Below are 50,898 nucleotides of genomic sequence, written 5' to 3' on the forward strand. Positions count from 1 at the left end.
CCCCCCCACCCCCACCATACCTCAGATTTTTGCTGTAGACAGCAACGTGATTTGTTGTTCGGCGGGGAAGATGGCTTTCAGAGGAGGAAGTGGAGAAGGATGAAGGTTTTGCTGCCTTCCCCGAGTTTAACTTACACCGAACTCTCCTTAGAGTTTGACAATCGATTTTTCTGGGCGGCAACCAGCATATGGATGAAAGAAACGGCAGCACAATTTAGGCAATAAACCTGTTTTTTTTTTTTTAAATGAGATGAAGGTAGTGTGCAGTCCAAATACCACCAACGTGTGCACAGTTGAGTTACATCTGAAGGAACTTGTTTCAGCTTTGATGCGGTGTTGCAGGAACCTCATGTTTTTAAGGACTTGGAGTCAGTTGAAAATGACAGAATTATGTGAGTGAGCAACTTCAGTGGATTTATTTAGAAGATTCTGCTGTAGGGCTCAAGCACTATACTGTTTTCTCTCAAAAAAGTCATCTTTGTCTAAAAATCTTATATCTTCTTTTAAAGAGGCTTAGACTACTATTTTGGATCCTTCCGGAGGTCGGAAGTAAAATGAGTCCCGTAGTCCTCTTGGAGTAACAGCACACTTACAGCTCTGTAAACTTCTCCCACTTAAGGTGGGGGGTGCGTGTGACCTTCTGCCACTTCTTTTTTCAAAATATTTAGTGAAAATGAAATAAATCTGGAGAACTAGAAATCCCTATGTAGAATCATTTCATCATGGGATGTGCAGCTTCAATTAGGATTAAAAAGTAGGTACAATTACACTGTAAAGCTTATTTCTACTTTGAAAGTTTGAGTCCTGCTTGGGAGTTGGTGTGGCCTTGTACCAAGCGTGTGATTTTTGATGTGTTAGGAACTGGGAAGGTAGTAGTCTTGTTACTTGCTGACCCAGCTTCCTTTGCATTGAGGATGACTTGTGTGGTTACAAGGCAAACTGAGTCAAGGAGCTTGTCTGTTTAAAACTGACTGGTTTGTATTATTTTATTATTATTATTATTATTTTTGTCCTGGGCGTCACACATGGCTGGCTGAATATTTGTGTGGAAGGCAGAAACAAGGGAAGAATAAGAGTTTCTTTGGAGAAAATGCTGGCTCAGCATACCTGAGTTGGATAAAGCTTTGCAGATTGGCTCAAGTTAGAAAAGAGAGAGGTGTGCTCTAGTCCAAGCAGATTTCTGTAGACTGAACCAATTTTTATTCTGTCCTTTTTTTAACTGAAAAACTTTGAATAAAAATACAAGGATTTCAGGTACTGGGTAGGCTACAAGTTAATCTGGCATTTTGGTGTTTTCCTGTATTTTGCAGGGCTGAGCCTGTGACCTGTAGTCTGGTACTAAGACTGCCCCATGATTAGTTGTCTTTGTAACGCATGGTGACTAGAAAAGACTTGAAGTTGGTTTTCATCACACTGAAAATTTTGCTAATGAGCTGCTTCTCTTCCTTATTACGGATAATGACCCTACTTTGTGAAGTTTTGACGACGTGTTTGACTTGAATTAGCGAGACGTCTTTTAGAAAGTCCCATTTATCAGTGCAAGTCCAAAGAAACATTATTTCCTTACTCCTGTGCCTTCACTCCACCTCTCTCTTCCTGCAGCTTCTTCTCCTCAGTCTACGTCTTCATTTCAGCAGGCTGTAACACTTCATTATGCCATATCCTCTGTCGGCTCTTCCTTTGACCCACGGGTGGCTGAACAGCAGCAAGAGGAGCTTGAGTCTTCCTGGGCAGCTGGCTGGCTGGCCCCCCGAGGGGACCTCTGAGCCCTCGGCCAGCCCACTGGGTGGTCTCATTGTCTGGGTGCCCTGGGTGGGCACATGCTGTCTCCTGGCCGGGGCAGACCGCAGTTGTTCTGTTGTGGATGCCTGAATGAGACTTTTTTCAGGAGATGCTTTGGGAACCAGCCCATTGGTGTTGCAGGGATGCGTTACCCTTCAAATAGATAATTACTGGTGTGTGGGCTGTTTACAGAAATAGAAAATCATGCACATTCTGATTTTCATGGAGGTGGTAAACACAGGAGTTAAGCAGGTAACAGCCTTGTGTTTTTGCAAGTGGAGCATAAAATGGAAAAAAAGCAAACTGATTTTATGAGTGATTTAAGTTCCTGAAGCCTCATTTCTTTGCCATTTTTAAGAAGTATTCCTGTAACACAAACGTTAGATGTTAAGGTCTTGCAAAAACTACACTAGGCTGCCCAGCTTTCCATAGCGAAAGGCAGTAACTAGCTTTCAGAGTTTGGGGGTTTTTTATTTGTTTTGTAGTAAACATCTGACAAGCTCAGTAAATTTATTTTGTGTGTGGATTTGCTTGCAAACCAGCACTTCCACTTAACTGACAAATTCTGAGTTCAGAAGCGTGTGCACTTTGCATGTTGCAACACACTAACTAGACTAACCTCTTCTAGTCACTTTATAGGTATGTGGAGGTTCTAGTAGAAACGTTTTTCCATTTGAAAGGCATTTTACAGTTTAGTGTTCCTGCAGTACAAAGGGAAAGGAATCTGCGTGATTAGTTTGAATAAAAAAAAAAACCACCCACAGGATTATCGATCACTGTTCTGCTTAAACTTGCACTTCCATTAAAAAGGAAGTTTCTAGCTCGTGTTGTTCTTGTAGTTTTAACTGTTTGCTGTTAAGCCTGCAGGTGGATATTCCTGTTCCTCTACTCAAAGGCTCTGTGGAATTTAGAAGAAAAGTGGATCTCTACATTTTTCTCTTTTTGTTTTTTGATCCATTTGAATGTTTAAAATGAATTGAGTCCGTATCAGTCTTTTGAATCTCTGAGCAGCCCATAGATTACTTGAAAATAATTCAGGTGGAGGCAGAGGAAAGGGTAGAATAATAAACACAGGATCCGAATGAGGGGAGAAGTTATTTATTTGGTACCCAGAGGCTGGATGCACTATGAAGTAATGGAAAAAGCTGTTTACTCCATTTCTCCCCCGCCTTACTAGCAAGTACAAAAGTAGTACTCGTAGGAAATAGGATTGACTCATCTTTAAATTAAACATAACCGATGAACGTTCCTGGCGTTTTGCCAAATTATTCAGCCACTGTATCTGGTCAGGTACAATTCATCGAATATGTTCAGTTTTATTTCACAAATCCCAAAGACAATGTTCAGTTCACTTTTGTTTGGATGTAGAAGTTAAATATATTGAAAATTTGTTGAAGAAATATTAAGTACAAAGCTATTAAAGGTGCCATATATTATATTGAAGAGTTTTTCACTTCTTTTAAACAGCAGAGGGTAAAGTTCTTGGACTCATGATGTCCTGACAGCATAAGATAACCATAGCCTGTGGTCTGAGCCTCTAGTTCAATATGGATTGAGCAGGGAGAAAAAAGTCCAAGTATTTAAGAAGTGAAACATTGTTGTGTTTTGTGATGGAAGCAATTAAAGTGAGGAACTAAGTGTGTTTGGGCCTTGTTTAAATAGTTTTACTGATTTCTAACTCTAGTACATACTGGAGGAGCAGGATGCCACGCTGGTATGGGCTTCTGTGTATTACATGGTTTGCAGGTGAGAGTTTCTCAGTTTGTTGAGGGCTGGTGATTATCTGCAGTCTTCATGGTGTCTGGAGCGCTGTGCATCTTTCCTCTCTGTTACCTTCTGTCCTAGGTGTGGCCAGAACCTGTGTCCTCCAGTGAGCATTCGAATAACCAAGGTGTTGGCTGCAAGAGAGGGGGGTTTCAATTTCACCTCAGTTGGTTGTTTTTGCAGTAATGCTGCTGTGCTTGAGGGTATCTTATCTTTGAGCTGGTGGTCTTCCTTTCTGTGCTGGCTTTGACAAGGGTTCTACTAAAAGATATAGGAACTTCCTCATGATAAGAAAAGCCTGTTGAACGGTGTCTCCTCAGTGACTCTGCTGTGAAATAGGCCAAGTCCCTCCTGCTGGGCCATCTTCCTATTTCTTCATTCCAGAATTTGCTCCCTGTCCCTCCACTTTCAAACTAGACAGACCTGTGCTTCTCCTTTGTTGATACTTGCACCAGCACTAGTCCTTTGAAAATAATGTTCTGTCTGCCTCATAGAAGTTCAGCTTTAAGGTTGCTGAGGTGGCAGACTTGGAAATCTCGTAAGTGATTTTGATTCCAGATTAAAGACTGATTTCCAGAATTTCACTTTTATCAGTAACCACGTAAATTAGCACATCTTGTATGCAGTCACTGTTGCATTTGCATGACTGTACAGTAATCAGGTATGCTCACCACTTCAGTTTCAGTACGTACCATCTCATCTCAAACATGGAGTTGCTAACAAGGCTTTTCCAGTGTCTTGGCTGCTGAGATACCGATCAGTTGTTTTTTGTTTCCCAAAATGAATACCCTGCTTGGCTTTGCCAAAAGTAGTAGGAAAAATTATGACTTGGTTCAAACATTGAAATGGAAGTAAAGAACAGACCTGCTGCTTTAAGCAGAGTCATTGATCTTGTTTTTCAGAAATATTCCTTAAACTTGTTAAATAAATTAATTACTGTTAGAGACTCTAGGATACCATTAAGGAATCCCTTGAGTAATACTGCTGTTACTAAAGCCTGTTCACCACATTAGGCCATTTGTTGTCATTGGGGCTGTCAGAAATAGTAGAAACGGGATTCCCTGCTGTAAATTTCTGAGCAGCAGCATAGTTTTGTTCCTTACCTGTTTCATTTATTAAGATAAAAGACTTTATTAATAGAAACACATCCTAATTTCTTCATGGTTGTAAGATCATAGCCAGTCTCACGTTGTACTATAGATACTCTTAGCTGAAGCCAAAGTGGGTTTTGTAATGATCTGAAACTAATCTTACTTGGGGCAATGGACTTGATCCAGCTTATATGGTACTGCCCTTTATTTTGGTTAGGATTTCCTCTAGTTGTGTTTATTCCTGCTTTTCAAAGGTTTTCTTAATGATTTTTTACTGATTGCACTTTCTGGGCATCTCAAGATTAAATCTCTTGTCCACAGCGGCCCTGTGTCAGTGCAACAAGACTGGCGATAAGGAGTTAGGTCTCTTCTGATTTTGCTGATAGGGGATTTAGAGAAAACAAACAATTACTCATTGCCACCCATAACACTGAGGTCAGTGAGATTTGTTACAAGGATTTCTGTTTGCATCTGTGATACCATGTAATCAATTTAGCAAACCTTTTAAGAAGAACAACCTTTCTTCTCTTACTAACCAGGTTTAACTATTTCACAATGGCTCGGTGCTACAAGACAACATCTCGCATACCTCAGAGCTAAGGGTGAAGAGTACTCTGGACATAGGTAGAAAATGTCAGTAGCCTCACTGTGAGTCTTCAGCTATGTAGTGAGATACAGCTGAGTGGAAATGCCCATTTAAATCCAGAACAACCTATTGTGTGGGCTCCTTTAGCCCTTTTCATGCTACATCTTGGAATTTTAATTGATTTACTTAGTTGTTTCAGATGGTCATTCAAAACCAAATATATCTTGTCCATACTGGATCTTTGGAGAGTTATGGTCAGTTTCAAGTTAAATTCAGAGGTGAAGCCTGGGTAATGGACAGAAGTCAACTGATCTTAGTTGACATGGCCAGATTCATGGTAATTCTCCCCAAGAAGGAGAGATTAAAGAAAACAAGTAGTGGCCAACAGAACTTATGTTGAATAATGGGTTTTTCAGCAAGAGTCTTGCTTCAGGGAGTGAGGATTTCTAGTTTTATTTCTAGAAGAGCTGTAACTATTTGTCAGCAGCTGTTTCCAGGCGGGTTTTGTCAAATACAGGAATGGGACCAGTTTAAAAGCATGAATATAGCTTAGCTATTTTTTCCTGCCTCAGTATTAACTAAAAAGGTACACATATTTCTTATCTTCTTCCTAACTAATTTCAGTCTGAAGTTGTTCTGTTCCTCTGGTTATATTCCACCAGACAGTGCTAGTTGTGAAGGTATTGGTCACTTCCAAAAAGTAAGGCAAGCTGTGCAGGAGGAAGATTTTAGTCCCTTGAAGTAGGCAGTCACTGAAGCTGTTTCTTACACAGAATAGTTCTGCTCATTAACACCGCGGAGCAATGGAAGAGGATGATTGGTTTCAATTTGACAGCAAAAAATTATGCACGTTTGCCCCAGAGTTTTTCAGCATTAACTTATCTGTAAGATTGGTGTATTTTTTTTTTTTCTCAGTCCTTGGGCTTACACATCCTGTATTTGTCATGAAACTGAATCAGTGTGGTGGAAGCTTTTGCTTAGAGCTGTTGAGCTGTTTGATAGGGTTAATGCTCAAAAGACCCACTAATTCATGATGAGTAGTTGCTCCTAATGCTTCCAGCTTTCAGAATCTTCTTTACTACATTTAGCTTGAATTAGTGCACCTTAGTGACTTCACCTGATCTAGTCTAGCTGTAGAGAGAGTAAGTGTGCTGGAAGACAACCTTCAGCTGCGCAGTGCCTGGCCTTACTATTGTTTAAGTTGCTGCATCTGAACTGTGCTGGAAGAGATAGATAGCATCTGAGTGGCAAATGTGCATACCGTGCATTGTAAGTGCACGCCTTAGCTAATGCGAAGGGCAAGCGTGCTCACACTTCCTGCTGCCAGGTCTCGCAGCGTTGTAGTTGTCAGCATGGCTACTTGATGCCACAAGGTTGCCCAGGGAAGTTGTAGATGCCCCCTCCCTGGAAGTGTTCAAGGCCAGGTTGGATGAGGCTTTGAGCAACCTGGTCTAGTGGAAGGTGTCCTTGCTGATGGCAGGGGGGTTGGAACTGGATGATCTTTAAGGTCCCTTCCAACCCAAACCATTCTGTGATTCTGTAAGTGTACCTGTTCATGGCTGCTCCTGGGAGAAACTGCAGGATTCCCTAAGGAGCATACTGCTGTCGTTGAAAGGATTTGTCCACTTTGGTTCTTTCTGCTCAAGCCCCACAGACCCTCAGGGAAGAGGATAGCAGAATGTTGAATCCCCAGTTCTGGCAGAGCAGCCTGTTCTCCATCGTACTTTTTCTTGGGGACTTTGAGATGCAAGTAAAAATTTGCCTGTGCCTGTGTGTAGATCAGTTTTCCTATCTGGTAACTCTTGTATATGATGGGACATAGTCTGCAATATATTGCCTCTTATGGTGACACAGGCTGTGTCACCTGCTGAGGAAGGGAGGCTGAGTACAGTGGAATAGAGATGAGAAGTTAAGCTTGCAGCTCTGCTGTCTTTTGGGGCCGAATCCAGTTTTAGCACTCATTCAGTGAAGATCATGTTCTTTGGCTAGTCCATCATAGCATTGACTAAATTAGGATACTTGCTTTAATGGAGTTACTGTCAGTGAGAAGTGATTTCCTGTGGGGTTTTTCATGGTGATTTTGGGGTGGGGTTTTTTTGTTGTTTTCTTTTGTTTGTTTTATTAAGGTACTCAATTTTGCATTTGTTTTAATTCAATTGATTTGCAGATACTAGAGTTTAAAAACTTGGCATTGAGTTAGAGTTAAAGGTGTGACCTGGGAAAATAATCTTAGACGAGAAAGCAGCTAAAAGTTCTTCATACTGTTTCTTGCAGAATTTTGTCTTTTTAATAGAAATTGCACACTATTGTTTTGTTACTGTTCCAGTTCAAAGGGCATAATGATTGGGAATGTTATCCCATCCCACTCATTTGGGTCTGCTATATCCTTTTTACTCTCATCTCACTCTTTCTTGTAACCAGCTGTGCTGGTCCAAGTAAGAATAAAAAGAAAGAAGTTAATAACACCTCAGTGCTCCCGTTTGTGAGCTGGGGAAGCAAACGATACCTTTGCTTTGCTACTTATTCTTGAGGAAAAAACTCTAGTTTTGCATGCTTCCAGGTAAGAAGGCAAAAGGCAGCTTCTCCTTTGTGTTGTTCTCCTGTGGCTGTCTTCAGCTTGCTCATGAGACATTTAGTGTCTGCTAATCAGCTGCAAAATCCAGCCTGGATGGACTCTTAGGAGACTTTTTTTTTTTTTTTTACTACTGCCAAATGGTTTTAAAACACTTTTGAATCAGCTAGGTTGGACATACACATCTTCTCAAGTGCACCTGCTAGAACGGTGGTTTTCTGCTTTCTGTGTTTTGATCAAGTTGAGTCAGAGCTGGTGGCAGTGTAGATTCACTGTGCTGCCAAGCTTCTAGTAAGACCCATGGTAACTCCTGGCTTTACACTGTTAGAGCTGTTGCTAACTATTGATGGTACTGAACATATAGGACATTTTTATCTGTGGTGTAGTCATGGGAAAATGTCTTACAAATAGCAAATTTAAGTTGGGATGGCTGCTAAATTATTTATTTTAGTTATTAAGTGCTTGCAGGATATGGAGATTGCTTTGTGATAAAAAGGATTTGCACTTCTGGAAGGGAATATGTGCAAAATATTTCATGTGTAATGTCAGAATCTGGTCTGCCTTGTGCTGTGCATTTGATGCTGAGATACATACCTACATGTCAAAATACTGCACTTGCTTTTTGGTTGGAAACATATGTACTTGACCATTAAAATGTCTATTTTGAGAGGGAAGGAGTATGTCAGAGGTAAAACATGCTGCCTGCTTACAGGTGGCAAACAACTAGAGAGCCTACTTCTGTACATTTCAAACTTATAGCTGTAAAATTTTTAAAATGCACTTGTGAAAATGCGTTTGTTTATACAATATGCAAAGAAAACAATGCTGAATTAAGTTTTAATAAAAATCATCTCTGTGCTATTGTCAGCAGCCCTTAGGAGGGTGACTATAATCAGAAGCATGGCCCTTGTATGTAGCCTTGTGGGGGTAACCAGAGTAGTTGCTTAAGAATCCAAGTCTGGAATTACATCTGGAATATTGTGTCCAGTTCTGGGCCCCACAGTTCAAGAAGGACAGGGAACTGCTTGAGAGAGTCCAGCATGGAGCCACCAAGATGATGAAGGATGTGAAGCATCTCCCTTATGAGGAAAGGCTGAGGGAGCTGGGTCTCTTTAGCTTGGAGAAGAGGAGACTGAGGGGTGACCTCATTAATGTTTGTAAATATGTAAAGGGCGAATGTCAGGAGGATGGAGCCAGGCTCTTCTCAGTGATGCCCAATGGTAGGACAAGGGGCAATGGGAGTGAGCTGGAACTCAGGAGGTTCTGCTTAAACTTGAGAAGAAACTTCTTTACAGTGAGGGTAACAGAGCCCTGGAACAGGCTGCCCAGGGAGGTTGTGGAGTCTCCTTCTCTGGAGACATTCAAGACCCGCCTGGATGCCTTCCTGTGTGATCTCATTTAGGTTCCTGCTCCGGCAGGGGGATTGGACTAGATGATCTTTCGAGGTCCCTTCCAATCCCCAACATTCTGTGATTCTGTGAAGTCAGTCCTGTTTGATAACAAAGTGTAGAAAGTAGATGCACTAGAGAGGGAAGATTCAAAACTGGAAAACTGGGGCAAAGGGGGAACAAACTCCATCCAGCAGTTAGCTGTCTAGGTGTAGGTAAGCTGTAAATCATGACGTCTTTTCACCTTTCTTTATGGCAGCCGACCAGGAAGAAATGCGGGGGAATTAATTCGCGCTTGGCATGCTGAGCCCTGTGTATGTGCAGGGCACCTGCTGGCAAAGACTGATTCTGCACAGATGTCCTAATAGAGATCAGGGATCCAAACACCAGACCATGAGCCCTCTCTTCCACCTCATACTGGGGATTCTAGAAAATACGGGCCGGCTCTGTTCCTTATAATTTCACTGTTAGTCTCTGTCTAGTAATCACTATGCATTGAAATCCATTGAATGAATACTTGATGGTGGGGGAGTGGTGCAAATGCAAATTCTCTCCTACCTGCTATGGTATTGCATGATTTCGAAGGAGTCACGCTCTGTGTCATCTTAGATTTGTATTAAATTGTAGAATTGTATTAAAGCAGGTACTATTTCCTTGCTATATATATATATATATATATATATATAATTTTTTCTAGGGGATAAAAAGAATCTTAGTATGCTCTGAGTAGGCTGTAATTCTGGCCAGAGCATGCCTAGAAAAGCTTGTTGGATACTTGAAACATCTGGTAACTTATTAAAGGAAAAGCTTTGAAGGGCAGCAGATGTGTAATAGAGATTCCATGCTGATGGAGAGTCAGATTCTTGTCTTTTAAAGCATGAGCCTTGACCTTACACTTTAGAAGTTTAGCTTTTATGTTTTCTCATTGCCTGATGTCATAAGCCATAGCTGGAGCACTTGTCTGTTGAGCATCACAAACAGGCTGTGACTGCTGGCTTTGGAAGTGTATACGTGCAAGAGTTGAGCTTAAAGGAGGCAACTGTGCTTCTTTAACGGTCTCTGGAACAGAGAAGTATGTTTGTTACTTCTGCACAACAACTGTCCCAAAGTAAGAGCTGGAAACCTGGGAATGACTCCTGCAAGGTATTCATCTGGGAGGAAACAAACTGCCCAGATGACCAGCAAGCCTGTACCTTTATGTCCCAAGAATACTTGAGATGTCACCATTTCTGCTTCTGTGATTTTTTTTATTATTATTATTACTGGTTCTTTTTTCTCCTCTTACTCGGAAACTGCTGACTCCCTTAAGGATTTTTTCTTTTCCTCGGGCTGTGTATTATTCACATTCATCTTTCCTTGTGTTATTCTTTTTGGTCTTCCTTTCCCCTTTTCAATATTTACTGTCTCCTTTTTCTTAAAATATTTTTCTTTCTTTTTTCTGTTTGTTGAAGACACAGATTCACCAAGGTTTGTACCAGCCATGGTGGCAAATGCTGCATTGCCGACTTCTCTCTCATTCACACCTTTACATAAACTTGTTAGTCCATAACCTCTTTGGAAAAGGAGGTAAGTATATACATGGCTTCCAATAGTGGAATCTCAGAGTGATGCTATTGAACCCACTTTGAGGAAACAATCTTCAGTTCTGAAGAAGGACGAAACATGACCTCGATTTCATTTGTTCCCTTCCTTCTGCTGTTCAAAACATAGGATAAGGAAGCTCATAAAATGATGCAATTTGGAATGTTTCCATTAACAGAATGAAATAGACTGGAAGTATTAACCTGAAAGGTTGGAGAAATTGTATGTAGAAAATGCCTTCAACTTACCTTGATCGAGAAACACCTGAAAGTGGAGACCTGTGATACTTCACTGGGAGATATGTGCAGCTATGGCTAGTTCTTCATTTGGTACTTCAGGTGACACAAGTACACCATCAGTTCCTGATAATTTATTGGTCCTACCCAGTGTTCTCTGGGTTGGTGGGAACCTTTCCATTGAAGTAAGCGCATATAAACTCAATAAATTTCTCCTCCTTGCAGCCCAAAGGGAGAATTTGTTCCCATTCTCAGTGAGTTTGCTCTGTTATAAAGTACCTTACACCCTAGGTTTTGTATTACTCTGAGAGAAAAAAAAACCTCTGTGCAAATATTTCCTGTCTCTAGCATGCATATACCATCTTGGCTGACTTTCCTTAAACTTCAAGGTGAAAGACAGATTGTTAGAGTATGTAAAATGGAACTGTTTAGAGATAAGATTTAATGTTCGGAGCTGGCGTCTGAGCAGCTGTGCTTAAAGGCAAATTGCAAAACCCCAAAGTAACCCTTCTGCTTGTGACCATGCCTTAGTTACCCTGGAGATGTGTTCCTCAGTTCCTGAGGATGTACCACTTTTGTGACAGGTTTTGCTGCTTTCACACCTACCCAGGTGGGATCAAGTGGCAGTTCTGCTTTCAGGGAGGAGGCCTGGGCGGTGACTTTTATGACTGATTATTTCAATTTAAAAAGATGCCCGTACAGATTTCCTCTTACCTAACCCTTAATTTTCCTTTGCCAGGGTGGTTGCCCTGCTAACTCTTCCTGTTCTGGGTCACAGAGGGAGTTGTCTTTTGGAAGCATTCAAAGTCAAGGGTGGACGGGGCTTTGAGCAACCTGATGCAGTGACAGATGTCCCTGCCCATGGTAGAGGCATTGTACTAGATGATCTTTGAAGGCCCCTTCCAATCCAAGCCATTGTGTCATTCTTTTGTTGATATGTTACTCCTGAGTCCATCTTCCTTTGGATGCTCTTTCTTAGCATCTTTCTCTTTGCTTTCCCATGATTCCCTTTCTCTAAAGGGTTTGAAACAGGACAGGGTGAGCAAGATTGGGGTTTTTTGTGGTGCCTCTTGGTCTTCAGCTTTGATATTTCCACTGTATGACCTAGAAAATAATATGTCCATTTAGTGGTATACCAGGTTTTTTTATACATTTGAAGTTTGTTGGTGGTGTTTCCATCTGTGCTTTGGAAGAGAAAACTGGACAGTAAACAGCACCTTTCACGGTGCAAAAGCGACATAAAGCAGAGAGGTTGAGGTAGATATACTATTTTCTTTTTCAATTATTTCCATAACATTCATGTAACTTCTTAAAGTTTTATTTTTATAACTTTCTGCTTGATGGGAAGACCTGTTGGGTCTGCCTCTCCGAACGTTTTTGGTTGGTTTTTTTTATAAGAGTACTTAGAGGACAGATGGTGTCCATACGTGCTTATGAATGCTCTTGCGTAGTTAATTTGGAGCAGATGGAAGAAAGGTGGAATCTTGAACACCAACAACTTTAGTGACTTGAAAACTGTTGACTGTTACAGTTTTACACCCCGTCAGCCATCCTGCCACCAGAACTGCTCAATGATAGTCAGTGAGATCCTGTTATGAAGGACTTTCTAATGACCACAGGATTTGGGTCTGTACTCGAGCAACGTGAGTTTCTTTACTCTTGTACTCAAGTTGGGGCATTGGTATTACAGTGGAATGAAACCTGAGATATTCTTAGCATTTGCTTAAGCGACTGAAAGTGGATGAATCGGTATTTACAACATTACTTTTTCTTCCCTAATTTAAAAATGAGCACAGGGAGTGGATCGACAGAAGTAAAACACTAAAGCTGGTTTTCAGAGTTTGTGCTGTGTGCTGTTCTGCATTGCAGTCGCCTTGCATAATGAAATGAGACCTGTACACAAGCAAATTGGTAGAGACTGTAGAGGAATGTTTTAATTTCCAGTATGGCAAGATCATGTTAGTGTATACCAGTTTTGAAAGTTTGTACCTATATAAGATGTATGTGGTATTCAAATGGATAGTAAGAGTTTGCTTTCAGAAATTAAGCCGAGTTCCAATGATTTAATTTTCTTTCCTGCCTGCGTGGTTGTTGGAGGTTGTCTCGTGGTGTTTCTGTGAAAGATAATTGAGCCAAAGTGAGTTGAATACTTACCGAGATACGTTATGATACAAGGTTTGCTTTTATGTTAAAGGAAAGTTGAATCTCTGGAGGCATTTATGCTTCCTGTGCTATCTTATCTGAGAAATTGCTGTATGATAATGTGTCTTCAGTTATACATTCAAATTTGTGTTCTTACTAACGTATACTATTTTTTTTCTGGTGATGGAAAGGATTTTTAATCACAGGAAGTTCATTAAACAGGGTTCATTAAAATACCAGTACATTTTCTAAAAGCCCAAGCTGCGCTGATGCTTAATTTTGGGGGTGCAGAAATACTTTCATTCTAAATCTTTTGAGTAAATGTGCTCTGTTCTTTCTCAACAGAGGTGTTACGAACATAAGCAGTATAGAAATGGGCTGAAATTCTGTAAACAGATCCTTTCTAACCCAAAGTTTGCGGAACATGGAGGTAAGTTTTCAAATGGCATGTGCTCTCTTTTTTCCCTATACTCTAGGATAGGGCAATAATTTGTAAGTTTTAGAAATATTTATAGAACTTTATTGTTAACCTTTTGCCCAGAAAGGAGTAAGACCATCCAGAAACTTGCACCATGTTAAACACTTATTGTTGGTAAGTTTTGTAATTTTAAAGACTGGTTTACCAGTAGTTAGTAGTCATGGCTTGCCATTCTTTATGCTACAGGTCTAATGTTCGTTATAGTGTGGTGCAAGTTTCTTAATACAAGTATGCATTACTTAAATCACTTTCCAGGGAAAATAGTTATTCGTTCATTTAGACATGCAAGACAAAAAGAAGAGATTAAAGTTCAGCACATTGTCTGACAGCTCTGTGGTCTGCTGCGTTTTCTGAAGGAACAGTCTTATTGTAAAACAACAAAAAAAGGTGTTTCTGTCACTTGCTGTATTTTCACTTGGTTCTTACTCTTGAGTTGAGAGTTTCTTTCTGCTGTCCAGAAATGTTTCTTCTTTGCCAAATAGTTTGGCATGGATGGATGTGTGGAAGTCTCAAGTGTTGTGAATAAATACTTGAGTAGTTATAATGCTCCTTTACAGTAAAAAAAATATATATATATAAAAAAATCTATCTCCAAAATGTTTGTAGAGCAGACAGTTTTTAATGCCTTTAAAATAAAACACTGCTTAACTTTTTAGTGGGAGTAACGCATAAAGTTTATTGTTCTGTATGATATATACTTAAGTAAATAATCTGCCAGTATAGTTTTTCATTTAAAAAAATAATGTGAAATCTTGATGCTGCTGAGTGTAAAAAAAAAAAAAAAAAAAAAAAACCAAAACAAAAAAACCCAACCAACTATGGAAATTAATAACTGATACTTTTTTTTTAAGAAACCTTGGCAATGAAAGGATTAACATTAAACTGTCTAGGGAAGAAAGAAGAAGCTTATGAACTTGTGCGTAGAGGCCTGAGGAATGACTTGAAGAGTCATGTCTGTATCCTTTTTGAAATAGGGTTTTTGATTACAAATGGAAAAGGTTTATTTCTAAACCTACTTGATTTATAGAATTCCAACTAAAGCTGGTACCATAAGGCTTCAAACTGGAAGTTCGGAATTTTAAATGTAGTTTCTAATACATAAGAATATTTTGTCTAAGCTATCCAAAAGACAGATGCTTTGCAGCTGTCCTTGCAGTCACAGCTCAAATATTATTCTGGCTTGCATTGGGTTTTTTTTTCTTTACCATTAAGCTGCAACTCTAAACTTGTGGTGGGCTGAACTAGGCATTTAAACATGTGGTTTGCTTTAAAAACAGTAGTAGTAGCCATTACAGTGTCCTAGTAGGACTTGTCATATACTTAGAATGCAGGAAGTGCAAGCACTTGAGTGGTCTGATATAAGCCCTTACTCAGATATGTGTTTGAATAAGCCTGATAGTCTTTTCAGAGATCCTGCTACTTGATTTCCTCCCCTGGTATGTGAAAAGTACAGTTTACAGCATGTTATGTGCACCCTCTACATATAACAACTGTCAAACACTTGTTTTGTTTTCAGTTTGCAAGCAGTTTCATTGTAGAGCTGAGGAAAAGAATTGTAATGATTGTAATAACGTTACTGTCCATTTGTACCACCAGCTTAAGAGCTTTTTACCTACTGTTCTGTCACTGCTGTGTTGGATCTGTTTTCTCCCTGCTCAAATTCAGTAGAATCCTTAACAGAGTTTTCCAGGTTGGCATGTCTATGGCCTTCTTCAGAGGTCAGACAAGAAGTATGATGAAGCTATCAAATGCTATAGAAATGCACTGAAATGGGACAAAGACAATCTGCAAATCTTGAGAGATCTTTCTCTGCTACAGATTCAAATGAGGGATCTTGAAGGTTACAGGGTAAGTATACATACTGCGTTTGTTATCAGCTTCTAGGGAAGTGCAGCAAAGGTGGCAAATGGTTTAATGTCATTTTTAAAAATATATATACAGAGTTAGATCCAGAGTGTTAGAACTATGTGCTACTCACTAATTTATGAAATTAAAAGCAGACGTGCTACTGAGCCGTTTCTATAAAGTATACAGATTTAATGGCATATGAAATGATTCTTTTTCAGCTCAGTGCAGAATTGTTTGCCCTTTTTTTTTTTTTTTTTTAATGCTGTATAATCCAACTGTAAGTAATCCCCTATCTTTTTATTACTTTCTTGTAAGCATTGCTGCAGGTAAAAGGCAATGTGTTCAGAAGATGACTGGTTTTCCAGGCAGAGGAGTTTCTATTTTTTAATAACTTTTTACCGTCCCTTCCTATGCCTTTGAATCGGTGGCAACCGGTTTTCTCTTGGCAGTGGGTAACAATACAAAGCAAGCAGTATATTGCATGAAACATCATATTTTGCTTCCTGGCCAAGCAGGGCATTAGTGACAACTCCTTTGGGTCCAAATATTTCCTTAGATTTCCTGCAAGCTGTCAGATTGTGGATCAGGACTCTTGAATATTCCTCCACTTCCTCGATTTAATACTCAAAATGTTTAGATTACTATCTCGTTTCCTTCTGTGTACTTTCTAGTAAAGGTGAACCCAGTTTGGTAACTTCCATTGGATCCCTCTTTCTGCCTCTTACTGCAGCACCCAGTTATTTGCTGCCTTGGGTCAGTTGTCTTTATTTGCCACGTGAGATGATGTTTCATGCTGACCAGCCATTTCGAAGTGGCAGTGGCGTGGCTGTGATACTTCTGTAAAGAAGAATACAGACTTTCTGTTGTCTTCTCTACAAATGCTGCTCCTAATGTAACTGATTTTTTTTTTTTTTCCAGTCTTCTTGAAGTGCAAGCTGATGTCTAGCTTGCCAGTACATTATTTTTTTAAAGTAGCAGCTTCTGTTTAGTACACATATTGCAGGGGTGTTTATGTGGTTCAGGCTAAGTTGTAGTTGCTGCCCGTGATCAATGCACAACTTACTTAGGATTAGACAGGACAATGACTATAGAAGATTTGTTTCTTACCAGGGAAAGATGACAATGGTCACTCTAAATATTTATCATTCAAACATTAATTAATTGGGGAAAAAAAAAAAGCCAGCCTTAGTTTCTTCTAAATTACATTTTTGTGCCTGTCTGTGTTTCAGCTGATGTGGACTGTTGTAATAAGGTATTCTTTTTCTTTTTGGGGGAAAAAAAAATCTTTAATATTTTTTACCTGAGAGGCTTTGGATAATATTTTATGTCAGGTTTTCATCTTTTCAAGTTCTCCTCACACCTTTAAAGTTGCGGGTTTTAAAATACATCAGTTGATACCTTCATAGATTATTTCCTTTTCAAATTAAGGTAATGTTAGTATGCCAAGAATAAGCTTTGTTCTCAGAGCTGTGTGAAACCATCAGCTAACGTAGGTCCTCAGGGAACTTATTCTTAACCACTGGTTTTTTTGTATTAGTAATTTAGAAATTTTATTCCTCTCTTGCTGAGACAAGATAGCCAACACTTAGCATAGGGGCCAAAGTTCACTTGCAAACGTAGGTTCTCTTGGCCTCTGGATAAATGTGAATACAAATGCATAGTTGCTAAACATACAAGTAACACATGGTTATAGAATGCATTCAGGTTAAATGTTGACATGCTTAGAAGCCAGTAATTCATGACTGATGATATGCTAGTTTCTGAAAGAATGTGATTTGACTTTCAAAACCCAGAATAAGGTTATGGGAGGTTTTTTTCTTCGCTTTAACTTCCGCCCTCTCCTACTTTATAATATTTTATGTGCTTTTTATGTGTTTTAGTTCTTTGACCCCTGCTTCTGACTGTGCTTTTTTAGTAGGTACTAACTTTTTTTTCCTTTTTTTAAAATTACTTGAAGATACCTTACAGGAGTCTGTAACAAAACAAAGAATAACTTTTCCCTCAGATTAAAACAACACGATACCAAGCAAATCTATTGCATCTTCCAGCCGTAATTATCTTCTCACCAAAGAATAGGGATGCACTTGCATGACCTATTTTGCCTAACAACACTTGTAATGATTTAATACATAGGTACTTCCAACATGAATTTGAAACACCAGTGTGTAGTAAATGTTCCTGCAACTCGAACCAAAGTATCCTTAATTGCATTGTGTTCATAAGCTGTAAGACAGGAAAAGCATGTGTGTCATACATTAACAAAGTTAGTCTGACTCATCAGTATTGAATTGGACATGATGTGTTATTTTGTGTGGTGGTTTGGGTTTTTTTTATTCAGTCAACATCATCATGTTTTAAAGTTTATTCTTTCTTTTGCTTCAAAAAATAATTTTGCATATAGAAAACTAATTTTTACTGATATTCCTTAAATATTAGAATAATGAAGATGGGATATTGCATAATGGATTCTCCAAAGCATGAGAATAAAGTCAGGAAAATTAGTAGCTACTTTTTTGCAGGAAACAAGATACCAGTTGCTTCAGCTCCGACCTGCGCAGCGAGCATCATGGATTGGTTATGCTATTGCTTACCATCTGCTGGAAGACTATGAAATGGCAGCCAAAATTTTAGAGGAATTTAGGAAGACACAACAGGTAAGAGGAAAACAAGAAATTCCTGTATGGATTGCTGCTTAAGTCAGAAATAAAGCACTGCTTCCTTTCATGACATGAAAACTTTATGCAGTTTCTTCAGTCAAATGAATTAAATTCCAGATGCATTCTAGAAGGCTGAACTTTCTCCTGTGTCTTGCTTTCCTATGTAGACATCACCTGATAAAGTGGACTATGAGTACAGTGAGTTGCTGCTGTATCAAAATCAAGTCCTTCGGGAGGCAGGACTCTTTAAAGAAGCCTTGGAGCATCTTTGTACCTATGAAAAGCAGATCTGTGATAAACTGGCTGTTGAAGAAACAAAAGGTTTGTTGCTTTTTGAAGGTACATTGGAACACATAATGTCCAATGGAATGTTTATACTTTACTATACTTTTCCCATGTTTTGGAACATCATCTTTGTTTTTAGATTAATTTATTTAGTTCTGCTGTGGTAAAGGATTGCTTGTCTTGCAGCTGTTCAGTGCCTGTCACTCTTCTCCCAGGTTGACAAGACACAGATGTAATGTTCTAAAACTTCTGAGCTGATGAGCATTTCTCACAGATGATCATGAATTTTTGTCCCGAAATTCTGTTTGGTTAGTGTACCCAGACCCATGCTACTACAACTTTGATGGTGGTCCTGACAGGGAGATCACTTGCTGAAAGGGCAGAATCATCTTTGGCAAAGTGGCTTTTAATTATGCTCAGTCACTTTTGCAGTGTATGGAAATAGACTTGTCAGCTGGGCAACCTGACGTAGGCTTCTGTTACTGTATTGCTTTAATTCTAGTGTATAATATTATAACAGAGCAATATAATACCTTATCTTACATTCCATAGCTGGATTTGCAGAATGATAGAAGTTCATTCTTACAGCTCTATTAACAGGTGCACTTTTCCAAAGCATGCTTTGTTCCTCTTCTACTTGATGCTTGTACAGTCCTTCTGTGAAACTTCTGATCTAGCGAAGGTACTGTTTGTTTATGGCCCACACTGGCATCTACTTGGATGATTGCTTGAAGCAAAGAGAATAAATCTTTTCACTCTATAATATTATCCTTGTAGATGTAGCTGGCTCCCTGTTTCTGCTAACAATAATCTTGCTGTCTTGCAAAAAGAACCTAGGAATTGAGTGGTAACGGTGTTACAGAAGGAAAATGATTGCAGGTGACTCCTCCACCGTTGATTAATACATTATTTGGTTTGCATATAAATGGCAATGGATACAGAAATTACACCATTAAGACACAGTAGTGGGAGTTTGGTTTTAGGGGTGGGGCTGCTTTTTAATGACTTCTCTTTTATCTGAAAGACTTTTTGACATACTATGTGTTCTTAAGTTTTTGATGAAGATCTGAGGCTGGTACTTTAGGACTTCACACACACACACGAAAAAAACCCCAACCTACAACACTTCTAGCAAGTTACCAGACAAAAAAATGGAAATACTCTTTGCAGTCTGTGCGTTTTCAACAGGGTACAGCTGAATAATTCTTTCGAGCACAGCTCCTGTTGTGTTGGTAGGTCTAGCTTAGCTGCTGTGCATACTACAGAAAAGCCTGCTAATAAATGAGTGTCTATGAATTTTTAGTGCATGTGTGAAAACCATTGTGGATGAAGTACAACTGAGAAATGCTGGAAATAGCGTGGGCGTTTGCCACCAGTAGATAAAAATTGTAACTTTCACCTCAGAGAAAGAAGTTGGGTTTATTTTCCAGTTTCTGTCATTCTCAGTAAGTGAGATACCGATGTTTTCCCTGGCATTAGACACTGCGTGTAGCCCTCAAGTTATCCTGTCTGTGGGCAGCAGCATCTCTTGCCAAAATTAGGTGTCAGTTGTGTGACATAGGGAAGAAGAGAGGTAATGCTGACTCGGATTTCCCTCTTGAAACCTGATGAGAAAATCTAGAATAACACTGTATCACCTCTGGTGTGTAACCTTTTAGTGCCTAACATTTGCCAATAACAAAGCTTTCTAAAACATGGTTTCCCATTGTGGAATGGGAAACTGCCTTCTGTTCTAACCCCAGCATCAGCAAAGATGTTGTATATCATTGATAGATCCAGACTTTTGGCAGTTGAATCTTGTAATTGATTCAACTTTTGGCAGTTGAATCTATCATTAGAAGGAAACTTGCTTGCACAATCTTGAGGATTCATTAATCAAATCAATGCCTTGATTTAGAACATTGAAGTTAGCTTTATGAAAGACCAGACTGAAGAACCATTCTTTTATTTGCAGTTCTGCAATTTCAGTTCAGTAGTCAAGATGCTAATATGCATGAAATGCCATGTACTGCTTTTAATTGCTTTCTGTAGTAAAAACTGCACGTAAATTAACCAGTTACTTCAGTAAGTGAGGAAAAAAAACCCAGGTGCATCTTTTAACATGAACTTTTCAAGTAAGTTTCAAGGGTTACTGGCTGAGTTGTAGAATCATGTTGTAATTGCACCTGTTGTCAAAGTAAAAGCGCATCTGTCAGCTAGTTTGTGATGCCACTGGAATCATTTTGTCAAAGAAATTAGAATCTACATGGAGTTAAGGATTATCTCATCTTTTTCTGTAGAGTGTTTAATATTACACTGCTTCAGTATCTTGTTACCTTAATTTAAAACTTCTTGAATATCACACAGGAGAACTCCTGCTTCAGCTTGGCAGACTTGAAGAAGCGGTTGAAGTCTACAAAGGACTGCAAGAAAGAAATCCTGAAAACTGGGCCTATTACAAAGGCCTAGAAAAGGCACTTAAGCCAGGTAATGATTTGGTATGTTGTAGTAAATAAGCTGTCTCTGCACATTTGGAGTTTATATGTTTATTGAAAACTTGTATTGCTTTAAAGAATAAAACTATTATTTTAAAATGTCCCCATTTAAGTTTTGCTGTTTAGTCATAGTGTGTGCATATTGTCATAATGGTTTTTTTTAAGACTGGAAGTATTTCTTGTATTGTTGTTACTGTATCTGATTTTAAACCAAAACAACAACAAAAAAGCAGTAATCTTTGTATGTGGTTGAAAGAAGATAATTATTTCTTAGAAGACAGTTTTGATTTATAGTTTTTCCTTTACTGTCTCTGTTATCTTAATCTTATGTTGTAGGTAATACAGGTTTTGGAAAAACAGGCATGATTCTCCTGAATTCTTTGTTCAAGATTTTAGCACAGCGATAAGGCAGGAACTCTTTAAGATGAGAGATAAGCAGTTAGTCTTCCACTGCTAGAAGAGGAATTTACAGATATTGAATACCTGAAATCATTTGGTACGGTGGTTTTAAAAAGAATGAAATGGAAATCAGTGTTCTTTAGGAAGTATATAGCCATTAGTTGCTATATATTCTGATTCTTTTTTTAACCAGATAGAAATCACTCCCTGCCCCCTCTTCCTTTCTTGCCAAAAAGGAAGGTACAAGTAAACTGTAAAATTCTGTTCCAGCTAATATGATGGAGAGGCTAAAGATCTATGAAGAGGCCTGGACTAAATACCCCAGGGGACTAGTTCCACGAAGATTGCCATTAAATTTTTTGTCGGGTAAGTGCATTTTTTGCTGAGTGGGCAGTGATCAACAGTCATGTTTCTTAGGTACTGATGTTTTAACAGCTTAAACAGTCTGCAATTGACAAGTAATGTGTGGTAAAACAAAATCAACAGGTCTTTTTCCTCTCAAGGTGAAAAGTTTAAGGAATGTCTGGACAAGTTTCTAAGGATGAATTTCAGCAAAGGTTGCCCACCAGTCTTCAATACTTTGAGGTCATTATATAAAGACAAGGAGAAGGTAGGTTTTCCTCCCACTTTTCACATGATCTGTGTCGTACCTGTGATGTATTAAACTCTTTTCTTCAGTGCTCACTCCATCAGCACTGTTGTATATTATGGCCTAATATATCTAGAAAAAAATCCAAGTACAAGCACATGTAGTCTTGTGCAAAGTTAGTAAATGTAGAAAACTAAGATTTACTTAATTATAAGCTGTATAAGTGTTAACTGAGGGAGGCTTGGTCTTAATTTGTTAAAAAGTGAGATTGAGTGCATTCTCATGTATTGTAATTCAGGATATTGCAGAATTCTTTTAGCAAAAATAGCTAGTTTGGCTAACACCAAGTAGTGCAAGTTGAAATAAAATACCATCTTGCCCACGGATTTGTTTGTTTGTTTTGTCTTTCACGTGTAGGTGGCAATCATAGAAGAGCTTGTGATAGGTTATGAAACCTCTTTGAGAAGCTGTCGGTTATTTAACCCAGATGGTGAGTGCAAAGACTGGCATACTTCATGGAAGTAGTCCCTGGTGTAAGCACTATGTGACCATTCAGACACAGGCAATCAGTGGGGAGTGAAGAAATTGAGGTGGTGGGGTTTTTTCCTTCATCCCCACCCCAACTCAGAACTGAACCATAGCCATCCTTAGAATGGATTTAAGCTGTAAAATATGAAGTCTGTACTCAAAATCTAGTCACTTGTTCTAAAAGTTTTGTTTGATCCACAAATTTATTCTCTCTTTGCAGTTTTGAGTTAGAGTATACTATTTTCAGGGCTTGAGTTCATCATTTCCAGGAAGCTGGAATTTGAAAGCTACATTAAATCTTTAATAGCAGAAAAGTCAAACAAAAAGGAATAGATACTGATAGCACAGTCTTCAGGAGGGGAGAGTTTTGGAGCTTTTGGTGGGGGCTAGGTTTTGTGTTCTTGGGGGTTTTGTTTGAGAGTTAAAAAACATTTTCCAGGTTTTGACTGACAACTGTTTTGTTGTGAGGTATGTTTCTACATGTATTGAATCTAGCCTTCATGGTTTCCTCTCTGGTATCTTTATGATGGTTTTTTTAGTCATTTGCCTAACTACTTTGTAACAGAAAATCTCCAAGAAAAAACTTTTCTGCAGAGAATATCAACAGAGCATAGTCTTGAAATCTTGATAGATGGATTATAATGGTGTGGTAGTCAAGATAGCATGAATGACAACATACATTAAAACTTTACAAGATAATTGTAATTATTAAAGATATTTTATTGAAGTTCTAATCAGTTCTTTCCCTGCTTTGCAGAAACATTCATACAATACTTTGTTATGAAATTCTCATCTAAGTTGCCTGTTATACTTTTCCCTTGAATTTAATGCTATAGGCTACAATATAGCCACTCAGTACCTGCTTGAATTTGGCCAAGCCTTTCAAACATATTTGTGCTTTTCTGCTTTAAGGAAATGGCTTATTGTTATTTCAGTTCAATTCAGTAATTGCTTTGATATTAAATTTCATTCAAATAAACAATTTTCAGCTACCTTAAAATGCATGTAGTTGCATGGTTAAGTTACACCACAAACTGAAGAACCAGAACCTTGTGGCAGGACTAGAGCCCCCACACTCAAAAACCTGGAAGGTGCTATGCTTCATAGTCAAAATTGGGTAGTGAAAGGAGCTTTTTTTTTAAGACTTTGGTAATATTTTGCATTTCAAACAGAGCTCTTTAACTTTCAAAACTGACTTGTGTAAAGGAATGTTTCTAGGATATGTTTAGGTGAACAGTGGTGATAAGTCTGTCAAAGGTAGAAACAGAAAATCTTTTTTAAAGCTAGGGCCTGGAACAACCTGTTTTGTTTAAAAAATATTCAAGTCTGTGAGTTGAAAACATGTAAATGCTGAATGTACTGAAATCCTTTACATTGCTACTGTGCAACATTTGTGTTTAGCAGGATTCTTTGCTTTACCCTTCGTCTAAAACAGTTTTAAATAAGAACTATACGTCATTCGCTAAGCTGCACTAAGGGACTAGTTGGAATGAAATGCAACTCCCTTCTCACCCACTAATTCACTTTTCCCTTAAAACCACAGTATGAGAAGGGAATAGTATATGCTCACATCTTTTCAAAACAGACTTAAAAGTTAATGGACTTACCTGGATCCAGGTGTTTGAAAACACTCCCAGGTCTGTTGACAGCCTGATCCAGAGTCAGAATTCAGTTCAGTGGCTGTATTTAGAGCACTCTGCTTCTGGAGTGTTGTTTTAATGACTGAACAAAATTGCACCCTCTGTTTTTCTCCCTCCAGATGATGGTAAAGAAGAACCTCCAACCACTTTACTCTGGGTCCAATATTATTTGGCTCAACATTATGATAAAATTGGACAGCCATCCCTGGCTCTAGAATATATAAATGCTGCTATAGAAAGTACTCCCACTTTGATAGAACTCTTCCTTGTGAAGGCAAAAATCTATAAGGTAAGTTTGGCTTGTTCTTAGTGACCAGAGATTATTCATTTGTTATGATGGAAGAATTTTAGATATGCTTGTACTTTGCTGTAGTGGTTTTGATTTGAACATTGAAGTATTAATCTTGTATTAAACAAGACACACAGAGAATCCGTGGAAAATTAATTACTTAGTGAATTCTAGTGAGTTTCTAGTTAAGGGTATTGTTTGGCTACTTGGGTTTTTTTCCTGCACATGAATAAGCCCCTGTGAAGATTTTTTAAGTCAATAAAGAACAAATACACAGCAAAATGTGAATTCTCAGTTTACAATTCTATTAATAATAAATAAATAATAAATTTAGTTGATGTTATGTCTTCCACCTGTTCTTACCCCCTATTTTTTTTAACTACTTAAAAACAATTTCTCAGCTACACTATAGTATTGTATCGGAATGTGATTATCCAAAGTGTCCTTTAAGCATTTTCAGGAAAACAGCTTGTGCCAAAAGATCTGTAATTCCATAATGAAATTAATTTTTCTGCTTTTTTTTCTTTAAAGATCTGTTGCTTTCCTGAAGAAAACTATGTATTAAAAATATCGCTAAAGAAAAATAATTGTTACGTTCATGTTTTATAATTACTGAATATAACTTGAATTTCTCTCTCTTTAAGCATGCTGGAAATATTAAAGAAGCTGCAAGGTGGATGGATGAGGCTCAGGCTTTGGACACAGCAGACAGATTTATCAACTCCAAATGTGCAAAATATATGTTGAAAGCAAACTCCATTAAAGAAGCAGAAGAAATGTGTTCTAAATTTACGAGGGTTTGTTGCATTTAACTATAGCCCTTTTGAATAATGTGGGTCTAATCCCTTGTGGAAGAATGTTTTATATTAGCTTTCCACTAACCTTTAAGCTCTATTTCAGAGCAACTATGATTGCTTGCTTCACTCATAGTAGTCGATATCAGGGTTTGAATTAATCTTGGATAAGCATGATTCCATAGTATCAAATGAAAACTCTAAAGCTGGGATTTGATCATTTTTGCATATTGTATTATTTATTTGTTTGGGGTTTTTTTGTGGCTCCTTACCCATGACCAAATAGTTGGCATAAAAAATTTGCATTATGCAGATTGCTTAATTTCATGCAGCAGTTTTTGTCCCTGCAGTAACCTATCCTGATGGGTTTGATATCTCACAGGTTCATTTACTTTTTAAATGGACTTTTTTTTTTTTTGCTGTTATTCTTTCATAACTGAAAGTCAAAACAGCTCAATGTAGTCTTTCCAGAACATTTGGCAAATTATAGTTTTAGAATACTGGCAATATAATTCACGTGTTGTCAGTGGGAGGCAGGCAACAAGCTCTTGGGACCTACCTGCAGAAGTAATCCTTTTTTGTTTGTTGTCCCATTTTTCTCTTCTCTCTTGAAGAGCAGGAAAAACCTGGAGTGAGGTAGGTTGAACCGAGGGCTATGTATAGAGGGAAAGCTGAAGAATTTTTGTGAAGTGGAGGCAAACACGGAGGGAGGGGAAGTTCTGTTTTATTGAAGCTCAGCAGCTTTATGTGGAGTGATGCAAAACTGCTATGAATCTAGTTAATTGACCTCTCTCAGTGCCTTAAGCAGCTTTAAGGTGTCAAAAAAGCAAGCGTACCAGTTCCCCAAAACTGAACTTTAAAAATACAATTTGATGATGTTGCTCTTTCTAAGCTTTCATCTCCTTTTGATCTTGTGTCTAGTGCTCAAATACAAGCTTCTTAATTAAAAAAGCAATAATTAAAGAAGACCTAAATTAAGCATAATGAAAATGAAACTAACAAATTTTTTTAATTATTGTTAGCTGCCTAAATCAGACTGGTTTATTTTTAGCTGCCTAAATCAGACTGGTTTGAAGACTGCCTTTCTCTCTCATTTGGGGCATGCTCCTTACCTTTCTATTTGAATATTATCAGTCATTTTTCTAGCTTTGGCTTTTGGCTGGTTCTTGAATAGACTAGTTTTTGCAAGATCAAAGTCAGAATGGCTGCATCCAGCCCAAATAGCTGACTTTGACATTAAGCTTAGAAAGCTTTTGATAAGTTCTACAGATTTGTGTGAGCATATATAAATACCAGAGTTGAAAGACAACTGTAATCTCCTTTTTTTAAATCAGAAGATGTCAAAGCTACCAGTGTTCCTTTTGCTTTGCCACTGCTCTCTAGTACTGATCCTGTAAGAGATAACCGATTACTACTGTCAATTACTACACTTAGCTTAATCAGCAGGTCTCTGGAAGACACAGATGGCAGTTTTACTTAATAAATAAATAAATAAATAAAATAAATCCTGCAGGTGTTGGTGTCGTGCCAGACAGGTGTAGAACTTCTCTGCCATTTTTCTTCATACTGCAATGTGTTACTTCTGCACACAATAGTAAAAACACTGAATTAATGTCCCTCCTATTCTAAAGGTGAGGAACTATCACAGTTGAATGGTCAGTACCTGGCTACTCTTGTATTTCTAATGTCCAATAAGTGGAAAATAGAGGGTTGTTTGTTTGTTTTTTAAATTAATGAACAAATGTTCATTAAGTCCATCTTAACTGTGGCATTTCTGACTTTCAGGACTCCAGTTCTGAAATTTAGCATTCTTTGACAGCTTCTTTATTTCTGCTTTTAAATAGAACAAGATAAAAGAAATAGCAGTGAATAAATTGAATGAGGCTTATTTTTTTTTTTATAATGCTGTTTTTGCTTTTAGGAAGGAACCTCAGCAGTAGAGAACTTGAATGAAATGCAGTGCATGTGGTTTCAGACAGAATGTGCCCAAGCTTACAAAGCAATGAACAAATTTGGAGAAGCACTTAAGAAATGCCATGAAATTGAGAGAGTACGTATCTGGTTAAACTGCCTAGGTTGGAAAACACTAGTTTAAGTTTACTGTGCTAATATATTTCCTTTCTGAGCAGTAAGAATATACTTCATGTAGCTTCAGGAGAGATTTTGTTTCATGTTGGCTACTGGTGAGTTGTTTAAATTACATTTCCTCCTAAAAATGCCACTGTAAACTGTGCATTATAAAGAGATTCTATAAAGTCATTTGAAGAAAGGAAAGAACAGAAAGCTCTCAGAAATAATCTTATTTTTTTGGCAGGGTACATAAAAAGAGGTATTTGAGTACAAACCAAGAGTATGTGTACTTTAAGTCCATATAAGAGAACATGACTGAGCTGACAAGCCCAGCCTTAAAGTAAAGGAAAGATGTTACCTTGGTTATTGTTAAGCCACTGTGTTTTAGAGGGAGAGAATAAATGTAAAAAACGATCAAAAATATTGAATCTTTTTTCCTTTAAAAAAAAAAAAAGCTACTGTTTAAAAGACGTTATTAGAAATACAGAGACTTCTTAAAGCAGAAATTGTTTGCAAAAAGGGGGGATACTTATGCATTAAATGCACATCCATAGTAAGGCAAACAAAGTTGGCTGTACAGGTTCTAAAAAACAAACAAAAAAAAGTATGGGTTTTGGGGGTTTTTTTAATGCACATTAGGAGCTCAAAAAAAGCCCAGACAGCTGAGGTTGTTAATGTGCTCAAAGGGGAGAACTTAGTAGGAGGCTGTGCCTCTTTGCAAACAGAGGCTTAAGGAGATTCAACACTGATGCTTTTCTGCAGAGGGGACCCAAATTTTCACAAATTATAACAGATCAACAAAGTGATTCACCAGAACCATGTTCTGTTCACACAAATCCTTTAAATATGTTTGTGTAAAATCATTTTTAAATAATTTGTGTAAGAAACTACTAGTCTTGTGAATTGTCCTGCGTGCCAGAAGAGGTCAGCAAATGAAGACCTGACCCTAAAAAAAATATTTCTAAGGAATTAAGTAACTATTTTTAATTTATTTATTGGATTAATTGATTGAAAGGTGTAGTAAAGATCAGAAATAAGATAAACAAATATGTTGTATTCAGAAATGATCAACAAAGCTTTTGTAAGAAAAAGCAGTGCCTATTAAATCTTGTAGAAGGTGCCAGTTATGCTCAAGGCAGCCTAGTTGATAAAATGTGTTCTAGATTTCAGAAACACTTTTGATGTCATCTTTCACACCTTAAAGGATCTAAACTGTCTCAGAAAAAGAAGGGAACTTGATGTCATGGATTTAATAGCTGGTTCATAGCTGGGGAACTGGGTAGGAGCAAACAATTAGCTTTTACAAGAAAAGCAATTAATCATGGAGATTACTAAGGTGTCTCTTGGAGGTCTTCATTGTTGATATGTCAATAAATGATCACAGAGAGGGAGTGAATAGTGCAAGGACAACACTTGTGCTATCTCGATACTAGATGATAAAATGGCGCATGAAACAATGTTCAACAATGTAGTTGAAGGAGGGACGTGAAGAATTCTTTGCCTGTGCATAAGTAGTAAAAGGTCTTGCAAAAATTATTGCTGCTCAGGAAAGAAATCCTGGAACCATTATAGACATTGCTGCCAAACTTCTGTGTTGGCATGGAGCAGCAGTCAAAAGGACAGTGTCGGGGATTAAGTGACCAGAGAAGTAATACTTTTTTCCATTGTATGAGTCTGTCATACTGTTTACATCTGAATATCACACCTCCTTAAAAATATGCTAATAAAATATGTGCCATGGAGTAACTTCGACATGAAGAGATTGCAATTAGCTTGTCATGCTTAGTATTTTATCCTCAGCTTTGACAAACAAAAACTGAGTTTAGGATTAAGTTATAGGAGATCATAAATACATGGAGAAGTTGAAGAGGGGAATGACTTCTCACTGCTCCTCGAACAAAATGAGGGGACATCAGGTGACAATGAAGAAAGCGATCTTGAACAAAAGGAAGTACTTTCTTACACCACATATGGTTTAAGTATGGAATTCACTGCCACAGTAATTAATGGAAGTCAAAATTATACTTTTGACTTTAGAAGAAAAATTCAAGTGCTGTTTAAATACAACAAATGTAGAAACTTTGTCCCTTAAACTGCAAATTGTCAGAGGGTAGTTGCTGTTAAGAGACTGTGAAATGGGTGAATTTTGGTTTTGACCTAAGATAACTTTCTGTTCTTTCCTCCGTGACTTTATTTTTGGAGGGTTTTGTTAACTCACATTTCTGAAAGTTAGGGCATGTTTGACAAACAGCAGACTTCTACTAAATTATTCCTTCATGGAGAGTCAGGGTTAGTATCTGATTGTTAATACTTGCTAAATAATGTTATGTTATGTTGTGTTGTGTTAGCATTTTGTAGAAATCACGGATGACCAGTTTGACTTTCACACTTACTGTATGAGGAAGATTACCCTCAGGTCTTATGTGGACTTGTTAAAACTAGAAGATGTACTTCGACAACATCCATTCTACTTCAAAGCAGCACGAATTGCCATAGAGATATATTTGAAACTTCACGATAATCCCTTAACAGATGAAAATAAAGAACACGAGGCTGATACAGGTATTCAACCCTTAGGATTTATTAAATATACAGTTTCACTAATTAGTAGATATTTTATGAACATCCATCAGTCTTATAGTTGTCAACTGTAGTAGCCAAAAATAAAGAGTTTTGTTACCAGCTCCAAGAAGGCAGATTGTAACTTGCCTACATGTAAACTGCATGTAAAAGTAGATGTTCTACTGAAAGCTAAACTAATACATGATTTTATTTTGGTTATTGTAAGACAGCGATGGTTTTTGTAGTGACAAATGTAATTCTTAAGTAAAAACAAGTTTGTGTTACAAAGTGGCTGAGAAAACATGGAATTCTCATCGTTGTTGGTCCATGAAAGATTGAAGCACATCTGCTTGATATGCTCTCTTTCTAAGCATTTTATCAGTAGGCAAAAATTTGGCTAGGTAGCAACTTAAATTTTATCATCTCTTGCTTCTCATGTAAAAATAATGTTTAAATCCATCAATTTCTTTCTTTTTTTTTTTTTTTTTTTTTCCCCCCCTCTCATCTCTGATTGGAGAGCAACTTAAGTGATTATGACTTAGGGCACCTCAAATGTTATGAATAGAGGCTATTGAATCCTTCAAGAGGAATTTGTCAAGTTTTAATATTTCTCATCCCTGTTCATTTGTGTGGTTTCAGGTTTAAATTAAGACAAGTAGAAGTATGATAGAATTTCTTGTAGCCACTTTCTGATGTGTTTTAAATTAATTCTTAGTGCTTTAGTTGGAGGGAGGATAGGATCTGAATATGAATCAAATGGAAGATGTCTGTAATGCGTTAAAAGCAAAGCTGGAACTGTCAATGCCAAAGTGCAACTATTTCACCTTATTTCTGTTAAACCACTTAATTACTACGTTAAACATCACTTGTGATGTGTAATACCTAAGGAATGTCAATCAGTGTGTATCGGTGTGCACTTTTACTCCTGGCACTGGATTTGGGGAGTCATGTAGTAATTACTTTGGTCCCACCTTCTGCATGTTACACTAATGTTCTAATTCCTATTGCCCTGATTTCACAAAGGAATTTGTGAATTACGAAGTAGCAGCATACACTGTAAAATAATGTATTGATAGTAAATAAACTTTTAGCCATGTAATGGCAGCATTACTAGTTAGTAGATAGGGTTTAAAAAGATTATGGTGTCTGACAACTGATTGAGACTGTTAATATTAGACATCAACACTGTCTGGTTTTGCCCTTTGTGTGTGTACAGCAAATATGTCTGACAAGGAGCTAAAGAAGCTACGAAATAAGCAGAGAAGAGCGCAGAAGAAAGCACAGCTGGAGGAGGAGAAAAAGAATGCTGAGAAAGAGAAGCAACAGAGGAATCAGAAAAAGAAGAAAGATGATGATGATGAAGAAATTGGAGGACCGAAAGAAGAACTTATCCCTGAGAAATTGGCAAAGGTGCTTACTAATGTAATAATAAAGTCATAGAAATTTCTAGAAAAGTTACAGTGAGCACACGTACAATTTGAAAGCTGTTCAGTTAACTTGTTTATTTTTGTATTACTTCTCTTCACAGGCAGCATTTTAGAAAGAATTATTTTCTAGGCATAGTTTGTTGGATATACTGCCAGTAATGCGATTAAATCACCGCTTTTGTGGCTAGTTCTCAAAGGCAACAATTGAAGTCATAGACATTTGCTACAGGTGGAATTATCTTCATGTGTGTATTGCACTAACTTGTTGATTATACCCTATTTCTAGTTGGTCGGATGGAAGTCTTTCTATTCTGTATGTAAGGTGATTATCATTCACTCTTTATGTCCCATAATATTTTTTTTATTTATTAAGCATAGACAATCAGTGAAAGAGGAGACATTGAAACACTGAATGCTTTAACAGCATTTGTTTCCATTTGTTTTGAATGGGGTGGGAAGGGAGGGCAGGATAAAGAAGCTGCTTGGAAGTAGCAGTAGACTAGATCTGGATTAAGAACTGTAGAGATATGTAAAGGGGAGGTGACCCAGAAAACTGTTCTTGTGCTAAATGTTGTACCTGTAAGGAGCAGGAAAACATTTGAGAAACGTGGGGAAAGATAATGAAAATATGTTAATTAATTTAAAAAATAATTTATAGTAATAGTAATACAATATCCAAGTCCTGATAGATACAGTATTCGGTGTTTTTCACAATACTTGTCTAATGAATATTATCGGCTCTTGGGGAGATGCTATTTGAAAGCTGGGACAGTGAACTTCACTCTGTAGGTAGGAAGCAAGCGACTTTAAAAACTTGGCTAGTCATTTAAGAATATTGTTGGTTTTCCCATTGTTTAGCTCACTGGTTGCAAGAAGCAGCACTCTAATTGCAATGCAGGTTAAGATTGAAATGGTCTCAATGGCATGTATTGAAATTGAGTTCTGGAGTAGATGGATATCATGGAATATCCCAGGGAAATCTAGGCAATCACCAAGATTATAGGGAATAGTTGCAGCTGTATAACACATTCCTATGGCAAATCTTCCCTAATAATATTCCAATTTTAATCTCACAATCGCAATCTAGACATTTCCAAATTCATTTTGTTCCCAGTGCCAGAAAACCATTTCTGACATCGTTGCTCACTTGCAAACAGTTTTCCTGAAACAATTGCCCCTGTACCTCTCCGGTGGATAGGTGGCTTTGGTATTAAAGGCATAGCTTTGAAATCTCTTTTATTATAGGTTCCAAATAGTTCAAGTGCACAGTTGTGACTGATGTATGCAAACTCATAACAGCACATATAAATGGTGCATTTTTAAATTAAAACTGCTGTAGTATATGGTTAACAGGAGCTCCAGAAGGTGTCCGTCATTGTCTTCAACTCAGTTACTTGCAATGAAGTCTGTTGCTTCAACATTACTAAGTTGTTATTGACAGACAACAATTAAATTTTGTATGTGATTCTTAGCAGCTTACATTCATGAAAACCTAAATCTGAAGGACAACAGACAGTTCTTGTTGAAATTATCCATCACCCCTACATGCAAGAGATCTGTCTGTAAAGAATCCTGGCACGGAAGTAGGGTTACAGCTGCCCATTTACTGCGTTATGCCAGCTAAGGCCCAGAGACCACGATTGATACCTTGTTACTCCAGGCTTGCTGTTAGTGTCTTGGCTGGGAATGTAGCCTTGACCTGACAGCTTTTAGGAACCTGTCTGAAGCCCATGTGTGTAGATTGGCATGGGGAGTGGGGAGCCATACTGCCTATTACAATGCAGGTTCAGCTGCAGTTGTGTTTACCGCTAATATATGAAGGCAAAGACTTGTATCTCTATAGGAAACTGTGATTTATAACCATCACAAAGCAATTTTTTAGACTTAGCAGTCTGTGTTTAGACACTAATATTGAGTGAAAGATGCATAATTTGTAACCTGAGAGGTTCTAAGCACCTTATGCATTGCCTTATGAGAGTAACTTTCTGATGTGACTCAGAAATAGGTAATTCTGTTGTTGTATAGTTCCTAGGTTTAAACTTTGTGACTTGGTTGTGTGTCACTTCATTGAATCTGTAGGTTGAAGCACCTTTGGAAGAAGCCATTAAATTTTTAACACCCCTGAAGAATTTAGTGAAGAACAAAATAGAGACGCATCTTTTTGCCTTTGAGATTTATTTTCGAAAAGGTAGGTGAGAAAACTACTGAGAGAAAGCAATTTGTGGTTGGTAAAGACGTATATTAGAATTTAGTCAAAAACTATCAATAAGGTATGAGGATTCAGTCCCTTTCGAGACACACAACTTTTCATTGGACTGACAGCCCAGCCAGGAGCAATCTGAGAAAAAAAAAAAGTTTGAACATTTGGTGATTATCTGCTTTCTTTGCTGTGTTTAAATCTGAGAGTGTACTTTATTCTCCCAGCTTGCCTTTGCCATAGTTATTTGTTTGTATCTCTAGTTCGCAGAAGTACACGCTGCAAAGAAGTGGAGTACGGTCGCTAATGAGAACTGGTCTTTTGAAACACTTGACTTTTGAATTCTTGTATCAGTTAAATACTATGCTTTAAGAACTTACTATGTTCAAATTTACTTACTAGTTTAACAGGCTTAATTCACTGCTTCCATAAATACGTTTTAGAAAAGGTGACTGTTGCAGTACACTCAGCTTTAATTTCTTCTGAGCATTCTAATTTCAAACACTAAATGCTCCTGCAATGTAATGCAGTGAGTTTGTCGCAGTTTTTTGACAATTTGCCAACACTTTCTTTTCCAGAGAAGTTCCTTCTGATGCTTCAGTCTGTGAAGAGAGCCTTTGCTATTGATTCTAGTCATCCTTGGCTTCATGAGTGTATGATTCATCTCTTCAGCAGTGGTAGGTATCTGTTTGGTATGACTTCATCTGTACATGATTCCATATGATGCCTAAACTGCATGCAGACATTGATTTTTTTTTTTTTTTTTAATTTATAGACTGTTAGCACAATTAATTCAAAATATTTAATACACATATTAGGAAGCTTTTTAAACAACTGATTCATGCTAAGATTATGTTTATTATGACTGCAGTCAGATTTAGTAGTTATTCCAACAAGTATTAGTACATCTTTTTAAGACTGTGAGTAGTATAGTGAACCTGTGAAAGAGTGAGTGAGTGAAGAAATGGAAACTGCAGACTGAGGAATCTGGCTTTTCTGCCCACAGCCTGTGTCAGTGTGTGAAGAGAAGGCTTAGAATTTTATTGCCTTTTTGTTAGCAGGTTGGAAGGATTATCTCCCTTCCCTTGCCCCAGAGGTCACCCTTCCTTCTGATGGCTGCAACTAGGTACATTCAAGAACAGATTTCTCTTACCTCAGTCTTGGAGCCTAATAGATTTTAATCAGTAAGGGGGAGAGTGTACTGGAGTAACAAGGCTTTGGATTTTTCTAAGCATCAGAAAACTGTCACAGTTAAGCTTTTTTCAACCAGATCCAGTTATTTGCTTTTTCAAATTGCATCTTACTGTGAGATTTTTTGTTTTGTTTCGTTTGTTTTTTTAAAATTATATTAATAATGTAGACATGACAAATATTAAAATAAATGTATAAAGTAGATTTTACTGTGATTACCTGTGCTTATCTCTGTTAATCTCTTTTTTCCAATTTAATAGTATCTGAAAGTAAGGATCTGCCTGATGCAGTTAGAACAGTGTTAAACCAAGAAATGAATCGGCTTTTTGGAGCAACTAATCCAAAGAACTTCAATGAAGCTTTCCTTAAAAAGAACTATGACTCACTACCACATAGGTTATCAGGTATTTTGCCTTTATCCTTCTGCCCTGCTTCTCTATTTTCTGTGCTTATCAAGCAGTAGCATCTCAGTATCAGCACCAGTGATGTAAAAAAGTCACTCCTTCCTTCAGGAATGCTTTTCTTCTCTCGGTTTTTGTGACATGACCACCAGCTTGTCTGTGGTTTTCTTTAGTTTATTCTATATGCTGCTAAAATACAAATTTTGTACCCCTCTGCCCTGTTGTCCTTTCTGATGCATGCTGAATGTGTCATAAAACTGTAACTCTATTTAATGCATCTGTGAAACAGTTCGTATGAGCTCTGGTAGGTGATGTAGTATTTCCAAGTTGCAAAGTGTTTTTTGATACATGTATTTGGAGAGGCTGGCTGCCAAGAGAAATGCACTGAGCGCTCACCAAGCCAGGTAATGCCTAGTGCTATTGGTGTGCCTAACGAGGAGCTTAGATGGTGGTGGTGACCTGTTACAAAAGGCCATCTGTCAGTAGTTGCCACGTATTACTGTGGGTGCCACATGGGAAACAGGAGGTGAAGCACCCAGGGGAGCAGCATTACTGCTGTGGCTCAGCATGGGCTCGGGCCTGGTCACAAAAAGCAGTGAGTTGACTCTTGCATCTTTTCTGGCATCAAGTCCCTTCAACTACATCTGTGCCATGGGACTCAGAACTGTGTCCTGACACCGCATTATAACAGGAGCTCTGTGTGCACATCTCTTCTGTGCCCTGGTTTCTGTGTGAAGGAGATGTGAGCAGTGGTGCTGGAGGGAACTGTAGTGTGTTGCAGCAGGTCTGATTTGGTATCTCCACTGCCTGAGATTCCATGGTACACTGCAAAATGCTCCTATCCTGCGGTATAGACAATGCCTGCTTGTTTTAATGCTTTGCCTAGCATTCAATAGTAGACTTAAAGCTGCTCTTCTCCTTGCTCAGGTGTCAAGCTTTAATGCCCCAAGTGGTTCCATTTGAACTGCTGCTGTAGAGTTCAGCATCCCCTCTTAGTCATATTCTCTCTTTTATGTTTGTATGTAAGATATTTTTGGTCATCCACTGGGTGATGAAAGTTATTTTTCCTCCTGTAGCTGCCAAAATGATGTACTATTTAGATCCTTCCAGTCAGAAAAGGGCAGTGGAGCTGGCAATGACCCTGGATGAATCCCTCATTAACAGAAATCTTCAGGTAACATATTTATAAATTATAAACAACTTCTGGTATATGGAAGTTATATGCAAATTACAGAGGTAAGAAGAAGCTGAAACAATTGCTGTGCCTTATGGTAAGGAGGTTGGGTGGTCATGTGAGAGAAAGGGGTATCAGGTTCATCTGAAGTGAAATATTTAATGTCCTCTTGCACATTTAAATTAGTTTGTTTGTTTCATAATGTGAAAGCAGTTGGCTGGCAGCAGGACCCATGTCATTGCTGCAGGTTAAACACAAGAGAATTCACATGGCAAAAGATGCTAAAGCTCCCCAGTAAGAAATGATTGTGTTCTGTCTGATCTTTAGCTGTTACATGGGACTGTTCACAAGGAAAAGATTGACTCACGAGTCGCTCAGACTCTGTGAAAGCTTTCCATATTCATTTCCCTGCAAGCTGTGTGAATTAGCTTAATTTTAATAAATTTTTAATGACATTTTGATGTATGCTTTAGTCTTAGTATGTATTTAAGTAAAAAGCTTAGCAAATTTTGGAACTGCTCCATTCTGGTGGTCATGGAATAATCCCCCTGTGCCACGTCCCCTTTCCCCACTCCCCCACCTTCTTCTGGGCAGCCTGTCAGTTCTGATTTGCAATTCAAACTATTCAAGAGAAGGTAATTTTTTTAGTATCTTCATATGTTTCTTATAAAGAATTAATAAATGTGGGGTTTTTTCTTCCTGTGACCGCGTGCTATCAGAACCTTACCTGACAAAGCTCAGAGGGAGTAAAATGTCCTTTCTTTTTTCTAGTCTTTTCTAAACTATTTCTGTATCCCAGTCAAACAGTTTCCTTTGACATCACTGTGAGACTGTCCAGCACATTTAATTAAGGATTAGAGAGATTCCTCGGCAGGCTGTGTAAACTTTAGGACATATCATTTCTGTCAGTTCCCCTGGCACCTTATATCTTTGTTGTACACTTTATGTCTGGGGACTCAAGAATTTTTTAGATCTATTGCAAGTAAAACTGGTGAATTTTCTAGAAAAATTATTGGTTTTGTGGGCAAAAATCAGCATTTCCCAAAAAACATCCCTTTGAACACTATGTTCAACAAAACTTTAATTGGGAAGGATTTTAAGTTCATCATATTTGGACACAACAGAGGGGAAAAAAGAGACGAGAAAAGACAATTTGTCATGATTTATAAACTTGTTAAAGATTCAGATCCTTTCTCTAACCGATCTGGTTATGTGACACAAACTCATGTCTTTTATATTCTAAGGACATATTTAGCAGCTTTCATAAACTCTTTTCTTGTTTGGGTTTTTTTTTTGTGTGTGTTACTGTTTGAGCATTCTCAAAGAGCTTAAAATAGATTATCAGTAGATTTAGAAAACAACAATTAAATTGTCTTCAACAGCATTTTGCCTCATAGCTGTGTTTTTTGCCTCAGAGTGGGATTCTGGGAGTTGAACTGGGGAAAAATGAAAATATAACCAAAAAGGCTTGGTTGTTTTAGAGGTGTTATATTGGTAGGACTAGAAGATACATTTACTGATTTGGCTGGGTATAAAGATGATATCCACAACATTGTGATAAAACTGAAGAAGGTCAATTTAAGCATTCTTTGTGTCAACATAAAGTAAGAGTTGGAGTTCTACTGAACTTTTAGATGGGAAGTGCCCTAAAAAAATTAAAATCTGAAGGAGTCTAGGTATTTGTTGAAAGGCATTCTCTTGTGTAAAGAGATCAAATTTATTACATTTCATTTTAATAAAGCCCAGCTGTGTCAGGACACTCTGCAGGCATAAATCGAGACATATTTGACCTTCTGTGGATGCCAGTGTCACAAAGAGCTGATGTGTGAGGAAAAGGGGTTGTTGAAGAGAACTTCATAACCTGTAGCAGGAGGGCAGAGCAGTTAATCTCAGCACACAGAACAAATAAAAGCTGTAGTATGTGTCAGAGGAGTGGAAAAAGACGAGCTTACTGTGCTAATGCTGGTATACATGACATGGATGGGTGTTAAATACTGCCAGGCTTTAGCGAAGCTCAGTGGGTTGGTTTGTCACGTTTGGAATGCAAGTTGAAAAAGAACCCAAGAACATAACAAACAAACAAACAAAAAAACCCACAAAAATCAAAACAAACTAACCAAAATAAAACAGCAACAACAAAAACCAGGAAATCTCCTTTTTATCTTCTGAATCATGACCAAAAATGTATATGAAACTGCAGATATAGCTGAAAGATGTGATGATATCAGAGTAATTTGGTTTGATTTGCTAGTTACAGACACGCTTCAGTAAGTTATAGATCCTTAAGTGTAAAAATGTGGGGTTTTTTCCCTACCAGAAATGTTTTCACATCTATTTATGGTTGATTCAGTTGATGCTATTTTTACATTTTAATTATAATACACAATTCTTCCAATTGTATCTGAAAGCACGTTCACCAAAGTAATTATAAGGAAATTATAGAATATATTCTGGATTCACTGTTTTTATTTGTGAATAGTGAAATTCAACGCATGTTGTGTGTTGCTGAAATGTTCAGTGTATACCAAGAACCAGGGACAGGGGCATCACAAACCCAGAAAAACACATTTAGTTTCCAGTAAGCCTGGTTCTTGGTTGCCAACTAGGAAGAGGTTTTGTTTGTTTGGGGTTTTTTGGGTTTATGGGGTGGTTTTGTTGTTGTTGATTGGCTTTTGGTCTTGTTTTGGTATTTTTAGGAAAATAAGGAACAGGTGATAAGTAGTTTAATTTTCAGTCAAAATTTATAGCTGGTTTTTAAATCCCTTTTTAAATGGCATTATTTTGAATCAGACTACACTGGTGTTTCACGCTGCATCTAGTTAAAAATAAGTCATTTGATGTTGATAGAAACCTGAAAACAATACTTGGCGTTTCTTTTTCTTTGTAGTATTGTGTTCTAGTTTGTGAGCATTCAGATGAATGTTTAAGAAACCGTAACACTTCTTTATTTTTCTCTTTAATTAGACTTGTATGGAGGTATTAGAAGCTTTATGTGACGGTAGCCTTGGAGACTGTAAAGAAGCATCTGAAACTTACAGAGCAAATTGTCATAAGCTTTTCCCTTATGCTTTGGCTTTCATGCCCCCTGGATATGAAGAGGATATGAAGATCACAGTTAATGGAGATAGTTCTGCAGAACCTGAAGAACTGGCCAATGAAATATGAACAACTTTATTGGAAAAAAAAATGACATTGGACCATATCTGGTGTATAATATTTTTGTCACGCACCTGCTGAATTGTTCTAACTTAGAGAACAGAAGGAAAAAAAAACAAAAACAAACAAAAACGTTGCCTTCAAATAGTTTTACTTTTTTTTTTTTATCCTGCTGACAAAGTATATATATAAAATATCTTAACATATTACTGGATAGAGGTTGTTCGGTTTCTTAAAAATTAAAAGCTGCTAAAATTGAAGAAAAAAAACCCCTTCTCCTTACCTACCTACCCACCCATGTTTTTAAACTAATTTATATGAAATCTGGAGGCATGTAGCCCTCAGAGCAGGTGTGTGGCAGAAATATTACTTTAAATTTGTCTTGTGAGATTACTGTTATCTCAGACAGCAAAACCGCTGTTTTAGCACTGGATTCTTTCACTGAGCACAAAGAGTTGTTGGGGCTTTAGCATCTGACTGATTTTGATACGGGGATGATTCAGTCCATAGGAAGTATGCAATGTGAATCAGAATATACAGAGAAACCTGCAACGTACGTGGTTATGTTGTGGATGCTGGGACATACAGATATCAAGCAGAATTAAGAAACATAGTGTGTTCAATAAGCTTGTTGTGTCTCTGAAATTCACTGTACACCATCAGTTTGGTGTTCTTGCACCACAGTTTTTAACTGAAGGAACCAGTTAAAACTCTCTCTCTCTCTCTCTCTCTTTGAATTAAACTTGGGGGCGGGGAGAATCAACGTTGCTGTTCTTGAGATGAACCTATCAGCATAGGTTGGCCAAACTTTTTAAAACTGTAATGCAAGAACCAAATAAAATTATGCACTGTGATGTGGCACCAACTAATTAGAAGGATAGCATGCATTTTTTTCACATAGAGTGAAAACAAAATGAGAACATACTATGGCTTGAAGCTGCAAAGAGGAGAACTCCTGACTACCATTTTGACTGATCAAGAGACTAATAGTTTAAAACCTCAGCAGGCCTTGTTCACGTTATGCAGAAAAAAAATAAAAAAAAAAAAAAGTGCTGCAGTTTAGATACCTCTGGAACTTTTCCACAGTGTCACAGGTTTGTAATACTTGAAGCCCTACATTTCTAAGAATATATTTCTTGCTCAGTTGTTTCAGGCAAGCCCAAGACTTTGTAACTTTTAAGGGGCCCAAGAGTTTTTTTTTTTTTCAATAACAGACCAGCTTCTTATTCCTGCAGTTACAGATGTAATTTCCTTTGTCAAACATAAGGTACCAAATATAATGCAATAAAACGTTTTGAAAAACAATTGTGTGAATACTTAAACCAATCTCTGTTGTACTTTGACAATGAATGGGTTCACTAGAGTGCAGCTCAGGGTTGACTTACTGTGCTGTCCAGTTCCGCTAATAATGTCACTGCTGATGGGTGGTTGTCGAGTATAAAGTGCAAATGCATTATCTGTAAATACTGAATGTCTGGGCAGTCCTAGAACACAGAATGCTTTATTACCTGGCTTTTAAGTTCCACCAATGTTACATTGAATTTTATTTTCCAAGTCAAGCTTCAGTCTACAAGTCTACTGTGTTGATAATATAGATAAGTGCTCAAATGTTTGTTTTTTTTATAGGCTCATCATATAAAACAGAGCAGAAAATAAACTACAGCTTATAAAGTGAGTGCCTTCTTTGCTGCAGGAGCTCAGTTATGGAGTATCTGTCGTGTGGATACACAGCCTTCCTTTTCCACATCATGGAATTCAGTGATTGACACATACAGTTAAGAAATCCAGGAAGACTTATTGGGGTTTGTAGTTTCCTAACGGTTGGAAGAACAGGTTTTTGTTTCTTGTATATTCAGCACCACTTTCTTTTCATGGTTAGACTGTTGTCGTGTATGTTTGCAGTGTAGTTCATGTTGGAAATGTAAGTTGTATTGCTATATTTGTATATTTAATCTGCTGGGCTTTTAGGGACTAGAATACCTAGAGAGCCTTTAATTGACTCTGGTATTTATGTCTAGATCTCAGTCTTTTCTGCGGCCTGAGATACTTGGACTGCATGTCTTCTGCAACTACTGAAGATGGTTCAACCTTGCCTACGCAAGCTATGAGCTTTTGGCCTTGCCTCTGAGTATTGCTGCTGTTTTCTTGGCTTCTGATGCTTAGCTGGAGGCAGATGAGTGCTCACTCTTTTTAACAGATTGTGAATTGCATCGAGCAATTTATTATTTTTTTTTTCCAAATTCTGTTTTTTGGGTGCTGCCTATAAATGGGATTATTTCCTTTACTTTTTCACTGCCTGTTTTTTTGTGTTGAAATAGATGAACTAAAAGCAAGAAGTTACTTGTTATCTTTCATTATGCAAGTGGGAAAGGATATTTCTGTGGGCCTTCCAGAAGCCTCCATCTACACATCTCTTGTGATTTCCCCAAAGACACTTCTTCATAACCTTGCTGAAAGGCATCCCTAGTGCTTCAGAGATGATGCTTTTGGATTAAAAGGTTCCTCATCCCCTTCCAGAAGACTGCAGTCCCAGGAAATGAAACTAAATCAAGAGTTTACCTGAAGAAGAAGGTTCTTTAATTGGCAAAAGAATTGTTATCTCCTTCATCTTCGCATGTCTCCCGTTAGATGCAATGTTAACTTCTGAGGAAGAGTTTTTAAGAGCTGGAAATGAAGTTTCAATCCAGTGCAATGAGTCTTGCGAAGCAGTAGCACAGAGCGACACGCTGCAATAAAAACTGGGATCCAAAATTGTAATCATTGGTGCTCGGCTGCCAAAGCAGGGATTGCAGTCGTGGGCAGAGTGACCTAGAACATTGGCTTCCTAATGACATGGTTTGTTTCGATACTTCACGATTTTCACTGGAGAAAGCTGTTTCCACCATCAGTGGAGCTGCTGGTGATGACATATGCCATGGATATCTTCCCTGGGAGGGTGGGGGGAAAGTTCCAACACAAAATTTTCTCTAGATAGAGACTGTAGATGGTGCAAATGCACATTGCATGAAGCAATGCCGGAGTCAGAAGTGAACTTAAATTTTAAGTAACTGAAAGTGGTTGTTTGCCCCAAAATGAGAGGTCAGGTACTCACTTTTTCCATTTGGAGACCAGAGCGTTCAGACATGTGGTATGTGTGAACATACAGATGAAAATTATCTCTTCAGTCACTCGTCTTTGCGTCTTAAATGCCTTAAAAGTCTCTATATTTTCTACAGTTGGGGTTTTTTTTCAGTAGAGGTCTTAATGCTTCTGTGTTCATAGGGTAGGAATCACGTCCTGTTGTGTGGTGTGTCTGCCAGGATACAGAATGAAGTTTGTTGCTCAGTTTTTCTCCTAGTGTAGGGAGAAAATTCCAGGTTTCCCAGGGAGCTCTCTAGGGCTAGATGAGGTGTGTACAACGAGCCTATTCAATCTTCCCTTGGTGTTTGCTTTGGTTGGTTTTTCCAGGTCTGGCGGCGCTCCAGCTGTACAGTACAGCCTGGAAGTTGGTGTAGCACCTTACCCTTCAGGCAGCTGGAATTGTCTTTATAGAAAGAAGACACTGATGAGAGTAGGGTGAGATCAGGCCTGAGAAACCAGCGGTGCAAATACAATTTCAGTAGCACGTGAGCAAGTTCAAATAAGAAAACTCCAGATCTTTGTCTAACACGATGCCTTTGAGGGTTTGAGCAATGGTGCCATCGTTCCTGCAGTGCTAGCATCCCATACCCACACACCACGGTTGCGCTGGGAATGTGTGCCACCAACGCTACCAAAACCACTCCACAGAATCATCCAGCTCAACATAACTGAATTGAAATTATTTCATTTTTCCCTTTTCATGATGGCTTTAAATGGTTTTTATTTAAGTGTTCTGTGCTGCGTAGCTGGCTAGCTTTGAAATCTCTCCTTTGTTATTTCCCCTAAGAAAGTTTTCTCTAAAAATGCAGTTTGTACCTAAATGGTGATGTAAAATTGCTCAAACTGTGTGGAAATAAGAGTTACACTTGGCTGATAACACCCTGCTTTGGGATTGTGTGGAGGGAAGCGATGCAAATGGAGCATCATTAGACAGTTAATATCAGTAAGGAGTTGAGCAGTCTGTAAGCTCATTCATGGAAGTTGTTCCAGACGGAGGAGCATGGTTGCTGAGCTTGGGGAAAGACTCTTGCTTCCAGGAGCGTTCCAGTTATGAACTGTTCTGGAATGTTGTAAGAAGGGTGGATGCTTCTACAAAATCCATGGTCATGTTGTCATGTTTATATTTCCTGGAAATTAAAGCTGTAGTCTGAAAAAACAGTTTGATGCCTGTTTCAGGCAGAGACTCTTCTTCCCAAGAGCATACAGCCAGCAGTGAGAATGGCAATGAGCAATTGATAGAGCAGCTCAGCAAAAGGAGGCTGAAGTGAGTTATAAGGAGGTGGCATAATAGAAATTCCATTTTAGATTAAGTATAAAATAGCTTTTTTTTTTTTTATTACTAGAAAGATTACTGAAGCTGTAAATACTATAAACGCAGTCTTCCCATGCCAAGGAGGCTGTCAACGTGTATTATTTTAGAGTGGTACAAGCAAACAGTAGTATGTTCACAAAAGATTCTAGCTTTGTATGTTGGTCTTCGAGTAAATCATGGCAGAAATCTCAGAGGACAAAGATTGTCCAGTTTACAAGGGACCACATGAAAGTGTTGGTAAGAATATCGCAAGAGAACTATTACTAGGAAATCCAAAGCATCTTGGAATAGCTTTCCTAAGATGTTTGTTTTAATTGAAAATGTTCCATCTGCTAACTGTTCGTACAAAAACAACAACAAAAAAAAGTACTTTTACAAAATATTTCTGCCTGGCACTGCCCATTCAATATCTACCTCTACTAGTCCTAGTCTAGTTCAGCTACTGCATAATTTTAGCCATTTAGCATATAACACATGCAAAAGTGTCATTTACCTGGTTGGTGAACAAATGTATGATGATGGATAACGTTTAGTTTTAAACTGTAATGCAATAAACCACAAACTTAAAAGTCCTGTTGGTTCAGTGCAGCAGCATATTTATTGCTTTATTGCTGATCCATTCAAAAAAAAAAAAAAAAATCTTAATTATAAACTCCACCAAGTTACTTGCAATTGTACTGGGATTTGCTTTCCCTTCCAGCCTTCCTAACTGGTTAACAATGTTGTACTGTGTTTTTACGCTCTTCTCTGGTGGTAGCAAATATCAAAACTGGCAGGAAGTCAATCCATGAATAAAAATGCTGAGTTCTGTTTGTAAACGAGTGCTAGTGTTTCCTTGTAGGGTTCAGCGTCCTCCTTTGATGCCTACTAGCTTTGGAATAAACAATCCCTTGACTAGGTCCCTTAATTCCTGATGGTCTCTTTCCACGCTGATGGGTTGCAAATTGGGATGGGGGTCTCGGGCAAACACCTTCCTTTTTTCACCAGTCTGGCTTTGCTTGGACTTGATCATCTTTTTCCCCTGACTAGGTGACCCCGAAGCACTTTCAAACTGGGTGAACCCCCTGTGTATTTTTCTGGCTTTTTTTGCCGGCCCTAGTGCGTGACCATGTTTCAAAAGCCCACGCTGGCTGGTTAGGCTAGCGTGAATCCTGGGGAGGTGGAGGGGACAGCAAGTCTTGTTCAACTCTGACCACCACTGTTTGCTCATAGTTTTATTCAGTGTTTTCCACTGCAAGAGGAAGACGGAGCCTGGAACTCCACGCAAACTGGAGAAGAGTTGAGGTGACAGGGCCCTCTGGGCAGCTGATCTCTTAATTCTCTGTCTCCCTCCACTCAGCCTCTGCAGCTCGGGTTGGTGGAGATCTGCCTCCCAGGGGGTGATGCCCTTGACAGAGGTGAGCTGGAATCACTGCAGAAGGCAACATGTGTGGGTAAGGGAAAACCTCCAGCAGCAGAGAGCACAAAAGGATGTGAGACACTGGTCGTCAGACAAAAATATTAATAAATTGAGAGCGTACCTGACAGGAGGGTGTAGTGAGGTGGGTGTTGGCCTCTACTCCCAAGTAACAAGCGATAGGGCAACGGGAAACGGCCTCAAGTTGCACCAAGGGCAGTTTAGATTGGATGTGAGGAAGAATTTCTTCACTGAAAGGGTTCTCAGGCATTGGAACAGGCTGCCCAGGGCAGTGGTGGAGTCACCATCCCTGCAGGGATTTAAATGACGAGTAGATGTGGCACTTAGGGACATGGTTTAGAGGGCAGGGTGGTGGTGGGTTGATGCTTGGACTTGATGATCTTAAAGGTCTTTTCCAGCTGTAATGATTCTAAATCTTATGTCTTGGTTGCATTGAAAAGGACCACTGAGAGTGAAGCTTTTCTGCCTTTTATAAGTTATTGACAGGCACACAAAATGCTTGCATGCTACGTGAATAATGTATGGTGACCTAGATTTACCCTCACATAAAGCCCTGAAAGAGAAGGGAATGGAGGAAAAGCCTCTGCTGCAGAGAGGTTAAAACTGAGGGAGCAAGATGAGCTGAGTGCAGGGCTGCGAGTCCCACGTCTGGGGGCACAGACTTGCTGAATGTTAAGAAAGGGCAAAAGGAAAACTGACATCATTGGAATAAATACTAATAGGAACCCTGGATACAGGAAGAAACTTAAAAATCTGACAGCAGAAAGCTGGGGAGGGACTTTTCATAAGGGCAGTTAGTGATAGAACAAGGGGAAATGGCTTTAAACTGGAAGAGGGCAGGTTTAGATTGGATATTAGAAAGAAGTTCTTCACTGTGAGGGTGGTCAGACACTGGAACAGGTTGCCCAGAGAAGCTGTGGCTGCTCCCTCCCTGGAAGTGTTCAAGGCCAGGCTGGATGAGGCTTTGAGCAACCTGGTCTAGTGGAAGGTGTCCCTGCTGATGGCAGGGGGGTTGGAACTGGATAATCTTTAAGGTCCCTTCCAACCCAAACCATTCTGTGGTTCTATGACATCTTAGCAAACCACTGGGAAAATCCAGCTTTTGCCTTGTTCCCATATTAACAATATTATCAGATGCACGAGCTCCAACTGTCTTGAGTGGGGGTTTTTGCTTTTTCTATATAATATTATAAATTATTCCTTCTGGTGAGGTCACAGCATTTTCAATAGCACCAATACATTTTAGTATTCGCTTTCTAATGTCCTTTTATATGTAGCCTTCCTAAGAAGCAGATGGGTGTGGTTGACACCTTGAAGACCGCTGTTCCTTCAGAGGAGATGGCCTTGGAGGAGAATTTCAGCGCAGATGTGGAACCATGGTATGGGTAGAGAACCAGGTGAGTCATCACAGCCCATTGGGTCTTTCCAGCCTCTGCAAGGAAACCAGCAACTGATGCTAGTTGGAATCTTTGGGTTTTTTGGGGGGAGAGGAGGGGAGCAGACAAAAGGTTTGCTATTATAAAGGTAACATTGATTTTATTGGAGCTCCCAATCTTCTTGTTGCTGAAAACAAAACTGATGTTGATATAAGTGGGATTTTACCAACAGGATGTGAAGTGGGGACAGATCCCAGTTTTGTTCATAGGTGGGATTTTTTTATTCAATGTTTTAATTAAAACAGGAGTAGGACTGTGCCCTTGATAACAAATGAGAGCCCAGGAAAAGAAGGAGGCAAGCTTATCCTTGCAGGAATTAGTAACACAACCACACTCTGATATCATACGATTTGAAGAGCAACCTGTTGCCAGAAAATAAAATGCACAATATATCCCCACATCAGACAAAGTCCTGGGGATCAAGGTCTTCTAGGTGGAGTTTTTGCTGCCTGGGAATGATTTCTGAGAGGCCGTGGTGCAAGACAGGTAAATACAGAAGCTTTGTGACATCTGATGAACCTTTCCGCAGCGCTGCTTCAGGACGTGCAGAAAGCTCTTGAGCACAGCACATGTAATTACAGGGAGAGAGCAAGCAGGGACACAGCTTTTGGTTTAACACATGCTTGGTAGATCAAAATGCTTTGGAATAGCTTTGCCCTGCTGTCAAGAGGTTCCCCATTAGGTTTTCTGACCCCCCTGGGTGGGTCAGCCCAATGAGGCAGAGGGTGCCCAGTGCTGGTCTGGGATGTGCAGAGAGCCCATGTTTCAGTGATGAGCTCTGTGTTGGGTTTGTGTGTGTGGGGGAGAGTGAGCGCTAGAGAAATGCCTCTGCGAATACATATTGGTGAGGGGAAGGACTGTCCTGGAAAGAAGGAGGTGGAGAGAACCTGGAGGAGAGGCTACTGACAAATAAAAGATGACCATCAGCCACAACAAAGGATGGACAGACAGAGAGAGAGCTTCGTTGCCAGAAAAAAGGACAAAGATCCACACCCAGTTCAACCCTATGGAGTAGAAGACAAAGTCCCCTGCAGCCCATGGAGATTCAACAGCAAAGCAGAACCCACGTGTAGGCCACGGAGCACCCCATGCTGGAGCAGAGAAACTGAGCCAGAGGGCAAGCGTGATAGAATTGGGACCCCGAGCCAGAGCAGGGAGTGGACCCCAGAGTGGGAGGTGAGTCTGCAGCCCGTGGATGTCCCCGTGCCGGAGCCAGGAGCTGAGCCCAAAGAGGTCTGTGACTCCATGGGAGGCTCACTCTCGAACATCTTGTTCCTGGGCTTCCATGCTGGGAAGAGCAGCAGAGGTGAACTGACTGAACCCCCGTTCCCTGTCCCCTGTGCTGCTTGGGGGGGAAGGTAGAGAAATCAGGAGCAAAGTGATTTGAGCCCAGGAAGAAGGGAGGGGTGGGGGAAGGTGTTGTAAGGTGTGGTTGTTATGTCTACTCAGATGATTTGCAACAAATTAAATTGATTTTTCGTCCCCAAGTTGAGTCGGTCTTGCCCGTGACCATAACTGGTGAGGAGCCGTCCCTGTCCTTCATTCCTAATCCCGTGTCCCCTTTGTTGTGTCTCCCATCCCATCTCACCGGGTGGGGGGAGTGAGTGCAGGACCCCATGGGCCCACTGTGGGTCAAACCACGACAGCTCTTGACGTGGAAGTGACTCAGTTATCACCTAAGCTACCTAGATAGGCCAAAAGTTCTCATTATTTCGGTCGCTGTTAGCCAGGAGCTGCACAACGTTATGTTTCTGTACAGACCCCAGTGGCCAAGCAGTGTTTCCAGCACTGAAGACGAGATCCCACAGCCATTGCAGCTGCAATGAGTAGGGATGTCAAGCGGGTGCTCCTACTAAACGATCCCTCACAAAGCTGCAGATGCTGCCTTTGGCACTAAGGGTCTGGTTTTTCTCTGCCTGTGTTTGGCAGGGGATGTAAGGTTTCTGTCAAAGACTGATGGAATATCCAGTGGATGAGGCCTATTATTATCATCCAGACAGCCCAAACTGTACACTGATCTGAACGTTAAAACCCCAACCTCTCATCAGGCACGTGATGAGAATAAAATCCAAGCACAAGCCAGAAATGGAAAAACTTTTCTTTCGTTTAATTTCCTTAAAGCTTTTCGTTTTATAGTTTTGGCAAGAACAAGGGCATGGAAGTGAATGAGAAAGTCACATTCCAGTAACTGGCAACAAAAGCAGCTGCGTCAAAACTTTATTTCAATGTGCAAAGACAGATGAGACGCTTGGCTTTGTGATTTCAACGTGGCATGTTACTACTTGCCTTTTCAGTCTGTTTTAAGAACCTGACATCGAGGGTCCTTAAATCTCCTAACAAGCTGTTGCTGTGACTTTGCTGCTACCTGTATTTTATTGTCAAGGAACACATTAATGGGAGGTCGAACTCTTCTTAGACTTGCAGAGTCAGGTCTTGCAACAGCAGAACTTTTCCTTGCAAAACCAGAGGTCTTTTCCCTGCAAAAATGGAGGACGCCAGGTCTCACGTGAAAGGACATAGCCCCCAGAGGGATTCAGCAGTCAGGGGTACAGCATCTCTGCAGAAACATTGAAAGCATTTTTAAAGTGCCTGTCATTAACCTACCAGGATCAAAAGGACACACCTGGAAACTTTTTGATCCCTTCATAGCACAACAAGCAACACGAGACAGTCTTAGACTTACACTCTGTAAGTACACTTAGACTTACACTTTTTCCCCCCCAATTTGTTTCTTAAGTTAAAATCCAGTAGACATAATTTTTAGATATTGAACAGTTTGCATTTACATGGGACTGACAAGTTAAAATAAGTCTTCAAGGAAAGACAAAAATAACTATTCTTGAAATGCTGAGCAAGTCCAGAGACTTGCAGCTATTTTCAGAATCCCCTTCCTTAGAAACTTCTACATCTGCTAAACAAAAATAACTGTCAACTTGGGCTCTGGTACACTCATTCACTGAACACATCCAAATAGCATATTAAAAGTACTTGTCCTTGCAAAAGAAGAAAAAACAAAAGCTTTTTTGAATGCTTATATAGCAAGAAGTATTTTTAATTCATTCTGTTACTATAAATAAATGCAACTAGATTTGCTAGTCTCCAAATGTATTAGAAAGGAACACCCAGAAACAGTGAAATGTAATGATCTAATCAACTCCTTTATCCCTACATATGTATCAGAAGTGATGAAATTTCCAGTACTGCACTCAGTCAGCTCATGTCAAAGTGACTTAAGCCCACGAGATCCTCCTGAGATCGCCCTGCAGGGGAGTTACTGCATTAACCATCACTTCTCAACCTGGCGCTAATTAAGAAGACCTGGCCTCGTAGCCTACTGTTTCATGGCAGGGGACCTTCAAGGAATTGTGTGATCCTCCTCCTCCTCTTTATAGAGAATTTACAAAGAAATACTGTACCTCCAGCTTTCTTTGAGGAGCGCTTTGGTTGGTGGGCATTTCCAGGAGCGCAGTTCCACCCGCTGCAGCGCTACCCGGGTGGCTGCGTGCGCCTTGCCATGCCCCGAGCGAGGGGGAAAATGGGACCGTGGCTGGGAAGATGTTAAATGACTTTTTTCCTGAAGTATTAAAAACATCTCTCAAAATTTTGGAAAGTGTTGTTGTGGCTTGTATTTGTAAAACATTGTAACCTAGCAGGTTATATTCAGGGTTGGCCTTCTCTGCTGAAAAAAGAGCCATGTACTTCACCTCAGGGCACCCACGTGGCATGAAATACCCTGAGGTGGAAAACCAGAATGAAAACAGAATGCCTCCGTTACCGTGGATCAGAGCTGCTGGGGCATCAGCTACAGGACAGCACTTTGGACTCTTTACCTCGCTGTAGAATTAAAAGACATAGCTTTACCGCTTATTTTCTTTATTTCAGAGTAACTTGTGTGCACTCGTTGCTCCAAGACAAGCACCCTTTGCAGGGAGAAGCCATTACAGAAGGTGTGTGAATCCCATTCCAACAGCAGTGTGAATGTTCCCTACAGAGAAAGCTGGGAAGGGATTTTACCAGGTACCAGTAACTTTTGCTGTTTATTGATAGTTCACTTTTCTTTGGAGTTCAGTGCCACATAAGTTATTTTTTTTATATTTTATTGGACTTAAAAAGCAAGAGTGACCTAGTTCAGTGTCCTTCTCTGTTATCCTTCAGCTGAAATGTGTGGCTAGCAATGAATTATTGATCACTGTGGGCAGGTATCTCTCAGCCTGACTGGATGTGCAAACGGTGTGTGTTCTGTTCTGCTTGCTCTCCTGCAGAATGGGATGTCGGATTTCTGCTCCGGCTGGCAGAGCGCACAGAACAGAGC

At 39.0% G+C, this 50,898-nt stretch overlaps 1 protein-coding gene across 1 annotated transcript; it reads left to right on the top strand.

Moving 5' to 3' along the window:
• Positions 1–13,493: 13,493 nt before the first annotated feature.
• Positions 13,494–40,606, top strand: NAA15 (N-alpha-acetyltransferase 15, NatA auxiliary subunit). The gene is made up of 19 exons (XM_029086361.1): positions 13,494–13,572; positions 14,472–14,576; positions 15,311–15,468; positions 17,988–18,122; positions 18,293–18,446; positions 20,757–20,876; positions 21,554–21,649; positions 21,787–21,893; positions 22,290–22,362; positions 24,160–24,329; positions 24,974–25,126; positions 27,045–27,173; positions 29,542–29,755; positions 30,972–31,165; positions 33,262–33,370; positions 33,958–34,056; positions 34,831–34,974; positions 36,048–36,145; positions 39,110–40,606. Exons 2-19 carry the CDS (start codon positions 14,483–14,485, stop codon positions 39,308–39,310), a joined length of 2,448 nt encoding a protein of 815 aa, XP_028942194.1. The 5' UTR covers positions 13,494–13,572; positions 14,472–14,482; the 3' UTR covers positions 39,311–40,606.
• Positions 40,607–50,898: the final 10,292 nt, after the last annotated feature.

The sequence above is a fragment of the Antrostomus carolinensis genome, unplaced genomic scaffold, assembly GCF_000700745.2.
Source record: "Antrostomus carolinensis isolate BGI_N321 unplaced genomic scaffold, ASM70074v2 scaffold8960, whole genome shotgun sequence".
Classification (NCBI taxonomy): Eukaryota; Metazoa; Chordata; class Aves; order Caprimulgiformes; family Caprimulgidae; genus Antrostomus; species Antrostomus carolinensis.

Bases quoted from the DNA above. Each gene is read 5' to 3' on its own strand.
- NAA15 (XM_029086361.1), top strand. From the start codon at position 14,483: ATGAAAGGATTAACATTAAACTGTCTAGGGAAGAAAGAAGAAGCTTAT. The intron at 14,577-15,310 runs GTATCCTTTTTG...AGAGTTTTCCAG, and splicing joins TGACTTGAAGAGTCATGTCT to GTTGGCATGTCTATGGCCTT. The intron at 25,127-27,044 runs GTTTGTTGCATT...TTTTGCTTTTAG, and splicing joins TGTGTTCTAAATTTACGAGG to GAAGGAACCTCAGCAGTAGA.